We start from the raw sequence: 72,089 nt of genomic DNA, 5'->3' as shown, positions 1-72,089 counted from the left end.
AATAATAAAAAAACATGTCCAAAACCAAATGTTCATTTTCATCGTACTCAGACTGTGTTTACTGTGCTTCAGCAACTTTTACCAGTATCTTTCTTAATACCTAGCCTAACAAATTTGTTGTCTAAAAGTGACAGAAATAAGACTTTTACTGTGTAGTGGGGCAAAAAGTAAATTACGTAAGGCCTATTATATAATTTTTGACAACAGCCTCTAGAGCCCTCCGAGTGTTAAGCGTCGCGTAATCGACGCACAAGACACCCGCCGTGGTGTTATGCGTCGCTTTTGCGACACGCAAACATTGTTTACGGCAAAGGCTCTATTTTCATCGTACTCAGACCGTGTTTACTGTGCTTCAGCAACTTTTACCAGTATCTTTCTTAATACCTAGCCTAACAAATTTGTTGTCTAAAAGTGACAGAAATAAGACTTTTACTGTGTAGTGGGGCAAAAAGTAAATTACGTAAGGCCTATTATATAATTTTTGACAACAGCCTCTAGAGCCCTCTGAGTGTTAAGCGTCGCGTAATCGACGCACAAGACACCCGCCGTGGTGTTATGCGTCGCTTTTGCGACACGCAAACATTGTTTCGGCGAAGGCTCTGGGACTGACTGAATCAGATTGAAATGGATCGAGATTGGTATCGTTGTTTTCGGCAGATTCTAAGCTTCCTTCTGATGTCAGTTTCTAGACGCTTTTCATTTTAGTTCCGAAAATATTAACTGCCCAAAAATTGTTGAAATATTTTTTTATAATGTTTTATATATTACATTGAAGTCCATAATTTCCCAAACAAAATTATATAAAACAGTAACTTATACTTTACATTGTTTTTCAGTTTCTAAGATACATTTTAATAAAACCCTGCGATTGTGCAATAAATGGGCGGACATTAATACCAATACTATGGACACTTGGAGGGCTAGAGCAACTGTAGGCTATGGCTTTTGTCAGCTCACAGACCCTTGCATTTTGTTTTTTCTAAACCAGCCTATATCATCCAGCCTAAAACCATGTCTTAGAGAATCCATACTAGAATGTGTGTACGTACAGTTTTACGATTTTTTACATTTAGTACCGGTGGACCAAACTATTGCTCGGTGTAGTTTATTTCGATTGTAAAAGTGATATGAAGGAATCTCGCATTTTGGTTGAAACTACTTTTAATTTTTAGCGAATTTCCCTTTAGGGAAGTAGTTACGAGGTGTTTTATGGGGTAAAAATTAGTTTTTCTCATTTTTGACACTCAAAACAAAAAAAAATCCCAATTTCTCTATAGACTTTCTTAAAGAGCTTAAAAAAACAAATAATTAAGTATATCAAAGTGTTTTTGTACGGTTATTGGTTACGGAGAAAACTAAAAAAATTTTAAATTTTAAATTCCCATGTAATTCTTGTGGAGAATATTGTAAAATGTTGTAGTTTGCTAGTTTATGGATTTTGATCAAACATGGCAAATGTATTGATTGTATACTAAGCTATAATTATTTTACTTAAAAACACACTTTTTAGTTTCCTTGTAGCAACAAACCTAGGTACTCGTTAAACCTAATGTTATAAAAATTGATTTATTGAAAATCAATTCATGCAAATGGAAATTCACTTAGAGGGCAGGTTTGCTGCGGCGGGGTATTTGTTATTTAAGTTTAGTTGAAATTTGGATTTATTATCATGGCAATTTTAAACTGACAATCCACAAAACATTAATTCATTTTACATCCAATGGCAGTCACATGTGCTTGCATAAACATTGTTTTGAGGTTTTTTTTTAATTAAAACAGCTGATTATTATTTTTGTTATTCTAATTTACATACAATAAAATGTAAGTTAATATAATGAAATATTTATTTCACTGTTAAACCAAAGTTTGTAAACATTTTCCCCAGAACTTTAGGGTTTAAATTTTGGTAGAATAGAGCCACAATTAAATATAATCTATAAGTTATTTGATTGGAACTATTTTCCCCTATATATCTAGCAATCAACAGTGTAGCCTAATCTTTGCTCAATCATAACAACTGATGATGTTTTTTTTCCTTTTTAGTGTAATTTGTAGTTTGATAATATACTGTGGTAGCTTTTTTTATCACTTTTTTCTTTTTTCCCTTGTTATTTTTTCAACTAGCATAGTACCTTGGCAACCCATAAGGCGTATGTTATTTTTTTTATTGTCAAAAGAGTTGTGTATATTGAAATACAAACTTTTCTTAGGTAGTGGCTGTTGTCAATCAAGTTTTTAGACCAGACATGAATTATCTAGGGCCTACAACATTTAAAAATACCGAATTTTGGAAGTCACCGAAGCCGTTTTTTGAGATCTTTGTGCATGCATACAAACAATCATATACCGTACATATAAGCAAAAATTGCTGATAAGTTCGAATTAGTCAATTTGTAGGCGTTTAAATCAATACTTAAAAAAAGATTCAGATCGAAAAGGCAAAAGCCTTGCTTAAATGCTAACTGGAATTTCATCATAAATACAGTTGGTATAAGTAATTTTTCCAGATTTATTTAACTTGTAATATCTATTAAATATAATGATAGGAATTTTAATCAAAATATATATTTTTGCAGATATATTCCTGATCCCACAAACCAGAATACCAAGAAACATATTCCCAACCTTACTATTCCAAAGTTACCTACTCCAGTACCTTATCCTAACCAGATTATTAAACTTAAAACTTTTAACTACAAATCAAAAATCTGAATCAAAATGTACAGTTATGTATTAAAAGGGGTTGGAAGAAAGCCAAAACAGAAGAATTTTATTAATTTGAAAAGAAATCCAAAATCCGACGTTTCTCATACCAATAATGTAGACTCTGAAAAAATTTGTGCAGGTGACTTTTCACAAAACAGTTATAGATTTCCAGTCCACGTAAGGAATACACAGTGCACCAGTAATGCAGTTACAGCTATTGTTATGAACAGCATATGCCCTGTTAATGAATGGTCTAGGGAGGTAATGAATGACATTTTAGTTTATGGCAACTCTAAGCACATCGAGTCCCAGAACTCTCTCCATATAAGTGATAACAGTTCTCCCCCAAAATTCCTGACAATCGATGAGGTAGTACCAGTTTTCAATATAAATGGGTCACAATATGAAGTCACAATATTAGATCAAGTTTTTCAAAATTATGTAGGTCATGAAAGTAAGAATCTAATGGAAGAATTACAATTATTTTTTTCTCAACAAAGTGTTGGTGTATTCACATCTATGCTACTCTCTGTTGCTTTAATGAAGGATGATCAAAATTCATTTTGGATGTTCAACCCACATAGTCGAGACCCACAAACTGGAGCTGTATTTGAAAACGGCGTTGCAGTTGCTGTTCAATTTAATTCTATTAACAATCTTCTATCACTAATGACAACTAATTTCATGTTCACTGCAGAGTCATTGTTTACAATAACTCCAATAAGCGTCAGGAGTTCAAGTAAAATTTTACACGAGTCCGCACTACACACAGTTGAACCACAGTTTAATACAGAGATAAATAATGAAATAAAGCCAAATAACTGTAATGATGACTGGATTGAAGTGGTAAAAAAGGGCAAGAAAAGAAAACTGTATAATAAACAACAAATGAAGGAAAGAAGAGGCAACAAAGATTACAAAAAAACCGAATTAGACAAGAACTCAGACTACAAAAAAAGAGTCAGAACCTGTACTGATTACAAAGATAATGAACGGAAAAAGGATTTACAAAATAAGAAACAACTGAGATCAAATGAAGATTACAAAATCAAACAGAGGGAGATAAACAGAGGGTTTATGAAAAAACTAAGAATGGATGAAGAATACAAAATTAAGGAAAGAGAAAAGGATCTTACTAACAAGAATGTACTAAGGACAAATGAGTACTTTAAAAATAAGGAGAGAGAGAGAAACAGCAATATAATGAAAAATCTTAGATCAGATGCTGATTACAAGAACAAGGAGAGAGAAAGAAACAACAATATAATGAAAAATCTTAGGTCAGATGCTGACTTCAAGAACAAGGAGAGAGAGAGAAACAGCAATATAATGAAAAATCTTAGGTCAGATGCTGATTACAAGAACAAGGAGAGAGAGAGAAACAGCAATATAATGAAAAATCTTAGGTCAGATGCTGACTTCAAGAACAAGGAGAGAGAGAGAAACAGCAATATAATGAAAAACCTTAGGTCAGATGCTGACTTTAAGAACAAGGAACGAGAAAGAAACATCAATATAATGAAAAATCTTAGATCAGATGCTGATTACAAGAACAAGGAGAGAGAAAGAAACAGCAATATAATGAAAAAACTTAGATCAAACAATGACTATAAAGACACTGAGAGAAAGAGAAACAGCAATTTAATGCAAAAGCTTAGATCAGATGAAGATTTTAGAACCAAAGAAAGAGAGAACGAGAAGCTAAATAAAGCTGTAAAAAGGAACAATGAAATTTTAAAATATCGAGAAAGAGTTCAGAATCAGCTTCGTAGGAGTGGGTCACAAGAAGCTAAGTTAAAATTAGATGTAATTAAATTAAGAAGTTACCGTCCAGAGTTTGTTTGTACTTTCTGCGAAGGATTGTTCTTCTTACATTCTATAAATTCTTTTAAAATCTCAGATTTCAGTAACCATCCTAACATTGATACCTCTATATTTAGCGAATGTAAATGGATTTGTCACACATGTAATAAATATATCAAAAAAGGAAAAGTTCCGCCACTTTCAGTTTCAAATGGTCTAAAATTCCCACATGTTCCAGAGTGCCTAACTAGTTTGTCTGATCTAGAAGAAAGAATGGTTGCGCCTTATATCAATTTTATGCAAATCAGACCTTTACAAACACATGCATTAAATTCCCAGCTTGGAATTAAAGGATCAGTTATCAATGTACCAATTGAAATTAATGATATGGTTCAAAAACTGCCTCGCAATTTTGTAAATATGAATACAATACAAATCAAGCTAAAAAGACATATAACACACGCTTCAGATTATATGTATGAAACTATTCGGCCTTCTGCAGTTTGCCAAGCATCGTCATACTTGAAGGACACTCCACTATATCAAAAGTAAAATATAATAATTGATGATACTTTTTTTCAACAATACTCAACAAATTCTGATGAAAATTTAAATTTCATTGTTGATTCTAACGATGAGGCACAAGTAACATCCACTGCAATCAATTTGAAAAATGAAGAGTTCTGTGAGGAAGACAATGAAGAAGTGCTAATCATTGATAGAAATTTAGAAACATCCCTTAGTAGTGTTGAGGTCATTGCACCAGGCCAGGATAAACAACCAGTGCCATGGCACATTCAGCCAGACATTGAAGAACTGTCGTTCCCTAAAATTTATGGTGGATTCCCAATGGATATAAAAGGGAAAATATCTTATGCAGACAGAGCAAAATCTGAAGCAAGGCGTTCTGATAGAAGAAGCTGTACTCCTACTAAATTGTTATACATGGCAAAAAAGAAACTAGAGTTGAGCTGTGTTTCTAATATAAACGTTTGCTTGAGAAAGAAAAAAATCAAATCTAGTTTAACTGTCACCGATGCATTAAATGATTTTTTTGTCAACAGTTTGATTAATCATGATGATGGTTTTAGAGTATTGAACCAGGTAAGATCATCTCCAGCCTATTGGGAGAACAAAAAGAAAAACTTATTTTCCATGATAAGACAGTTAGGTAAACCCACATTATTTATTACACTCTCATCTGCTGAAAAGTTCTGGCCAGAATTAATTCAACTTTTGGCAAAATTGCTACAAAATAAAACAATTAGCATCGAAGAAGCTTTGTCGCTGTCTGATAATGATAAAACTCTATTAATTCGTAATGACCCAATAACCTGTGCTCGATATTTTGATCAAAAAGTTTCAAAATTGATGAAATACATAAAAGAGAAAGATTTTGGCCCTTTTGGCAAACACACTGTTATTGACAGTTATGAACGAGTAGAATTTCAAATGAGAGGCTCACCACATGAGCATATATTTTTATGGCTTGAAGATCCACCAAACCAAGATAATATTGAGGGAAATAATATAGACACGTGCATATAGTTTATAGATAAGTATATCACATGCGAATACCAGGAGGACAACCCATATATGTCTTTTATAAAACATCGCCATACTCACACATGCTACAAAGGGATGAAAAATAAAAATAAATGCCGTTTTAACTTTCCAATTCCAATGATGCCATTTACAACAATACTTTCTCCCCTAGACAAAGAAATACAGACTGATGACATGAAATTAAACTATAAAAAAATTAAAAATTTCTTGCATTTACTGTTCATGAAACCAAAAGATATTACATTTGATGAAATGTTGCAAGAATTGGACTTAACTCAAAACACCTATATTGATGCCCTAAAAAGCTCTTTGTCAAGACCTCAAGTGTTTTTAAAAAGAGGAAGCCTTGAAGTTGGAATAAATTCATATAATAAAGATATTTTAAACATATTTGAGGCTAAAATTGATGTTCAACTAGTAGTTGAAGAATATGGCCTTGCATCATACATAGTAAATTATATTAGCAAAATTGATTCTGGGATGGTATCTCTACTCAGAGAAGCAGCTACTGACATTAGCCAAGGCATTGGTAACTCAAGAGAAAAGTTGAAAAAAATTGCCAACACATTTTTAAACAGTAATCTCATGTCATCGCAAGAAGCAGCATATCATGTTTTGTCATTGCCTTTAAGCAAATCGAGTAGGAGCACAGTTTTCATCAATACTAGTAGAATAAATGATAGAGTAATGATGCTACAGCCTAAAGATATTTTACAAAATATTGATAATAATTCCTCTGACATTTTCATGGAAAATATCTTTCAAAAATATGCAAAACGGTCTGAAGCTTGTGAAAATATTTGTCTAGCCGATTTCGCTTCAAAATACTCATTTAGTAGAAATAAAATTGAAGAAGTTAATGATGACGCTGACGAAAATAGCACTATGCCTACTGAAAGAAATAAGAAAAGGATAATAAGGTATCGAAATTTTAAAATTTTAGCCGATCCACAAGAATACTACAGAGAACAGATTCTTCTTTTTTTCCCTGGCGGAATGAACTAGAAGAAATTGAAACCGTTGATTGTAAAGAGAAGTTCATGCAACACCAAGAGGTCATCAAAGAAAATGCTAAGCCTTACTGCTCCATGCCTGATCATGTTTTAGAAGAAGCTGTCAACATGGTACAGAATGAAGTGAAACATGTTGAAGAAGAGGAAGTTGAAGAGTTTGTGAATGATGAGCTCCCTAAACATTACAAGGTCAATGTTATGGATCAAGGTGGGTTAACAAAACAAAATGTGGAATTCAACCGTTACTCTACTCCTCAAAAAGTTTCCTTAGCACAAGTTAATACAATGTTACAAAATTTAAATGCAAAACAATCAACTTTTGTTAAACACATTTATAGACTCTGCAAATCTAACACTTTACCTTTCTATATATTTCTCAGTGGATCTGCTGGTGTTGGAAAATCCACAGTCATAAATGCCTTATTTCAACTTTTAACACATTATTTTGACAATTTACCTGGCTCGAATCCAAATTCAATTAAGGTTTTACTTTCTGCTCCATCTGGAAAGGCGGCATTTTTAATAAGAGGTGTAACACTACATACAGCATTTGCTTTGCCAGTATCACAATTTGGAGGGCAAATGGCTGAATTGGCTAGCGACACTGCAAATACCATAAGAGAAAAACTAAACGACCTAAAATGTTTGATAATCGACGAAATTTCCATGGTAGGTAGCACTCTTCTCAGCCGGGTTGACACCAGGTTGCGACAAATAACAGGTCGAAATGAAATGTTTGGCGGGATATCGGTAATAGTTGTGGGTGACCTGAATCAACTTCCACCTGTGATGGATTCTTTGGTTTTTCTACCTCCCAAAAACAATGATTTAAATTTACTTTGTGGTATCAACCCTATTTGGGAGGTATTTAAATTTTATGAATTAACTGAAATCATGAGACAAAAAAATGAAAAAGCATTCATTATCGCCCTTAACAAACTAGTTCTTGGAAAAATGACAAATGATGACCTAAATCTATTCAAAAGTCGAGAAGTAAAGGAGATTGAAGTCCCGAAAGATGTAATAAGACTTTATTATGAAAATTCAAGTGTAGAAGAATACAATAACTTAAAAATTATTACATCAGTAGGTAAAGAACTTAAGTCAGAAGCTACGGATATGGTGATTGGTAAAGTTACCGATAAAATTAAAGCAAAAGCCCTAGACTGTGTTAAAAAGAAAAAAATTACGGAAACTGGTGGGTTGCCAACATCATTGCGTTTAAAAACAGGCATAAAATATATGATAACCACAAACATAGATGTAGAAGATGGTCTTGTTAATGGTACTTGTGGAATTTTGAAGAAAATAACATTCACAAATAAATCTCATGTTGACAAATTATGGTTTTCTTTCATGCCAGACACAACTGTGGGCTGCAATACACGAACTCCATTTTTAAATTACATGGCAACTGAAGACATCGATCCTAGTCTTGTCCCAATATCAAAAAGAACATTTACATTAAACATTGCAACCCAAAATCATTATCAAATAATTAGGCAACAGTTTCCATTAACCCCTGCTGAAGCACTAACAATACATAAGAGTCAAGGACAGACTTTCGATAGTGTCTGCATAGATTTTAATAAAAAAAAATAGATTGAATAGACACCTATTGTATGTTGCTCTTAGTAGAGTCACTAAAATATCTGGTTTATATATACTTGGCACATTCAAGGCTCCACTGCCTCCTCCACCAAATGATCCTACAATGGTTGAGTTAGATAATTTAAGGCAAAACAAACTAACCCAGTAACCTTGTTATAAAAATCAGGGTCTACCTTGCATGAAATGGGGTAGTAGGTTTATTTTTTTTATGTTGTTTGTAATAGTACCGAGTTGCTAAATCCAAATTTTCGACCTCGGCGACCTTCCGGATCACCTCCAAAAAGCTTAAAAATCGGAGGAATTTCGCACTATTTTTACGTTTGTTCGATTTTGACCCTGAAGCATCAATTTTTCATAAAGAACAACCATAACAATTTTTAAAGTATATTAAATTACCTATCATATAAGACCAAAATGGTTATTACAGGCCTAATAGTTTTCAAGATATGACTCCGCAAACAACGGCTAAAATTACCAAATTTTGAATTTTTTTAAAGTTTGGCTAACGTTAACCCTTAAGCATAACTTTATCGTTATTTTTCATTTAAACAACCATAATTACTTTGAAACTGCATTAAAGTACTCACAATTTAAGGCCAAAATGGTAATTATAGGCCTAACACATTGAGAGACATGCCTCTTCAAGGTTCATAAAATCTTCCACAAATGTTTGTATTTTAAGATTCAACTTTCAAGCTATTCAATTTGGTCAAGTTTTATAAAAGAACCATAACAAGAAATAAACAAATTTATTTCATTTCAATTACAGATTGTGTTATAACAATTTATTTTTAAATGGAAATAAATCTATTGTATCTATCTACATAAACACACACGTACATTGTTACAATAAATGGTTCTCGGGGATAGAACACAGGCCTGTGACGAACGGTTTTCATTTTTACGTAATTTTGATTTTAAATTAAACTGTTTACAACATAGAAATACCTAATAATGGCTTAAATACTTTGATTTTGAATACAGATATGGCTTCTGTAATAGCATAAAGAGTGTATAAAAGGATTATAAACGTATTTTTTCCAAATAAACCCCATTTAAAGGGTCAAAAACATTACGCAAATTAATTAATTTGGCCTAACACATTTTGCGTCTTAAACTTTGAAATGCTTAAAATTGGCTTAAATATTATAATTTTGAATACAATTATGGCTTTTTTTAATTGCATAAAAAGTGTATAAAATGAATACATCTATAAGATATACAAATAAAGCTAACAGATTTTGCGTAACAGATTTTCTGATTTCAACTTTAAAATGGCAAAAAAGCTTAAATTGAATAATTTTGAATAGGATTATGGTATTATAAATTACACAAAGAGTATATAAATGGAATACAATTCTAACTTAGACAAAAAGTCATATTTAAAGAGTGAAAAACATTACGTAAACAAAATACTCAAATTATTTTTGCTAACATTTTAACTTATTTGTTTATTTCCTTGCAGTTTATATATTTTAACGCTTGAAAATGCTTTATTACACTGAAGGACTATATACTTAATGGTATAGAACCAATTTAGACTATAAAAAGTCAATAGTTTGCTTCATACTTCAAAAACGAAGTCAGATTTACAAGAATTTAAGCGAGTTTTGTTGTGCAAACCATACATTATTTGTTAATATTTTTCAAATTAATCACGATTGACTTTTTAAAACCTCATATATCAAAAGAGTACTAGTTGGAGCAAGGTAAGCAACCAAAAAATACCAATAAAAACCTATAGTTTATGCAAGAGTTAAGTTTTAACATAGGAAAGAGCTAAAGACCACCTACGGTGCCAATGGGACTATGGACACCTGTGGTCACTATTACCTACAAACAACCATGATATAACTCATGATGACATATAGTTTTTTTTTGTTCAGATATTTTAGATATTTGAATTATATACATCCTGCAGTTAATCCCATACTGATGGGTTGGAGCGTTCAAAAGTTGTAGGACTTTAAAATTTGAGTTCCTTATCAGGTTCATGTAAGGATACCTATACCCATGTCCTTCTAGTGTCAGTGCTGTAGTTTGAACAAGTTGGTCCTTCCCCCACTACTGCTCAATTCATACAGCACAGACAGGACAGGAGGTCGTGAGGAGTGCCAGTAAATCCTGGCATAAAAGAAGTAATATATTGCATGGCAGAACGACAGCAAAGTTAAAAAACCTTTTTTACTGTTGCATCTTCATTCTTTATATCAATTCCTCTTGGTAGTTCTGTATAAACATTTTAATTACAATTCATTTCTTCCATAAAAAACTTATAATATGTTGTTGAAATGAAATAAATTTGTTTATATTCTTATTGTGGTACTTTTATAAAATTTGATCAAATTGAACAACTTGAATCTTAAAATACAAACATTTGTGGAAGATTTTATAAAATTTGAAGAGGCATATCTCTCAATGTGTTAGGCCTATAATTACCATTGTGGTCTTAAATTTTGAGTACTTTAATGCAGTTTCAAAGTAATTATGGTTGTTTAAATGAAAAATAACGATAAAGTTATGCTTAAGGGTTAACGTTAGCCAAACTTTAAAAAAATTCAAAATTTGGTAATTTTAGCCGTTGTTTGCGGAGTCATATCTTGAAAACTATTAGGCCTGTAATAACCATTTTGGTCTTATATGATAGGTAATTTAATATACTTTAAAAATTGTTATGGTTGTTCTTTATGAAAAATTGATGCTTCAGGGTCAAAATCGAACAAACGTAAAAATAGTGCGAAATTCCTCCGATTTTTAAGCTTTTTGGAGGTGATCCGGAAGGTCGCCGAGGTCGAAAATTTGGATTTAGCAACTCGGTACTATTACAAACAACATAAAAAAAAGAAACCTACTACCCCATTTCATGCAAGGTAAAATGCGTTAGGTTACTGGATTAAACAGCTTGCCATTCTTACTGATGAGGAGTGTCATTCGAATGAAAAAGTTTACGTGTTTGTATAGACTTCTTATTCAGAAATCAAACAGAATTTGAATTGAAAGGAAATGCTTCTACTTACTCACAAATTAACAGCATACAGAAGAAGACATAACAGAAATATGGAAAAACCAATTTATAAATATTAAATCACATTATAATCATATGGACTTAAGAGACTAATTTAATAGTGCACTGATGATCCACAACCTGAAACTTTTTTTTTTTTAAGAAATCATCTAAGCTACAGAAAGTAAGTTTAATGACTAGTATTTTTAAATTCTATTATTTTATATTATGTTTTTATTTTATTTTATAACATGGTTTTAGTTTCTAAAATTGTTGTAATGTTATTCCTATTGATTATTTTGACAATACTTGAGCCAATTGAGTTGTCTTAACCCATATTTTTTTTAATATTTAAGAAGTGTACAAAATCAAGAACTGTAGATATATGCCTATATTTCTCAGCCAAAAAGAAAAACAATTCATTACTGTATATTTAATTAGTGGCTTGAAGTAACATAGGTCTATTGTGCCTACTCCATTTTATATATATGACTATTCATTTTTTACAATCTTTAATAGTTTTTTTATTGAACACTATGAACACTAACTTTTATTAAATTTACAAAGATTCTTTCTTAGATATTCTGTTTGCAGATTAACTATCCTAATTGAAACAAAACCAAGACTTTGAAGAAACCCTTGAACTTAGAGATACAGTATTCAATTCCTTCTACCAGTCTTATACCATACTCTTCCTGCCTAATTCTCCTAAATTTCCTGCCATATCCATAGGTAATTATCAAATTACTATCTGATATCCACAGGCTTAATACTTATCTTAACCAATCAATAGGTGTTATACACGGCGCTCCCAGTGGTGAGCGCCAGAACCAATGGTAACCACAGCACGGCTAACAGTCTATATTCAATTTTATTACTCTATGATTGAACTGTCCAATAATATCAAAATGTTTGATTCAAATATTTAACTCTGTGTCTATAAAAGTGATTCAATATTTTTGATATAACAGACAATAAATACTAAAATGATATAATTACATGTTATAAAAAGCAATCTTCTATTCAGTTTTTACAATTTATAAATTTTTACTGTGCATTATGAACACTTGTATTTACAAAAAATATTTTTCTAAGATACTCTGATTGCAGAATACATATCCCAATCCAAACAAAAAGAAGACTTTTAAGAAAACCTCGATTTAGAGATATCAAACAATTCTTTCAACCAGTCCTGCACCTTGATCTGACAGCCTGAATTTAATATCTAAAGGTGTTTAATTTTTTCGTCCATCATATCATTAATTGAACTGACCAATAATATATTACCTGATTTACATATTAAATTATGAATAAAATATGATTCCATGCTTGTATATTTTTTATTGTTTTAATTCGCTTTTAAAATAGATTAATCTTTGGAGAATCCTTATAGCCTAGACTTTCTAACTCATAAAACAATAAAAAAGACCATAAAGCATACTTTTAATCTCACAATATACTATATAGGTATTTACATTCACTTTGGTATTTAAATAAAAATGTATTTTGAGGGGGTAAATAGCTCATGAGCGGCTGTTTGAGAATAAAAAAAATAGCATTGATCTTATGTAGGGCAAATCTAAGATAGCCGAAAGGCTTCCCATGGACATGGACTTTCTTGGAAATACATCCAATACAACAAATAACATTTCTAATGTCACAGTATACTAAATTCTAGTGTACCTGTTGCTCGAATTCGAGCAATTAAGAAGTATTACATCAATGCGTTAAATATTAAAACAAATAACAGTCATAATTCCCAATAACCTGGCTGTCATCTCTTATTCAATTCTTATTTTTGGTTAACCGGTCCAGTTACCCAGAATAAGGTGTTCAATTTTAATGCCAAAATAGTAGGACAACGTATGAGTCAGTTTAATAATACAGTTTGATCTTCCCATGAAAACACATGAAAGAAATGGAAAGTCAACTACTTTAGGAAAAGGCCCAAACAATTTTTATAGACATTTTATACGTTTATAGTCCTTTAAATTCTGAACAAAATTGTCCTATTGCTGCAAAAGAAACGGTGATTTCCCCTATAAAATATCATTCTCACACCGCTTACTCACGATAAAGGTTATTGACAAGCTAATGAAAGAAAGTATGTGTCAGATTGCTGATACCATTTATTTTAAATTGTAGACCAACATTACATTTATTTATTAAAAATAAATGTGTTTTCAAATAAACTTTTCAAGGGGTGTAAAAAAATCTTATGTACAGTATTAAACTTTTTGAAGTCAAATAAAAAAAATAGTTGTATTTTACAAACCGGCCTTACTCAGCTACAATAATTAAACGTCGATTTTTATAGTTTTTACATTATTGAGATACATTTGACTGCATCCATTGTTATTTTCGTTGATTACTGAACGATGAGTAGAATATTGCCTATCGTTGTAGAGTTAAAAACAACAAAACTTATAAACATTTATTAAAAAAAATGTAATAAAAAATTTAATTAATTAAAAATTTATAGGAACAAAAAACATAACAAAATTGTTATGGAAATAGTTATGCAAGAACGCAATATTGCTTTACAAAGGCTGATGTATTACGAAGAACCTGAGCTGATGTTTTATCAAGATATTATGTTGTTTTGAAAACGCTTATAACATAAAACCACGGAGTAAATTGAACCAACTTTCCTGGAAAGCAGCTTGTGGCTTCAGGACTCTCAGGCACAATATGATATTTTCTATTTACCTTTAAATTACTTGTATTCCCCTTTCTGCTTCTCCAATAACAAGTAATTCCTAGGTTAAGCTGTTTAAAGAAGGTATTGGTTTTTGATAATATTTACATGAATTAATGACTTCCCAATTTCTTACATAATTTTTCTATGTTAATGATTTTAAAAACTAAACCTAATACCAATTCAGCAATGCTTAGTGTTAATAATACAATAAATAAATGATAATTTAGTTCTATTTAATAAAATATTTCATCTTTATTCTGGTAAATTTACAATCAACACTAACTTTAGGATATATTTCAAATGAATAATAGCTAATGCAGTTTTCATAAAATAAATCTAATATCTAGGGGAAATATCATCAATGAACAAAAAAATGTTTCGCCATAATTTTCTCTTTCTGTAAATACAAATGAATGTAGCTATTTTAATTTTGATTCATTAGGAATCAGCAGTCATTAGTACGTGTACGTAGTGTATGTGTGGCTTTAACAATTAAATTGTTAGAAAGGTCAGTAAATTTGATGAACGGATATAATTGTCCTAGATTACATTTAATTTGAGAAAATGTAATTATGCAAAAAGAGGGAAAATAGTCTCTATTTACAATTACTGGATTCAAAATAGTTTGATGAAAGAAATAATTTGGAATTGAACTTACCGGATTAATAATATATTTCGATTTTTTTTCGAAAACGAGCAGAGATTAGAAGGACCAAAGGTTAAACACACTGGTTAGCAGCTGTGGCGAAAATACTAGTTTGTTATACAATCATGTCCATTTTCATGGGCAAAATGAAGATATCTAGTTGCCAATTAATTATATGTAACCTTTGGCTAGCTTCTTTGAGCAAATTATAATTTGTAAATAAAAATTTAAGTAAAAGTGTAGAAATCACAAGAAAAACAATATGAATAATTAATATGGTATTACCACAAAGTACAAAGTAAAGTTCCCTAATTCAATAGCCAATAATAAAGTTGTATTTAGTTACAAGATTAAAATTCAGTTCGGAAAAATAAAATTGAAATATGGACGTATTTATATTTAAATTTGTACATCTAACCAGAGGGTACTGGTTGACAACTTAACGTTTTCTATTTAAATATTATATTTTAAATAACAAGTAAAATGTAAGCCCCAAGACAGATTGAGGTGATAAAAGAACCTTCATCATTAAATAACGAGACCCCAATTAGACTGGCTAGGAAAATAGGAATTAGGACTGGCTACATGCTTTAAACGTATTTAACCGCAATATATCATACACTGTTTAATCACCACTAACCTTTTAATATTCGAACGTTATTATTTTAAGTGTTATTTTCCTCGAAAATGAATATTTGTTTGTAAATAAAACAGTAATCTCTTCGATGATCGAAACTACATTGAAATCTAACGAAATTTAATCTTAAGGTACCAAAAAACCGTTTCTTTTTCTACATTAGTCCTGATTGGGTTTTAATTTTTCACATGAAAATGTTATCATTGTTTAAACCCCCCTCATGTTGGTGCAGCTAATCATGTGTCAATATTGAAAACTGCATTAAAATAGTAGTCAATATTGAATAGCCCTTTTTAATAAGGATATAGCTAATTATGATTTTTTTAGAGGTATAAATAAATATAACTCGTAAATCTAAAAAAAAATTATTTTTTTTAAAGCATAGACATAGTTCATGTTCTAGGAAGAAATGAATTTCGTCCCTGTGATTTTGAATGGTAAACAGCTTTGGTAAATTTTGACCAAATTGAATCCCAAATTTAGTATTATCACATACATGAAGCAAAATGTAAAGGTATTTAAATTTATTCTCTAAAAAAATAATAATTGTGCGTATGTGTGTGTAAATTCTAAATACTGTCAGCTTATAATTAATTGTTGGGTAATCAATTATTACGTAGCAAACTCCTTTGCTAAAACCGTATCATTGTTAATAAAAGGTTGTATTAATTTAGTAAACTCAAAAAAATAATTGCCCGAGACGTCAGATGGTGTAAGTACTTGCCATTGAAACTGAACGTTTTACCATGTTTTAGGTTTGATACCAAACGTGATGTGTTAAGGAAACCGATGTGTATTGTGATGTATATTAACAATTCTATCTGACAAAAAAATGAAAAAGACCAGGACTTGGGCCGTTCCCTTTAATAAAATAATAGCTAATGGCGAAGAAACACGATGAATAAAAGTCGAAAATACAACACAATTCAATGACTTTTGAAACATTTTATGGCTCCTAATCTGTGATCGTGGTTAGAGGAAACAAAATTACATTTTCTGATTTTACAGATAGTAAAATCGTAACATATTTTCCAATTATATAATCTAAAATTACGACTAAGCCTATATTTCCCGAAATGAAGGGGTAGTAGGGGATGAAACTCCGTTTTGTATGTACTCCACTTCAAACGTAGCATCATGGGTTATTGCATTCCACTTTGATATGAGTTTTTATACATCAACAGAGAAAATGTGTAATATTTATCGTGGGTACAGAAAATATTAAAAATAAATAAATAAATTCGTATGTAGCAGCATTAACTGTTGGATACTGAAGTTGCATCAATAGTCTAAAGGTAGTTAGAATATCGTGCGTGGTACACAATTAACACTTGTATTAGATTAATTAAATTAATAATGACGTCTACGTATACAAATACAAAAACAAATCCTGTACCTTGATGAAAATATTCATCTTTGTAATGTATTATGCAAGCACTTTGAAATTATAAACTTTTATGGTGATTTATAATTAGCTTATACTGTATTAGCTTCCTAATGTCTACTAAAATTTAGTTTTTCTATCCATAACCAATTTTCATTATATTTACATGACAGTGCATACTGATATTATTGAGTCTTTTACCAAAGTTATCAAAAGCAGACTCACTTAACGTTGATAAAATCGGGTTCTCCATAGGGAAATTCAACGACAGAAGTTAAGAAACCAATTTTATTTAATTGCCATACTCAGAATTTGTGCTTTTCTAAAATAATTTTATAACATCTGTATTTCCCGAGTACTGGTTAAATGAGATATGTCTCTTTGATAGCAAATTCGTTATTATTAATATATTTTCTTAAATTTACATAGCATCAATAAATTGTAACGAATTGGAATTTGCGTAGGATACTGCAAACATTAAAATTATTTAATTAAGCATTCAATATTTGTTTTTTATTGCCGAAAAAAACTATTTCAAATAAATAATAATGTAGAATAAGCTTGTCGTATTAATAACTAATTTATTTAATGAAAAGAAGAAACACTGAATAAATGTGGCCAAACGTAATGAAAAAAATATCTACATATTTCACATGGTAATAAAATGTATTACATAGTAATAAGATGTATTACCATGTAATAAGATGTATTACTATGTAATAAGATGTATTACCATGTAAGAAGATGTATTATAATGTATTGAAATATAGATTTAGCAAATTAGTAAAATGCATTTGTAAAAACAACGTTCGGGGCTATAGATGCTAAATAAAACGGCCGAAGATACTTTACACATTCAAACTATAATGTTTCAAGAAATAATCATTTTTAAAATGCAATATTAGCAAGAGAACAATTAAATCATAATATAAATTCAGTGAAGGGATCGAAAATTGCTGATTGATTAGCTATTTATTTTAAAATATAGAGGAACCTAAACAGAAATCAAATATAAACTAGTACAAATGGGGTTATTGATATTTTGAACAAGGTGATAAAAGGTGACTTATTACGATTTAATACTGTACTTGTAACACAACTTGGGCCAAAAGAAGAATAAATAATGATTACCGAACGTAAAAACAACACAATTTGGTAGCACTTTACGGTTTATGTAGTTTAGTGACAAGATTTGCTTTCATTAAAGTGGGGCAAAAATTAACTTGAAGGTAATAAAATGTAAGTGACGGCAACTGACATTAAACTTCATGACGTGAAACCTCGTTTCTCTTTACATCACTTCCGTTATTAAACATGCTTTAAGCCTACTTTATGATGTCATAAATAAGATTGAGTTTATAATATTTTATAAGGAGTATTTTATAAAATAAAAGTTAGGCCTATGTAATTACTTTTCTAAAACTACACAGGGTTTGGCTTAGAAACACTTACACTAAAAAGTACAGTGGTCTCGTACGAAGGTTTGGCCTTTTAGCGAATTTCCCATATAGGGAATAAGCTACTACCTTAGGTCTCATGGTAAGACCTGGACCCAGAACAGATTTATTTTTTGGTTTTGAGGTCCTAAATATTATATATGTGTGTCCGTTAGCACGATAAATCGAGCAAAAATAATCAGATTTTGATTAAATTTGGCTTAAACGTGTAAACCTACATTTATTCGAACAAATTCGATAACGTACAGAATTGGACCATGGAAACGGGGGTTTATGGGGAGTAAAAATGGGGGTTTCCCATTTTTGAACCTAAAACATAAAATTTTGCAATTTCTTTCCAAACAATTTTGTAGAGCTAAAAAAAAGAAATAATTCATTATATTGAAGCGCTGTTGTGTGTCTAAAGGCTACAGAGAAAATAAACAAGTGTACATTTAAAATTTCCATGTTATTTTTATAGAGAAGATGAAAAATGTTGTAGTTTACTTGTTTATACACACATATGTTAACCAAATTTGGCAAATATATTTATTTAGTCCTATGCTATTAACATTTGGTCAAAAAACACTTTTTACCTTCTCCGTAGCAGCAAACCTAAGCACTAATTAAATCTAAAAAAATTTAAATTGGGAATAAATATGGCTTATTTATGGAAATATTTGAGTAAAAATGTAATCAGACAAGTTGAAATTCGCTAAGTCTGCAGGTTTGCTGTGGCGGGGTATTTTAAACTACTTTAATGAATAATTCACAAACATTATATGTTTAACACCTCTATTATGTACAACATATTACAAGGTATAAAATATGCAAAACCAACTAAACACGACAACATTTAAACAATTTTAAACATAGTTTGAATTAAGTATGTCGTAGGCCTAACTGTACGAAAGAATATAATTATATGGTTGTTCTATGATATATGACTATACCCCGCTCATAGATGGGTTTTCAGAAGTTTGCATAAACAGGTGAAGTCAGGCAAAGTCTAAGTAATAGGTGATTTGTTAAGAAAGTTGTTTCTGGTGAAACTATTGAAGTTACTACAATTTCGTGTTTATCTTGCTTTACTAATGAGTTCAGTTACGAATTCCGAACTTGAAACTTTAACGGTAGCAAACAATAACTATTGAAGTTATTAATGAATACATTTAATATTTCTTGTTGTGGAAACTAAGTTTGTCTGTAAATGTGGTGGAACTGAATTTAAAACAAAATATATTGTCAGTAATTAAATGAATTGAAAATGCTACTGTTCTGTTTTGAAAGTTATACGTTGCCTAGTCATCTCAAATTTCAAAGTACAAAGCAACATGAAACATTCATTAGAGGTCTGAATACAGTTCTGACTCTAGTGTCAGCTTTACACTCAAAGCTTGCTTAGGTTACACGCTGGGATTAAAAAAGATTTCGTGTGGTTTTTGTAGTGTATTACTCAAAACACCTTAGAAATTACAAAAGAATATTTATTATATTAAAAGTAAACTACAGGAAATTGACCTGTTACCTAACACGGAGTTGTGTGTTGCCTTTGTTGACTATTCTGTGGTCGTGGAAAGATAAAAAAAACGTTGGAAGGGAATAAAAGCTATTCCTTAAATGGTTTTGCGTTAATATTACGATTTTGAACGCAGAATATACAAGTTAGGGACTGTAAACTTCCTTATCTATGAAACTTATTTTTCACCAACCTAGATTATGAGACCAAAAATATGTTCTGCTCTGTTTGTTCTCCGTAGGATGTCAATTTTTAAGATAAACCAAATTTTTTGTCACTACAGTAAATTCCGACTTATACACGTATTTAATTTCTCGTATCTACAATCGTCCAATTCAGTTAGTGTGGAACTGTAAAACAACCATACTAAAACAACATTATATAATGACTATTCAATGGATTTGAATTCAGATATTAACGCTTGAGCAGAAATGTTTGGTGCAAAACTTTCATTCTGAAGCAAGTATTTTTTATTTAAATTACGTACATTCTTATTACTAATCCTTTCGTTTTTTAAGAAATCCCTAAGGGTCCAGGGGAAAAAGGGGCAAAGTACAATTTTTTTTCAAATCGAGTTTGAAATGCAAAAATATTCTTCTTCTGATGCTAAATATGGCAGTATATTTGTTCTGGGGAAAAAGAGGCTCATTGATATTGAAATGCAAGAATAAAGATTCATGGTGCTGGGGAAGAAGGGGCCAAGTCACTGCAGTTCTAAGGAAGAAGAAGTCAAGTCCAAGACTAAAGCACTTGAACTTAAAATATAAAATACGTTTCCTGAAGAATTTAGTTTTATGGACTTTGTCCTTTTTTCCCCTGGACCCTTCCCTTGTTTTTTTTCTTGTACCTGATAATCAAGTAGGTAACTAAAGTACTCAAGACAGATACTAGATCATTGTTATTGGTCAATTCTCAACAATCCTCAACCTCCTCTTCTAACAAAATCAGGAATTCCATAAGATAATTAAATTGAAATTCTCTTGTAAACTATTTTAAGATTGGTGTAGCCTAAGTGGCAAATTTTCCACTAATGTTGAACAGTTTTTGTTAGATAACATTGTAAAACATGCAATGCAATGTTTGTTAAACAAATATTTCATAATAAGAGCTATCTCCAATCAGGTTTTGGCTTTGTTGATTATAATTTGTGAATTTGAATAAATTTAACTAAGAATATATTTAATGTTAAATATATTGTTCAGTACTAAAGTTCAAGTATTAAAGTATAAGGTAAAGTACTTAAAACATGTTCCACCAATGCTTTCCACATTTGGAGCTAGAGATGACATGGTTAAATTAAACACCGTTCAACGTATTTGCACATTGAAGAGGCGATGTTGGAGAGCTTGTTCAATATTGTCACTACCTTTAGACCTGTCAGGATTAAACAGTTATACTACACGAATTCTAAGATTTAATTACATTATATACAGTAGCACTAATTTACAACTGTATTACTCTTCATACCTACGAAATATGTGCTTTGTGTCTACAAGTTTTATTAGTATATGAGTAAATTTTAATCTCCGCTCCAACACATAACATAGTTTGTTTTCTGGTTCATTTTTGGTGTTATTAGAGAAGTTGCTGTGAACATTTTAATAACTAGGCCTACTTATAAACGATGAGCGAAGACTTACGAGTACGTACATTTCAACTATTAATTACTAAAATTTACAGATTTTTTTCATTATTTCTTCATGTTCTCAATTCTCGGATCTTCCGGTCAACGCAATTTTCTTTTCCCGTCACCATCGCTTCCTCAATTTTCTGGACAGGTGACCTCAATCTTGCTTAAGCCGCCATCTTGTGCAGATGTCACCATTGTATTCACTTTCTTTAATTCGCACTAATTGTCGTTTTAGAAAATGTTATTGGTTGTTTGGCCACATTATAGTTTTCTGTGTTGCTTTTCGTTAGTGAGTTTCCAGTTTTTGACGGTTTTGTGCAGTAATCTTGTCATTGTTTTTATTTTCTCACCTTAAGTCTGTAGATCAAGTTGCGAAATTTTGTATACAAACTTGTTTGCCAACACTTTCACTTGCATGTGACAAAATATCTCTCATACAGAGAGTGTGACAGCACATAGACAATCTTGGATAATGTCCATAATGATCCCTCAAACAACACTAATTAGATGGTTGCGAAAAGTAGCTTGTAGTTTTTAATTTAACGTTCACTTAAACTTTCACATCGTAAAAGTTTGGTAAATATCATCAATAAGGACTCATAGGAAGGTAGTTTATTAGATTGAGCAAACTGCTGCACAATTTGTAAATTTGAAGTTAAAGGGTAATTTATGTTTGACCTCAAGCAACACGGAATGTTTATAACCTGGGAAAACTTCTTCATTGCCTTATCACACTTAAAACTTTGCTGACTTAAGTTGGAGCATTAAAAGCTCCGAGGAAATAATTTTACTTCCATTCCTCTTACTGCGCGGGTCAATGCTAACTCAACAAAACGAAGTCTTAAATTGGCTTGCCAGTAAAACAAAAGAATGTTATTGAAATGTATAGAATTGCCATACAGTTTTATCATGAGTATTTTTTTCTATTTTTGTGGGAAGAATGATAAGTTTATTAATGTTTGAAATAATTGTTATTCTTAGTATTTTTGCAACGAAAATAGTTAGTTGTGTACATTTATTTAAAAACACAAAATTATTTATAACAGAGTAATGTACAAATAGTGAAAAGAGTAAATTTATTTAAATAATGTTACGGTTTATAAACAAACATCAATTTATTGAATAAATAAATGTCAAGGGTAACAAACTGTTTACCTTTTAGTCGAGCGCTTTCAGACGTCTGATATATTTGCATGAAAGGCTCGAGTCATGATAGTTTGTTTTAGTTTATCTTTTAATTGAAATCAATTATAAATAATGCATTGCCTTACCGACAAAGCAGTTTAATATGAAATTAAACCTTAAAACTTTAGAGTAAAATAAATATTCATCAGAGTAAAATTCATCTTGTATACTAAGCTGCATTTTTTGACTTCTTATGTTCTTTACAATAGGGTAAGTTAGCGCAAAACAATACTTAATTAAATGAAGTAGGGAGTTTTGAAACCATTGGGACAAGGTCTCCTTTTGACGACATACAACATTTACTCTACAACTTGACTATGAATAGAAAATTATATGTTTTATTTTCATAAAGTTTAATCTAGTTTTCGAATAAAATTGAGCGTAGGAAAATTTAGTCTCCAACAGTGTGCAAAATCAAGTTACTGAATTCTATTGCATACAAGAATTTTGTAACCAACTGGATGGTAAAACAAAATGTTGTTAACCGTAGAAATGTTTTACATTGACAAGTATATTTTGCTATTATAGCATAAAAAACTAATGGAGAGAGTATGGGGGAACTGGTCTATTGGTAGAGAACGGGACTTCGGTCCCTGAAGTCCCGGGTTCAAATCCCGCCAAATCACCAATGGATTTTATCTAAGTGATAATGCCGCAACACTTAGGTCTAGCCTGAAGTAATGTGAAAAACAAACCGTTCGTACCTTTTAGTCTTAGTACAAAAAGTGGAGGGAGTATAATTGTGACAACATCTTACTCTATGAGTATCTCATTCAACTTGCTCTATTTAAATAAGCTAGCTTCAGCAGGTCCTCTATCAATGGGATGTATCTTGGTATCAAAAGTCAACAAACATAAAGACAATATTTCCCCTTTAAATGTACTCCTCGTATTTGACCAATTTTTGAATACAAAGTCCACGTACGCCAGTCAAGCGAACAGCGTTCGTTTGATGAAACATTCCCTTTGAGCCAAGTATTTGTTGAGCCTGTATTCATGACAATGTTATTTGAGTAAATAAGCAATCTCAAAGAGTGATATGATTATTTGTTGTCCTTTTAAATATTTTGTCCTGATTTTTTGCAAAGGTTATTGCATTATCTAGAATTGTCTCTTGAATTGTATTTTGAGCACGATGGGATCCGTAAACATTTTTTTTTTATTAAAAATTAAAGATTTATTCTTGCCTCAGAATTTAACCATCCGATAAAATTTTTACAAATAAATTAATGATTAAATTTTAAATAAAAATTAAATTAAATACAAATTTTCAATTTTAATTTTTAAATGACACGTTTAATAAATTTAGCATAAAAGTACTGCTATGTTTCTTAAGAAACTTTACCAATGTCCCAGTAATAAGCCTGAATAAAATAATAAAGTATATTTTAGGATTAAAACATAAGTTGAATCAATACTGTAAAGACATTAAAAATATTTCATATTCAAACCCAAAATCCATTATAAATAAATGTAGAGGAATAAACTGTGAATTACTTTTCCAACAAAATGTATTAAGGATATTTGACATGTTTTGCTTTACTGGGACTTAAATTGCCTCAGGCCAGTGTATAAAGTGATTATTAAAATTGAATTTCAAAAGGTTCTTTAAGGCTTAAATTTTTATTACGGTGGTTTACAGGCTTCATTAAAACCAGCTTTGCCCAAACAAAACAAAACCTGTCATCACAGTGATCAACTTTAAAATAAGTTTCTGATTAAAAATATTATTTAAAGCTGCTACAAATATCCAAGTCCTAATGTTTGATTGCTGTCTTTAAAGATAAAAATCGAGGATGGCATACAAATTATTCAAGTTGTTTTTTGTATAACGGAATTTAAGATCAAAATTAAGATTATAAGTCAAAATTTAGAACAACTGCCAATCGTTCCACAACGATATAATTGAATGGTTTGTTGACACCTATATAAAAAATATATTCGAACCAATTTGTTTAACTTTATGCATACATCTGCGTTGCTCCAGAAGTTAACAGTAGGTAAACCCTGTGTAGTCTATCATATTTTCAATCCTTTGAAAGCTGCACTTCACTTAAAACTTGTTCATGGACAAAAGAGAAAATTAGGTGGAAACTTGTAACATTCAGAATGTGGTTGTAAAAGGGTTATCCAGTTATCGCAACAGGTTGATTCACAAAGTCAATAGAATGAATGCGAAACGCCTTTTCACTACACTATGTTTTAGCTGTTTAACATACGTTAATTGGTGGCTGAAAGCTACTTTTTGCTGGCCATGCCAGCTGTCATTGTCATTTTGGGGACCGGGAAGGTTTTTACATCCCTAGGGTCGCAAAATGAGCTGCCCGCTTGCTTTCTTAAAACATGAATGTATATTTAATACACAATCAATACCGGTATCCATAGAATTGCAATATAATTGTTTTATTGTCACCGCTACCTAGCAACTAACTATTGTTTTTGCTGATTACTCAAATTATTTCTTCACGTAACCTTAAAGTTGTGGTTGTGTTGACTATCATTATGCATTATTATTGTGGTGAATAGTGGTAATAGGGTATAGTGTGTTGAAAAATAGCGTTCGTATCACGGACCGAAATGGTTTTGCAGCTCTCGATAGTTTAAAGTTCTCGACGGCAAAACTGCTTTGGAAAAACCTCGTTTTCGTCCCTAGGTACGATTCTATGGTAAACAAACGAGAACCCACATCATAAAACGGTCTTGTATAACAAGTTATGCAAAGTGTTGTTATTGTCGACGATGATAATTCCTGCAATGCTTTCCGAAGCAATACACAGTAAAAGAGATGTATTCTCGGGTAAACGAGCACATAAAGTGTAACGTTCGCCGCGAATCTTCTTTTATTGAGGGGAGATCTTAGAGATTGCTACTGAGAAGAGTACATTTACCCAGCATTCCATGCAAATAAACGATAACCGTATTTGGTACGTTATTCGTATGTTGAGTTTTTTTATACAAAGTGTATTTCCAAATAAGTTTGTATGGGTGAATTTATAAATTTTTGTCCTCTAAAAGAAATAGTTAAATTAAAAAAATGAAGAAGAAATGTCATGTGTTAGATTTACTGAATCAGTTTATATGTTTGAAGTTCTGTATAATGGTTAGTAATTACACTATTTTTATTACCTTAGTGACCAAGTAGTATCTTTGGAGGTGAGTAAAAAAAATTATCAAAATTCACGTTTTCGGCCCCTGGACTATATTGTTAAGACAATAATAGGTTTTTTACATACCTCAGTCAAGCTCAGTCAGCTGTTGAGCTATATCATTTATTGGACTATTTGACTGAGGTATGTATAAAGCCTATTATTGTCTTAAAAAAATTATGTATGAATTTGAATTTGTACATTGTAATTTAAATTACTAAACAGTTTTAGATACATTTTAGTACTTTGGACACCGTATGTTGCTTAAAAGGGAAATTAAACGTTAATTTGTAAATATTTTCTTGAAGCACAGTAATTCAATTCCTTTTTAGTTAGGTTTCAGGATTTTAGAACAACTCACTTCAATTTAAATTCAAATGCTGGATAAAATATGTAAAATATTTCTTACCGTAAACGTTGAAATAATTATCAATCAAACATGGGATGAATTATGACATGTGGTTAAATTTCTCAGTTAACCTTATAGTAAATTAACACACATGGACCTGAGACACATCGTAATCTATTTTAAAGCATTACTCAGGAAAATCGGTGCTTTAGTGAGTCGGTGGCTCAGTCGGTGGCGTCGCGGACTTCGGGCCCAAGGCAGCGATGTCGTGGGTTCGGATCCTGGTCACTGCCACTAAAATTTATCAGCATTGCTGTAATCGTTCCACGCACGGGCGCTTAGTCTATGTGGACGAGCAAATGCAAGGTTAAAAGAGGCTGCCAACCTCTTAAAAAAGTAAGGAAATTAATAAGAGTAAAATACCCAACAGTAACACTGACTTTAAGCCTTTGCCTCTGGCGATGGAAACTTAAACGTTTGATCTTGGATAGCTCTTAGTAAATGGAGACTTATTTGAAGCAGTATTTAACATCTCTTATAACTTAAATAAAGTAGAAAAGTTTGTTGAAAAGGTACTTAAGTTACCTTTTTTTCAAACAATGTAATAACCATTTACTATGGCTTAAATTGGTACAACTTCTTCCTGTAGTGTTTTTACGTTAAATTAACAAATTTATATGAACATTGTTGAATATATAATGCGTGTATGAAAATGTATGCTAAATTGGTGTCTTCCCTCTTTTGGTAACAGCCTTACTCAAGAGAATATAAATATTCTCACAAGACTTCAGAACAGTCCTCTGAGATTTGTCTTCAACTTAAAAAGGTCGGATCATATCAGCGAGTATAGGTCAAGGGCAAACATCTTGACAGTTAAACAATGCTGTGATCTTCAAACCGTTCTAATTGTTCATAAAACTTTGTTAACGGAGTGTCCCCAATACATCAGAAGGAAACTGGTTTTCAGGTCTGAGGTGAGCGTTCGCCTCACTCGGCAGGAAGGCTTGCTATACTTGCCACGGGTCAGAACGGAATTAGGGAAGAAAGCCTTTTCTTACTTTGGGCCCCAAGCCTACAATGCCCTTCCAACTGACCTCAAATCAGTAAACCTCTCTAGGTTTAAAAGGGGTTTGAAAGATTTATTTTATACCGATAATAATTAGCCAGTTGATCTAAAATGTATTGTTGCAATAAGTCTAGTATAAGCTGACCAATTACGTTTAGTTTGACAACAGTTGTATTGAAAATCAAAGAACTGTACTTTGAATAACGCTGGCTAAATAAAGACGTTTTTCATTTCATTTCATTTCATTGTAGGTCAAAATTAAATGACCCTAAATATTTTTTATAATACGAAACAAGTCAAGTATGGAAGGGAAACAATAAAAAGCGATTAGAACGGAAGATTTATGTAAATAATCAATTTCACAAAAGAATTCTCACAGCATTTAAACCGTTTTGTTGTCCTTAGGTATCCTGTGTTAATGTTTCTTTTCATAATATATTGGATGAATAATAATATTAATTGGTTTACCATTAATAACCATCAATAAGCGTTATAAACTATGTTTGTCAATTATACAATCAAATAGCAAAGTTGTTAATATTTGATCGAATTAGCACTTTCTTTTGGATGCGTCTTATTTGAAGGGCTGGATGGCTTTAGCTATAATACGAAGGAGATGCTTTTTTATATTAAAAAGTAATTAAATATTTGACACGGTGTAAGTCATTTAAACATAAAATAATACCAACATTACATCAAACCTGTTTTAATACCAATTCCAAAAACTCATAACAAAAACCAACAATTAAGTCGGCTTATACATATTAACATTAATATGGTCTATTTAAAGACAGTACACATGGGGAAGGTAACAAGTAGTATTTATTCTGAACCACAGTAGGGCTCAATCCATTGATGAACTCAATTAAATTATAACAGGTTTGTGTTACTTCAATTAAAATATACAGTAACGTTTTAAAGTGATTGTTATTATTATAATCATCAGCATTATAGTCCTAATAATAATTTAAGGAATCCATAAGCCAAAGAAAAATGGATGTAAATTGGTTAAAGGTTTTTTTTAACAAATATATATTGCTTAACATTGTTACTACGAAAGCAAAGCTAGGCAACAAAAACATTAATTGGTTGACATTAAAATTTATATAATTTTTCTAAAAATACTTAGGGCCCGAGGATAAACAAAATAGTCCTAGTCAGAAATATTAAGTAAACATATCTCCATCTGTTGTATATTCTAAGTTGCAGTGTATTAAACATTCTTGTCTTTAAATAAAACCATTACACATATAAGAATAGTTATGGAAGTTTGTGGACTTAAAAGTGCTGTAACATGTCAAGATGTAATAAATAAAAAAATAAAAACATAATGCTATTTAAGTCTGGTAGAGACGACGGATCATTGAAAAGCTTTTAGTCTTTTGATTCACAATTTTCCCTGACAAGGAATCCAATAATGTAAGCCGAGGCACTTAAATGGCCAGGTATTTGCGATCCATTTGTTCATCCAACCATTTAATAATTTTAACAGCTTAATCTTTGTGAACAGAAGGTTCTTTGTGTTAGAAAACCCAGTAATATATTCTATGAATACTTTTAAGTTTTGAGGAATTTACGTTATCATTTTAGAAGTAAAAGGAATCAGCTGAAAGAATTTAATTAAATTCTTCTTTTATATTGCTATCACAAAATGTTAGGTTTATAAAATCGGTGATGATGTTCGACGTTATGTCCAGTTTTCATCAAATATAAATTCTTAAAACTGTGAATACATATGATTAAACTATACAAGGTGTTCTTGAACTACTCTTTCCCAGATTGTGGATTTTTCATAGTTTTTGGACGAACATATTTTATAGCACAAATAAGGCCTGAAGAACTGTCCGTCTGTGGTTTAACTAAAACCCTTAAGATAATTTTGGGATGAAATTTAAGATTTAGCATGATTATTGTGATTGTGTAAGTCCATGTTATGTTTTAAACAATTAACTGTAAGAAAGGAGCATGAGGTCCTAAGTTCGCCTCAATTAAGAAGCATTTTCATTCAATTTCATTGCATGTACGTATTGTCATTGATTATGTATGTGTACAGCGAATGTTACTAAATCTCTCACATTTTTAGCTTTTAAATTTTCTAAACGATACAAACTAGAAACATGAAATTGTATACGCACGGTTCTATAGTACAAAGTTTATTAAATGTATCCCAAATCTATCCCATACAGAAGGAAATTAAGGTAACATTACACAACTTCACTCACTTCCAGCTCATTTTTAAATTGTGAAATACGTTAGATTAGGACATATGGTAAAATAGCTATTGTGTTTGATAATAATGTAGTTTTTCAGTTTTTTTGATGTTACCATTCAAAAATTGGTAGGAGTAATGCACCTAATACATAAAGATTTCGTGAGAATAATATGGAACTAATTCATGCTACATAAAAAATAAACCAACTTTTAAACAAAACCAGTATTCACCCAAAGTGTTAAGTTTCTTGAAATTGAATATAAAAAAAATGTGAGTGCAGCTACATGTTTGATTTATTGAAAATTGTTCATATTAGAAATAATTGTATTGAAAAAGTGCATTAAAACTCTAAGGCCTTATCAGAAATACATTAGTTACCAAGGAAAGCCTTGGCCCAACAACGTTCAACTAATCCTTTCTAACAATTAAAATATAATTGTATATTAAATAATTAAAACAGAATTAGTAGCGTGCGAAATAAGTTTTGACGTTTAGAACTTCCTAACCTAGTTAAAACTTTGCGAACGCACTAGAGCGAGAAATATACGGGTAATAACATTCCACATTCCATATTGGTGTTAACTGAAGCAATAAACATATTTCAATGTTAGATTTTCTACTTAGTTAATTGAACACATTCATAAAGGATAAATATGTATAGCCTAATTAAAAAAGGCTTTAGTGGGAAACATTTTATATTATTTATTAAAAAATTTACGTTTTTGTTGAAGCAAATAGACGACGAATTGCATCAATGCATTTTTATCCACTGTCATTCATACAGGGAATGGGTAAGGATTAATGTTTTCGTAGTCTTATTTTTTACAATTATAAGTATCCCTATGCGTACTTACCTACCTTAAAGATAAAACTAATGTCACATCTGACGCAATGACAAATGATGTTGATGTATATTGTATATTTTGTGTACCATTATTTGAATAACACCAAATTAAACATTTTCCTCGTTCGAGTAAAGTTTGTTCTTAGTAATTTCCTCAAAAGTATACTGAGCAAACTAAAATATCTCAAATGTCGTTTTAAACTAGATCTTGTAACCACTAACCATCGTATAATATGAAAACTAATCTTAGCTGACAAACACTATTGTTATTCTCACAACGTTAACTTTCCTTACTCTAGAGAATTACAACAAAATAAGTTCAAAATTGCATATAATTTTCATTTTATATTATAATATTGAAATTTTACTGGAAAACAGCCTGGAAGATACGTAAGGTTTTAGTCAAACTATTTACTGTTTCTACTCATAGAATACTTGACCTTGTAATTATTTATTTTGTGAAATGAGAGTAATTATTACCCCTTATACCTCCATTTACCTCACAAACATGATAACAATTGATCAACGAAACAAAATTAAATAATTTAACAAACCAATGATCTTTGTAAAACCCCAATATATACATCCATTTTCCCTCTAACTTAATATGTTTTTTAGAAGATGGATATAGGTAGGAATGGGGTAAAATTCTATAATATTACTAAAACAAAACAAATTCAACACAGGTAGGCCTAGTACATTTATAGATGTCATCTACGACATGAAGGGGATTCATCACAAATATAGCGAACTGATTGTTGCGGTTCAATCTGACTAGACTGGCTGGTTAATATCCGGTCTGAGATTGGGCGGAAAAGGGGTGAAATGTGGAAATACGGCCAGCTTCAACTGCTAGATTGATTCTTGCAAAGGTCCAAGTACCTTGTCTTCTACCACAAAACATGAAATCATAAGTAATGGGACTGAGACATGTGGATCGAATAAATGTGTAAACCTTTCAAGTTTCATTAAACCTGGGTACGATGAATTACTTCGATTTACTTTGGCAAAATTACGAATATCGATGTGTTATGATGTGAAGGCTGCACTTAGATTGAGGAAGGTTAAACAAGATGGATCTTTAAATTGTCAGTGTAAAATCACGCATTTTACAACAAAATACGTGATAATTTTGAATTAATTTTGGACTCTTGGCTCTAGCTCTGAACAGTTCTGCACAACTTTGAAGCTAAGCCTAGAAGGTCGTGGCATTGTTATTTTAGGTACAATGAATGCGATTAGTCGGATTTGAACCCGGAACCTAGAAGACCAAAGTTCCGTGCTCTATCACCAAACCAGCTCGATCCCATGTACTTATCGTGAATACCCTAAAGTTTCAAATAGGTTCAACCAACAAATATTAGGACAAAAACGGTGCGGTCTGAATCTTAAACCACTGTGACGTCACAGGCCCAAATTCGTCTGTATTATTATTATTTAAATTGAACTATCAAAAACGTTTACACTAGATGTTAAGGTTCATTCGGACCAGTGACGGTATTTGTTTGTGTTTATGATCAATACCATTTCTGTTCTAATAATCATTGTTTAACCATTACTTTATAGCCTAAATCTTTATCTTAAATAAGTAGGCCTACTTCTCAGAGTGTGTGTGTAAAACCGCAAAATAAAATTAATATTGATTTACAGGTTTTTTAGTAGTACATAATATTAAAGTAATTTGTAGGCAACATAAAACGTTACTTTGGATCGCCTTTTTCACATGGAAATTTAAATAGCCAATTTCAAAATATATAACTGCTGTAGTTTTGATTCAACTTAATCAAAACTGAAGACTAAAGTAAGTTATTACTTTAGTAGTTAATAGTAAGTTAATGCCTAAAAGAAGTTAAAGGAACTGAAAATAATTCCTCGAGAAGTGTTTTTTGTGCGGAAAAGCAATTTGAAAGCTCACCTAATCTCTTTTAGATTGCTGTGACCATGAGGGACTCAAGTTGTTCGGGCAGGATTTGAAACAAATGTGAATCACATATTGAACAAATATTTGTAATGTAACAAATTTTCCTTATTATTCGGCTTATAAGGTAAACATGCGATTTTTCTTAATAACGTAAAACAGTTGTATCTTACTACTAGCAGAGTACCCGTAATTCGTACGGGGTTGGCGTATAAGTATAAAATGCTTATTGCAGTTATACCCGTGTTTTGCGTTTGCAATGAGAGAGAACACGGTTTAAGAAAATTTGGTTCTTTTAATTTACGGTATGCTACAGTATATCACATGAATGATAGACATAATGTTCTACCACTGCAACTAAACAATAAAAAAGGAAATTCTCATTTTCACAGCTTTTTAAATCCAAAATAAATAAATAGTGCTGCACCCCGTTGGCAAACCTTATAACTTTTTAATGCTTTTTAACATCATAGAACCAACTAGCTAAGCTATGAACTCCCCACCAAATTTAAGTGATCCCTAATTATATGCCAAAAGTGTATTTGGTGGAATTTTCAAGCGACTAAAGGAATGTAAAGTACGATAAAGACTTCACTTGAAGGACATAGTTTTCAGAAAACGTGCACGGAGTATAGTAACCACTAAAATGTACACCATTTCAAAAGTAGAAATAACTAAAGTTATGACCCTTACGCAAAAAAACACTTAATATTTTAATGAAAAGCTTGTCTCATAAGTATCAATTATAAACAAATTGTACCTGGACTTAATAATAAAAATAAACTGATTTCAAAAAATCAAAGAACGTAGAATGATAACCATTTAACCATAGAGTAAGCTAAGATAAAATATCTGTTGCCGACAAGCCAGTCTGAGTGGGGTCTCGTTATATTTAATGATGTTGGTTCTCCTTCAACACTTTGGTCTTGTGTATTTTCAGTGAAAATAACATAATGTAAACTTAATATAACTGGCAAAGTAATTGATGTAGCCTACTATTTAATTCTCATAAAGAATGACTAATCAAAAGATGCAATATATATTGTAAATTTCGTCTAGAAATTGTCTAATTGTCCACAAAAATTAAGATTCAAACTTCTTAGACACTCCAAATGTTTATTCTTAGTATAATCAGTTATTTTATTGTTAAGCTGTTCAGACTCTATAAGCAGCTAAAAGTTATTTTGTAAGGTTAGTTGACGGTTGTTATTTCATTTTGCCATAAATACAAATTCCACAAACAAATAGGTTTTCACATTTTTTACCTTACGAATATGTTTCTGATTTAGCCAGTTTGAAGTCTATGAACAAGTTTTCATCTAATTAAATCACAAATGATCGATATGAAACTGATGGTCTGAAAGTAATCTCAGGAACTGTGAGTTTTGTGCATGGAAGCAATTTGATACTCAGTTAATCTCTTTTAGATTGCTTTTACCACGTGGGACTCAAGTTGTTCCAAACCAGTTTCAATTAAAGTTCGCAAAATGTGTTACAAAAAACAACCCACTCAATGGAAACAGTTTCTGTTACTATACTGTTTCTAAGACTCACAAAAATGTCATATTTTATTTAACAGGAACCACCCTAGTTTAGTGAACCTGCACGATTTCATAAGAAATTTATAAATAGAAAAACCAAATCAAATTTAATTTTTTAAATAGATCAACTGTAATATATATATTTTTAAATAAACATTTACATTCAAATTTGGTTTTTGAAAGATTCTAATTTATTCACAGTGTAAAATGAATAACACTTACTGTAGAAATACATGCCTAATATTCAGACCGCGGTGATGAGGGGGTAAACTAGCTTTGCTATTACGAGGTAAATAGGTTTCTATAAAAATCATTTTATACTGAGAAGTCTGCCAAAATTGAAAAAAAGATAAATCGATAAATATGTAATCTACTTTGATTAACGGTGAAACGTACAATTTAATTAACACTATGACGACACAAAACCATTTAAATAATGATGTAGCACATGAGATCAATGTACAACACATGTCTTTGACCCCAGCAGATGTTTCTTTCTTTTTATACTTAAAACAAAGCAACTACTTTTCCACTACACGCTATATAAAAAGCTGTTTTTGATGCAGTGTGATTAAACCCGTTTGTGAAACATATACTACAGATTTCAGTAAAAAAGGTGTATATGTAATAGTAAGCTATTAATTATATAATTACATTATGAGTAGTACGGTATTGTACAGCGACATATCTGTCAACACAATGTCAATGTTGTTGCAACAACAACCGTTGTTGATGCGGGCCACAAACTTGCAAACTGAATCAACCAATCTGTTAAAGCAGACAGAGATTACATCCAAACTTCTCACCAAAATGTTTTCTCTCATTTTCATGGTGAATGTAATACATAAAGGTGTCACAAACGTAAACTACTGAATTATAATTTGTTACGTAAACTATTTTCGATAACATTCGTGCAGGGATTTAAATTGTTTTAACGTTAATTACTCTATGGGGAATCAGCTGTTACACATGGTGTCTTTTTATAACGCATCCAAAATTAAAAGTACCGTAAGATACTTTTTAAAGACAAACCAGCTCATATGTTGGTATCCTTGTGTTAATTCCCTTATTGCCAATCAGCTGATATGTATTGTGTCAATATTATCCCCTCCAATAATATATATGGGTTTTAGTGTTATTGGGAATTTATTGTGAATAAGAATCAACATGGTGTTTTCGCAAGCTCAAAGAGTATGTATGGATATATGTATTTGAGTATGTATGTGTTTAATAGATGATGGAGATTCAAGAAATATAAATCTTATACCAAGACAAGTTTGAAATTAAGATTCTAAGTGTATTTTCAGTACCTAAAAAATTTATTATTCATAGAAGTGTCAAAATTTAAAAAAACTGGATCTGCAGAAAAAAAACATGTATATATATATGATTTCTACCCTATTTAAACTAGCGTAAACATCAAATAGAGTTTTATTTACAATAAACTATCAATAACACTAAACATAGATATCCAAGCAACAATTCATTAGTTGTTCAGCTAAAAGGTGAAGAAAAAAGGGATATTTACCAACATAAAAATAAGCTGGCTTTATAGTTAAAAAGTGACAGTTGTAATAGTTTGGTTTGCTTAAGAACACACAATATAATTTGTCAAACATCAATAACTTTTGCAAAATAATTGCATTTTAGAACCAAATAAGTAAATTTGTTTATATACAATAACCTTGAAACCAATTTGCTAAAAAAAAAAAAAAAAAATCTAGCTATGATCATTGCTGTTATTAAAATAGTTATTGAATAATAACTAAAAATCATTGCTTTAAGAAAAATATCTCTAACATTAAGGGTTTTACATAAAAGTTTGGGATATTCACGTTTTAAGGGAGGAAGCCCCAATTAGAAATCCGAGACAAACCCAATTGTGTAAAATGAATGAGTTAGGGCACAGAAAATATAATACTAGGGGTTTACATCACTAATATTACTACAGCACTTAGTGCTAAAATTGGACTGTTAGCTAATAAAAACACAAACGTAATAACTTGAGTCCTGGTTCAGTTACAAAATATAAAATATTTCAACTGAAATATACACCTTTAAATGAATGACCAGATGTAATAAGCCCACGAACAGATGAAGGTGTATAGCCTGTTACTGACAAGCAAGTCTCGTGGTTCTAATAATATTGGTTAACTCACCACTTTGGTTGATCTTGGGTTCTAAGAATAATCCTAATTCTTAATCCTTAAATCATTCAATATTTAGAAAACTTTGAGGTGCTGTAACTTTTACCACCCCACACACATTCTAAAAATGATGTTGCAGTGTGGATTGTTTAGGATTATAAAAAATAAATAACCATTTACGTTACTTTTTTGTCCTAGGACACTAGGCACGAGCCCGGAATTGTTTTCACATTACTTCAGGCAATCCAAAACAAATGCCTGAAGTGAGTTTCAAAGTTGTTGGTGTTCATTTACATCAATACGGTGCCTGGGGGTTTTTAGATAAAATCTATTGGTGATTTGGCGGGATTTGAACCCGGGACCCCAGGAACCGGAGTCCCGCGCTCTAACCACTAGACCAGCTCGCTCCCCATTTACGTTATACTACAGCTAACTAAATTTTAAAATCGTTCATATTAAATTATATTAGCATATTTTGGCTGCATAGAGCACGAATGTCTGATAACAATACTTTCACTAAATTTTTAATTAAGATTCAAACAGAAAAAGATTGCAGAAAGCTTGGACGCTTTCCTTAATTACTTTAATCACTCGGATTCCGGGAATCGCAGAGAGACACCGGATATCTTATTGGAATTTCATTACTCAACTCTTAAATCTATCTACCTCCCTCTATGACTTAGGTTCTAGAGCAGTGAACTGCTCACAGTTTATTGCAACTCGATAAACACTTTGATAATGCCACAAGGTGTTTTCTGCAATTTACGTGGTGATCAGCCAGCGGAAATTGTATGATTAGAATAAAATGAATAATACAAAATATGAAAATTTAAATCAATTAATCAATGATTTCAAATTAGTTAAAATTATCCTGGACAAATCAGTTTAAAATAAGTAAAGATAAGTAATCCGCCTTACCATAAAAATGAGGTGGAGAAGATGTGGACTTTCGTGTCAAAGGGCCCCGGGCTAACTCTCTCGTCCTCCGAATATTCCAACTAACCAACTAACGCTGAATCTGCAAGACCCAGCGGTTCAAAACGTGTAAGTGGATGTCGGCAAAAATTTGACCTAATAATTCAAGACTTGAATGCGTTGCGAAATCTCAATACCTAGAGCTATTGATGTGGAAAATAATCTGAAAAATAGTGACAACTGTCACATCAGCCTTGCCCAGTTTGACATGGTCCCCATGTCAACAAAAGTAACAATCCTAATATTTCCTATGTGGTAATTTACAAGTAAACATGGCCAAATTTCGATTCTCATCGGTTGGTGACTGATGACGTAGAGAGGCTCGTATTAGGTTGTGGCGAAGACTGGCGGCGTCAGCGAAGACTGTGACTGTAGTGTCGGTCGGCGACCTTGCAGACTATGTGCAATCTAGCAATGGGTTTTTGACTCTCGTTGGCGTCTCACCTTCCATGGATATGAATATTATATAAATATATAATGGATATATATATTTTTTTCTGAAATTGTGTGTAGAAGATCAGACAACAATAGTTAGTTAGATGTAAGTATTTTCTTAATGGACTGAAATAACTTTGAAATTGTATTAAATTGGTAGGTTATAACGAGGGAGGTGCTATACATTGAACGCAAGGGATACGTGCATATGAAAATCCTTAATAAAAATTCCAAAATATTTTTCCTGCAATATGAATTGGCTTACATATTGTATTGAATCAATTATTCATCTTTAAAACACGTAACAGAATCAAAGTTGTACCATAAGTCCATAAAAATTGTTTTTTTTATAATATTTTTGTTTTTAAGTTATGTTAAATAATTTTATTAAAATGAGGCGTGTACATTTTTATTGAATGTAAATATTAAAAGATGTACGATTGAAACAAAATGTAATATCTTGTAGATTTATTTAATTTAGATAATTGCTTCAAGGAAAATTTTTGTGAAAACATATGCAATCAGAAATGAAGGTTAATGGTTGAGTTCATAAACTACTTTCCCCTTTTTAGTCACTGTACATAAAAACAGATAACATTGAATAACAATCGTTGTAGGACTATGTGATTTTTTACGATGATTGCAATAAAACATAGTTTTACCTCTATAGCAAATTTTACCTAGTGTTAGAAAATTGATGATATTTTAGATATGACGATTTTTTTGGAACACAAAGTATAAAAAAGAACGCTGTAGGGGCCTAGTGCTAGCAAGGAAACAAGACAGAAAAAGTTTCGATTACAATATTGTGTGCTTTGTAATTAAGAGTTTTCCTGATAGAATTTGATTTATTATTTCATAAACGAATGTTTATAATACCATAGGATTAATGATTTTTCTTTTGTAAAATAAAAAAATAAAAATATTAGTACATTTTATCACTAGGGCGTAAAGTGACTCTTTTCGATCCGAGCTCAACTTTCACGACCAAGGCGAATCCTAGGACTGAAAATGAGCGAGGGTAAAAAAAAACACTTTTTGCCAATGTGATGAGCTATATTTTTCGTTATACTGCACCATTATTTAAGACAAAATTTCATTATATGAAGGTTATAACGTCTGACTTTTATTTTTATTCGATTCTGCATCGAAATAACCCAAAACACATGCCAATATTTTGTCAAAAGTTAATTTTCTGTTTTTAAAACTGATATTTCTCCCCCCCCCCCCAAAAAAAAAACACCCTTCCACCTAAATTTTTTTTACGGACTCTTTAGATTCTTATTTCTTATAACAAAAGGAAAGTTTTCACCAAGTTTCATCAACGGACCAATTTTGTTTTTATTCGTGGAGTTTTTGGTAATATTTTACCTGTACTATATTTGTAATATTGTATCATGTAATGTCGTGTAATATCATGTAATATACTTTTACTATTATTATATCATTATTACCTTCGATTATATTCCACCATAATCAGTGTGCCAATAAACTGTATGCTGAATTATAAGAACTACATACTAATATTTAATGAACAGATTATTCAAGTGTTGAAGCAGCGTTTAAAATTAAAGCTCCTGAAGAGCAATTTTCCTCGTAAGTATAAAACGCCCTGCGATGACATCCACTGAAGTTGGACTTTAAAGCTTTTGCACTTTAAAGGTAAGTTCTTGGCATCCCGAGAAGAAACAACCTCTTATCTAGGTTCTTGGGTGACTAGAGGGTTGTGTCCATTTTGCGGTCGTCCATTTACCGGTCAAGGGTAAAATCGTCCATTTACCGGTCAACCCAAAAATCTGGAGGGGTGGGTCAAAAATAGTTTTCCATTTAGCGGTCACATATTTCTAAAATCCCGAGAACATGAGAGCCAGAGGTTGATGACTCAGAGCGTTAGCCAGGCCGATGACGCGTAGGTATGTTGAACACCAATGCACCAATAGTATGTGACCAAACTATGCAATAAACTTATTCAAATCATGAGTAGTACTGTAGGTATGTGTTTTTGAACATTTTTCTTAAAGAGAAATAAAATAAGTTTCAATCCTTTAAAATAATGATAAACGCACTTTGGCGTCAGAAGACGTGATGATTGTTGAACATCACACTTTTTACTCGACGTTTCTTTGGGCAAACAGATCAAATATAGTTCAATATGATATTTAAAAAAATCAAGAATTTAATTGTTGACAATAAATTGTTTTACCTTTTATGTTTGTAATTTAATTGTAACGGCTGTTGGTGTAAAAAAAGTTAGAGTGGCTTTGCATTTTTTCTTAACTTTGGCTATTTAAAATCCCTGCCTAGCACATAAATGACTTAAAACTAGTAAAAAAGGGTATTAACAAATCGAGAAAACTACGAAAAATTCAAATTTAATATGTATTTCACTGCCCGAATTAAAGGAAAATAACACATTTTATTGGTGTAGAGTACTATTCTAATAATCAGGGAACTAGTTTTTTTTTAAGATATAGCCTATAACAGAAGCATGACTATCAACAAGTGTCTCGTGTAGTTAGGAGATTAGGTGATGTAAAAATTGCTTTTAGTTGAAAATATGTCAATCTTGATGGTATGTTCCTTTGTTTATGTCATTTAGTTGATGGGAAAGTAAATAAAAGAAACGTCTTATAACACTTAAAAAATAACATCTTTTTAAAGTGTTATAAGACGTTTCTTTTATTTACTTTCCGCAAATTTAATAACACGTACAATGCTGATCAAGAAGTTATTTAGTTGATAACACGTAGCATGAAAACATCTTAAACATTGCTTACCATAAAGTATAGTTTTTAAATATACACAGGTAAATATAATAATCATTTTAAATATAATAATTAATGTTAAATTTACCAAAGTACGAGTACATATAAACTTGCAACTTCCTATAATCAATGGCTGAATTTGTTGTTAGCCAAAACGCGTTCTAAATTTGAATTGCTTATTGTATATCATACATTTTATAAGAGTGTGGAAATTTAATTTTTCTTAAATGAAGGCGATAAAATAAAAGATGCAAGCTGTAAAATTCGACAACTCTTAACTTTTAGACTACAAGGAGCAAACTAAAGAAAAAAGCGTAATTTAGTGGAAGAAAATAAATGTTGTAATGATGAAATTCCAATAAGATGCTTGGTGTCTTTGCAAGTATCGAAATTTCAGTAATTAAGGAAAGTTTCGTAACATTCTGCTTTCCTTTCGCTTCTAATAGTTCTTGAAGATTAATAATTAGAAATCCAGTAGATTTATTGTTTTCCGCATCGTGTGAACGATTACGGATTTCTAAACAATCTGATCGATTGATTGTGTTAATGAGATTATTCCATTGTAATAATTGTATTCACAACTTTTACTTAAAACGTTTTTTTTATAATAATGGTTATCCGTTTAGCAATGCAAAGTGATTATCATCTATTTACTTATTATAAGTTGGGGGAAACGTCTATCGAATTGTGAATAGATTTAGCGAAGTGCTAAACATTTGAGGAATGTCAAACTTAGTAAAGGAAGTATAAAAATAGACAAAAATCAGTGTTACATTAATTGGTCATTAACCTAATGAGTAGTGAAGGCTTTGTGAATTATAAACACAAACCAACAATGGATCACTTCTAAAAACCACCTATTGTATGCGATCATTAAAGTTGTTTTCACTCTCAATCTATCTTTTTAGGAATCAATTAAAACTATTTAGAATCGTTTTATTTCATACATTTTATAAACATATTGAGGTATGTGAACCATGGAACAGTTTGTTGAAATAGAGGATAACAGCCAAATAATTAATGAAACCACAGAACATCGAGTGTTACCATTACCATTGTATTTCATGTATAGGAACACCTTGCAATATCTAAATTATAAAACTGTAATTAAATCTAAGGATGGTGTCTGAGATTTTAATGTGGGTTTTGTAATTCAATAAGTGTGCTTTTAAAACATACCACAAAGATCTTATCTTAAATAGTGTTCTTCAAGTAGGCTAAATAGAAAGTCGAACTAGCTTTAGAAAGGCGTAAAATGAATTGCCGACAAATAAAGGACAAGTGGTAGCCACTTCTCTCTTTAAAGTGTCGATTGGACACTACATTTATTTCTGGTGACTAGATTGACTGCTAGCTACATGTCAAACTTAAGTATTTTATACTGGTTTTTAAGTAAGCACTGTTCAGCAAATCGAAAATTTGCTAAAGTAAATCATTTTACATACAAGAAATAACGTTAAAACGGAATTTATAATGTTGCTGTTGTGATACGTTTGTTACTTGTAAATCATTATCTTGTATGTAATCTATAAATTAGAGCTGTAATTGATTATTAAATTAAATTGTGTTGTTGCTTATTAAGGTATAATGGTTTTCAATAATCAAAGTTAAAAAAAATTATTGTAAAATATTTTAACCTACCTGGTAAAATATAGTAATATAAAGTATTTTTAAACGTTTTAAATTAAAACCCATTATTTATATCTTCATAATATTTAAACACTTCATAAATTTTAAGACAGGATAAAAAATTACAGTTTGTTTGACAATTTCTGGGTCGGTAGTCAGATAATTGGTTTAATGAATTTTCAGACGTTGTTGACAGTTTAATTTCTTTACGAACTTTATACAAATGAATTAATGTATAATTTATGAGCAAATCTCACATTTAAAATATTTTCCTACAGTTACCTAACAATGTACATGTTCTCTCACTGATTTGAGAAAGCAAAGTGGCCAATTCGTTCATCACACTCTAATTACTTTGTCTCACTCCAGATTTGCAACGTGAAGGCACGAAATAGTGAGCGCGTAACATGCAGGCAACGTCGTATGCGCGCGAAATACGTTGGCAGAACTGGCTGTAAATCAGCTGGTCAGCTGTTGAACTGTTGTATTTGTCACTTCACATTAAATGTTGTATTAAAAGTTCACTTCTGTGTAAAAATAGGTTATGTTTCTTCACCAATTTATTTGTTTTATGGTAACTGTAGGAAAAATGTGCAACTCGAGTTCAAAGTACAATTGCCTCACTCGAGAAACCATTCCTCACTCCCCTACGCTCGTGAGTAAGGATTTCTCTCGAGTGAGTCAATTGCTCACTTTTCTCACTAGTTGCACAAATAACTATTTTCTATCAAAATGGCATATTATTGAGTTTAATTGTCTATACAGGGTCTCTAGAAAATATATTTCCACTTCTTGGTGGAATTGTTAGATTTTTACAGAGCTGGAATATATAAAAAATCTGGTATTTGGTATGGTAAGAAGAACACTTTTTACGTGTTTCTTGATAATTTATTTTTTAAATTTGATTTCAAATCTTAAAATAATACTTAATTTCATCTGTCAGTATGCAATAGAACTGTTAATGTATCAACTCTAAAAATTAGGTATCTATCTAATACTCTTGTTAACCATTAGGTTAAATATTAGGTAACTAACTATTCATTAACTTGATTTCTGCATTTTTTTTAAATCATTTGACAACTGTTGTTTGTAAAGCCTATAGGTTTGTAAATAAAGATATTTTGAAATCTAACACGATTCGATAGTTATTTTACCTACAGCCACCCGACAAAGTGGGCTTCCTTGTACAAATTATAGTACAGAAAGCCTTACTTTGGCACACAGTTTTTACTCTGGCACACACTATTAGTCCTACAATACAACACAAACCATCGTGCTTTTATCATGCACGTAATCACAGCCACCTCTAATACATGTATTAGAGGTGGCTGTGACGTAATCCGTGTACGCTTGGATATCAGGTGGCAACACTTAAAGATATTACGACTACGATCAGCTGGTTAAGCGTTTCCCATAACGTTCAATGTTTGGATTTAACCTAACCTAAAAACGCGTTGTACATTGGTTGAAAGACTAATTATTTATATAATTTATAGTAAATGTACCATAAATACCGTAGGCGAGTGCGGAAAGTTTCTCGAGTGCGGCAAAGCACAGAAAACGTACTAGTAGTACGTTTTCTGTGGGCAAAGGCAGATTGCACTTGTGTTACACATTATATTTTTCCTACAGTTTCTATAAACTATATAATTAATAGTCTTTCAAACACTGTACACCATGTTTTTAGGTTATGTTAAATCCTAACATTGAACAACATGAGAAACGCTGCACCAGCTGATTGTAGTCGTAATATCTTTAAGTGTTGCCAACGTATTTTCAGGCGTACATGAATGACGTGCACGATAAAAGTACGATGGTTTGTGTTGTTTTAAAAACTGCGCGCCAAAGGCTTTCTGTAATATAATATGTGCAAGGAAGAACACTTTGTCGGGTGACTGTTGGAAAAATATAATTTAATCAAGAGTGTGACATTTGAGCTGTTAATCCATCAATGTTGTAATTAACTATAATTTACCATATGTAGTAGAACGCCGCTGTTCCACAACATTCCAAACACATCATGCGAGTTGAGACCACGATATTCTTTACTGTAAGTACTATACGATTAATTTATTCATCATTCCAAAAGTTTGGTATATTTACTAAGTACCTGTAGTAGTAACCATCTCTATAAGTTTTCATTCTGAATAATCGATTGATAGTTGTGAGAAGCAGTAGTTTTATCTGATAAAAAATGCTTAGTATCACCAGTGGTGGTATTGGATTAAATGTATTATTTATTTAATTTAAAACACCCAGTTTTTAAACATTAGGTCAAATCACATTTTTTTGTCTAGTGATAGCCGATACCTCCTCTAAGGGTGGTTGCCGATCTTCCCGGCGACTATGACGCCTTCTTTGGATCCTTGTCAAGAATCTTCGCTCATATCATCAATTCATTGAACACAAACACACAACCATTTATGCAAGACATTAGACAAAATACTTGACTACAATTGTGGCCACAGGTACTCAGACTTTGAGTCCGGACATGTCAAGTTTGAGTCCGGACGTGTCAAGTTTGAGTCCAGACATGTCAAGTTTGAGTCCAGACATGTCAACCGAGAAGTACATGCATGTGGCCACAGTTGTGGTCGAGTATATCTTTTATGTCTTGTATAAATATTCGTGTGTTCAATCTTTTGACGACCTCAATATGAGCGAAGATTCTTGACAAGGATCAAAAGAAGGCGTCATGGTCGCCGGAACGATCGGCAACCACCCTTAGAGGAGGTATTAGGAATCACTAGACGAAATCAATGTAATTTAACCTAATGTAATTATTTATATTAATATGTTTTGAGTGATTCGTAACTACACAAAAATGAAACCCAGTTTTTAGTAGCAAACCTCACAGAGGGATAATGTTGTTTAGATAGGTTGTTTTAGGGAATTTTTCCCATAGGGTCAGGGTCATTTTAGGTGTTTGCTATTACCACGACTTGCCCGACCGGTCTTGGTTCACCAAGCGACCAGAGCACGACCCGACCAAGACAACGAATGTTTACCAAACTTCAGTGTCAAAATGGATGTTGAATAAGTAGTTGCTGTGGTGCAGTTGTATCGTATGTACGTTGAGCGGGAAAAAACAATACTGGGTACATCTAGCTTAACTGTCACTTTCAGATCAACAAAAGGGTAGTTTTAAAACATTAAATGTAGAACTACGGCAATATGAAGAAAGGGTTTTTAATAACACAAGAATATCGGTTAAAAGCTTTTATGTCTTACAAAAGAAGTCACTTCACAAACTACACACAAAAAACATGTACTTACAGTTTGTATGACCTGGACTACGGGAGGTTGAGTGGTGTACTGGTCGGGTCGGAGACAAGTCGGGGTAGTGTGCTTCGCTCCATTGCAATGCGTTCTATTTTTGTCTGCAACTGTCAGTGAGTCGGACCCAACCAAACTCCAAGGACATTGATCGTCCGAACAGAGTCCGACCAGTCGGCCAGTGCATGTGCGATGTCTCATTTACGCCCATTATAAAACTGGCGGATATCCGACCGGTCGGAGAGGGTGTACACCCTGGAATGATTCTGTATATTTGTTTCTTAGAGGGGTCTATAATTCCTTATTTTCACAGTGTCTATTTGTATGTAATTTATTCAATGTAACCATAGCTTCTGAACACCTTAAGAGATTGACTTAGAGTTTAATAAATAAGTGGTGACAGGTACGACACATGTATACAAACAAGTCCAAATTTCTAGTGTGTACCAATTGAAAAAAGTTGACCTTAAAAATGTGATAAAACGAGTAATTTCACTGTTTTACTTACTTAAACTAATTCCAGTGCTTTGTTAGGTCGAGTCTATTTTTTACTGTAAGAAAATTGGAATGCATATACCTTTCACAATAACACTGGCTGAAAAAAAAAACTGGATGAAGTAAAATAAAGAAAGAGAATAGACAACCTAAGTTTTGCATGACGTTTTCGAAGGTTTATAATATGCGATCAGTAATATATAAATATTTTATTTTTTTTTATGATATTTTTATGTAATTACTTGTTATGTGTGTTAAGACAGCAAAGTTTTATGCGTTCTTGTTTATGTTATTATTATGAATATTCTTAAGATGTATTCTACGGTTTTAGGTTCTACTGGGCTTAAAAACAATTGAGGCAGGACAGTTGGAACTCAAGGTATATAACAGTCTATGCTAAACATTTAAATGTTTTCTCACTTTTTAAAGCCATCTCACACTTACTGAATTATTTACATAAAGTATAGAAAATATAAGAATGTGTCAGAAGGTTTATCCTGAAATATTTGTACCTATAATTATTTGAACGGGATACTTATATTATGGATTTAACATACTCATAGATTTGCCATTCTTATGGATCAGCAGATGCCAATTTCGGTGTTAATGTTTTTAGCAAATTCAGTTATCTTAGTTATTTAAGTTATACAATTATGAATAATAGCTCCTCCTTTAGTTTTATAACCAAACAGCAAATCAAAAATCACCAAATAAGCCATAAAATAAAGAGCTAAAATCTGCAATATGAACCACCATAAAAATGAGCTTCAAATTTTACAATGGGATGAAAAGTCTTGTTTATTCTAATATGCTAATAGTACAGTGGACGACCGTCAAGTGAAAAAAAAACACATTGTCGCATACAAGAATATCAAAACAGAAACGATATGGATAATAAAAATACCCCCGCTGCAGCAAACCTGCCGACTAAGCGAATTTCCATTTGCCTGGATTGATTTTCAATTAATCTATTAAATTAAATATAATATATTAAATATATTATTAAAATAATATATTAAATATATTATTAAAATAATATGTTAAATATATTATTAAAATAATATATTATAATTAAAATATTAATTTAGGCCTACACACTTACACTTTTTTTACACATTTAGTCGCGGTCTTCCACTAACACGATACATTTCAACACTGCAATAATTACCATTCCAACCTAAAAACAGACCCCTAAAATTAATAAACATACAAATACGTAATGTTATACACCAGTTGGTACATTTAAAACAGCTTATATAAACACTGTAGCAGTAATTACATTAGAAAATGTCTGGATCTTTGACGGCCTGTGGGGCAAAGCAGGGGTAATATTTGACTTTTTTGATATTTCTTTCCCCACCGTCCTTGGACCTTAAGCTGTAAAATGAATCCTCAACAGCCATGCTACCTTTTTTCTAGCTCGAGATATTTCGTGGGGACCGATACGCTTACGGAGTTAAATATATAGATTATTTGAATTTAATAAAACGTATTTAAAATAGGTTTTGACGTTATTTAGCTGAGGCAACCTGGATGACGTATTCCTGATAGAGCTCTAAATAAGGTGACATATTTGCCGAAATAAGCGTCATTCCCCCTTATATGTGCAAGAATCCCTAGATGAAATTACGTTAAATTAACGTATTAAAGCTACTCAAAAATTAAATTATCATTCAAATAATTTGTACAAAGTATTTGGCAATAAATACATTTGTTTGTTTGTCAGCACGAAGCATTGTCTAAAGAGCAGCAAGAAGAATTTTTGTTAGCATTGGCCCTTATAGACAAGGATGATGATGGAAAAATTACAGATGCTGAGCTGAAACATGTTTTAGATAATCTTCAAATAGAAATCAACGACGATGAAGTTAGAGAAATGATTAAGGAGGCTGACACTGACGGTAAGTTTACAGTGATTGTAGAAAGAAATGCAAGGACGTTACCTTTAAATACATAGTAAAACTCACAAAACTCTACACTCATAGCCTATTAAAAAAAATGTGTCCATTTTTAAAATCCTTTATTTTATTAATAATAGCGTTGAAGCGTTAGTGTGTATGTAATATGTCGTGTACAACGCTCAAAGAGGGTTTTACCTGACGAATGTGTCTAGTAATAATTTCTAATGATATAGAAGATTGCAGTGTGATATACAAGAAACCTCCCCAAGTATCCTCAGGCTATCTTGAATTTAAAAATGGAAGCTAACTGCAATAAAACCCCGATCTCTATCTTTATATTTAACTTAGTTAGAAGCTGAATGGCGTATGAATAAGATTACAAAAGTAAACTTAAAGAACTGAACCTTTTATTGTTACAAAGTAATTAACTATTGATGCACACACCCATGTTAAGAATGGCTAACTAAAAACGTCCTGGCAGCTAAAACTCTGAATATGATATCCCCAAAAATTAATCTACTTTCACTTGCGATATTACCAATTAAATATCTGAACCGCTTAAAATTCCCTTATTAATATACAACAATTCTCCCTACAACTCTGAAACCCCCTTTAAACTGAACTTCCCCTTACATCACCCGGCAAGGAGAACCTATGCCTAAGATAACCAGTATTCACCCACACATTTCTGGACATCCTAGCCCGACCGACTGCCATCTTTCTCCATCTCAGGTGGCCTATTTATTGAACTTGACAGCTACTGAGTGCTAAGCCCTCAGTGTTTACACAAACACCTCCAGCACGCTTCCTAGCTAGCAAAAGGCTATAATAGGTCATCAACCGAGCTGCCTAGTCTTCTCTACATTACAACAGCATTGAGTGATTTATGAAGGTTTACCTGTTGAAAGTTCTCTCTGATTTTTAAGGTTTTTAAGCTTTTCTATGCAATATTGAACCTAAAACGATTGAAAAAAAGGATTCAACTTAATCCCACGTATCGGTGATATTTAGTATTCAAGATTGAAAACTGCATTGCTGTCTCATCGTATTTGGCCGTTATCAATGTTTAACCCTACTAGTGCTGACCACTTCAGTTTGTGCCAATGAGCTGTGCGTTAGCGTGGTTGTGCGTATTCGTGCGGTGCAAGTGTGTGAAAATAATTTATGACACATATATTATTAACAAATAGTTTACTCCAAAGATTCAAAAAAGAGAGCTGGAGTGTTTGCACCGGACCCGGACAGTGTAATGAATGACGTTAACGACAACGTGGCGAACAAGGTAGGCGACATGACGTATACAGATCTAACGTTCCTCTTACACCATCCGATTTTACTAGCCCTTTTGTTAGTCTGTTATTTATTCATAACGTAAATATAAATAGACTTTATTTATTATTGTATTCTTCTTTTGAAACTTACGACTCTTCCCCAGCGTGCATTACATTTCCTTTTTACAAATTTCTATAATCTTAAAGTTTTCTTCAATATATTCCAAGACGTGGTTCTTATCTTATAGGTGTTTCACATCAACCGATGTAAAAGCAATTCTTCCATACGTATACACACCCTTCCCGTATGCAGTCACTGAAAATTTTTATGAAAAGTAGACATGTTCTCAATATTTAGTTGAGTAAAAGATGACTGTGCAGTGTTTTTTGTGTCCATGAGTGGAATACTTTCCTATAATTAAAGATAGTAGCAAATTAACCGAAACGGCGTTTGCAAAATCAAAGAGTGCTTTAGTATTTCACCGAGCAGCCAAAATCAAATTGAAATATATTCATAGTATTTTTGAACACAGGGAATGGGCACCTTAGCGTGCCTGAGTTAATGAAACGTCTCTATGGAGATGCTTGGAAAGAAATCCAAGACAATGTCGACGAGGTATTTCCATTTGCTGATAAAAACGGAGACAAAAAGATTACTCTGGAGGAATTTAAAAATTTTATGAAGACTCTATTCCCAAAATTAAGCGAGGAAACAGTCCAAAAAATGCTCGAACTGGCAGACAGTAGCAATGACGGGACGATAAGCCGAGAGGGTGAGAGCTTTCAATTATTTCCAGTTTATAAGATCTTATCTCTAGGAAAATTGTTAAGCTTCCAAATAGTTAGTTTTATGAAATAAGTAACCACTAAACCTATTTTTCGTATCCAAATTTTCATTATTAACATACATTTGAGGAGTGGACCAACAAGAACTCAACGAAGTGCCCCTTCTCTTAGAACAACAGGTGGCAGTATCTACAGGTTCGATGTCGACAATTATTTACACATATCAAATTCTCTAGATTATATGTAATATTGATATTTCCTACTTGAATGAAAACTCAGCCGCATGCATCAATTTTTGGTTTTGCAATATTTCCCTACAATAAGATCTTATTGAAGAATATATTGTGGGAGAAGACACCACGCTTCATTTTTGCTTGGATAGAGGAGATCGTGTCTCTCATGGATAGTTCTGACAATGTAAGTAAATGTTTCCCTGGCGGAATTTGACATTATTGATCGTGTTTCAGAATTCTGTCATGTCCTTCTACGCTATCGTCAACCACCTGAGGATGCTGATGCTGAAGACTTCCACCAATCGGGACATATGCTTAAAAGGTTTTTTGGGTGGGTAAGAGGCATTTTCTCTCCACTGGCAAAAATAGCTCAAAAGCTAAAAAACTGTTTTGTCGCAATTGAAAAGTGACATTGTTCAGGGAAAAACTATTGATAGACGTGTTGTACTACTCGTGATTTCCACTCTGATTTTCTTGGTTATGTTCATACCGTTTTGTTCAGGTAGGAAAATAAGAATAAAATATTGTAAAACCAATTTGAGTAAGTAATTTTGTAACAGCCTTTCTAATACTTTTTCTAATTTAAAGAATTGGTAAAGCAGCTCTTTTTTACAAGGAATCTTATGTAAAAATGGTAAGTGGTTGATTCCCGTGTAAGGAAAATGTATACACTAGTGTGTGTATGAACATCCTTCGCAGATAGGCCTCTGAAAAATCAAGAAACATCTATTGGTTGTTGCCTTGGATCTGCTATTTGATATAAAATTAAAATTATGAAAAATAGGTATCAAAAGAACAATTTTACCAAATTTGACAGTATATAAACTAGTTGTTCTGCCAGTGCCTCGGCACGGGGAGATGATGCAGAGAATATAAGGTGATTCTTCACCGCCTCGTTCAATGCAAACTGATGTAATCCTATTTGGGACACATACAACTCCATCCAAACTCTATGGTTATTGTGTCACTTAACTAAGTGTCATTCGCATAGCAGTCGCGTCCACAAAATTGAGCGGAGTCATCAGGGCATTAATTATATTGCCATTGACCCTCACAATCAAGCTTCAAAATTATTTTTAACTACGATTTCAAAAAGAGAAAGAAATGTGTAGAGCAATTTTTAGGGTGATTAAAATAGTTACAAAATACTTTCTGGTGAAGAGAAACAATAATTTGTCAAAAACACTGAGATGTCATTATATGGCTTACATTATAAGGAAAAAGTGCTGTTAATCATCTGTACGTCATCATCGTCAATTGAGAGATGAAATGAAAAAAAGTTTTCTTAATTGTGAAAAATAATGTTCTCATAATATACCAAATACATTTAAACGTGGCTTACAATAAATGCAATGCCATTTCGTCAAACCCAAAGATCATAAAATAAAAACAACAGAAAGCTATATCATAAATACAAAGCTGAGGATGTAAAGCATGTAGCCGACAAACCATCCTAAGTGGGGGCCTCGTTATATTTAATGAGGTTGGTTCTTCTTCGCCACCTTGCCTTGTTTTGAGTCTTGTGAGTAAATATTACGTGAATTTGTTAGCTAATGCTAAGTAACATCATGCACTACATACCCTTAATAGCCAACTCAATGACTCAATACACGTTGAATTTGTAAATAATTATCTATTCTAGTCAGAACTACTAATATAGTAGTCATCTGGTTTTAGGAAATGTAAGCACTCGAGTATAACACTTTTGACAAACTTTTAGTTGCAGGTCAAAATTAACAGAGTAGACTTCATTGTGCTTCCTCAGCTATTAATATTATTTGATTTTTTTGAATGTTGTGTTGTTGGATAGGAAATAAAATTATTGGGGTTAATAAATTGTACTTGGCCGTTATAAATTTAATAAATTTCATTAAATTGGCCGTTTTCTTTTAATTTAATATATACAAATTTAAATGGCCGTCATTTTAAAATAAAAAAATAAAACGACTATTTTTAAAGATATATTATGCTGCCCTAGGACCGCCTTCCGCCGAATATGCGGCGGTTGCATGTGGGCGCCGAGCGCCTTCCGCCGATTATGCGGCGGTTTGGACACTTTTTTTTCAAACTCTCATAACGCAATGAAAATTATCTCGAAGTGTAATAATTTTGATACCATTGAAAAGAGGAGATTCTGAACTTTCATTTTCATATATAAACGAGCCTCGTAGCAGTAATAGATGAATACAAATGCTATTAGAATTTGAACTAAATTTAGCGCGCGAAGCATTTTTGACTCGCGATCGGCAAAATCTCGTAAAACACGAGATTTTCCAAAAAATCCTAATGTCTGTATTTCGCCCAAACAGGAATCGGTTGGTACCATTGGAAAGAGGAAGAGTTATTCTTTATTTTCGTGATAAGATCTTTGTCACACGACTTCAGAAAGTCTGAAAAATATTTTTGGAAATCAGCTGTTTTTTCATTCGGCCATTTCGCCTAAACCGCCGCTTATTCGGCGGTTTCTAAATCCAGAATAAATATAGCTCAAATGTATTTTAGCGAAACATATAGTATATCATTTTGAAGCCAAGAACTTCTTCTTCCTCTATGTAGTGCTGAGGTACTGTCTGTGACGCATTCCAAGTTATCAAATAGCGTAGAAAAATACACATTTTGCATTTCTGCTTTGTTTGTCTGCTAACCTCATTGCGCTAGATCTTTGTTCGTAGGTGTTATTTTATTTTGTATTTTATCATTGCATATTAGTGTCAAGTTGTAAACAAGTGTATTGTCATGTAGTGTGTTAGTAAATAGTAATAATTATTCATATTACTATGGGTAAATGTCATTATTTATGTCCAAAATGTGTGTTTGGAAATGTTGGCCTAGGCCTAGGAATAAAATTACTTATCCATATTACTATGAGCAAATATTATTATTTATGTATCTTAGTGCATTAGATACAACACACTACAAGTGACAAGTGAATTTTCGTGTCGTGTGTTAGTAGTATATAGTAATATTTATCCATATTAGGCAATAATGGGTAAATATCATTATATATATGTTCGAAAGTGTGTTTGAAAAATTCAGTGTTTTTCAGATCAAAATGAAGAGAAGCCACTTAGGTGACAATTCCATAAACAAAATTTTGTGTGAAAGTGATAGTGATGTGGTGACTGAGAGTTATGATGTTGGGGAAGTTGTCCCATTCGAGAGTGACAGTGATGATGATGATGACTCTAACCCTATCCCGACCCTTGATGTCACCCCCCTCTGTGCTGCTCCCCCCTTGGCAGCATCTACTCCCTTACGTGAATTACCCCAATTTGATCCTAGCTGTGCAGGGCCTTCATCAAAGAGGGGAGACATTCCCCCTCCGTTTGTTCTTCATAAAAAAGAAAAACCTACTTTGCGGGAAAAGCCAAGGCTCTACAAAGCCTTACAAACAGTTGTGAGTGAAGAAAGCGATGTAGATGCTGACGATTTCCTAGAAGACTACAGTTCTGGAAGTGATGATTTTTACCTACCGGATGTGGATGAGTTAGATACCAGTGACCGCGAAGACATTCCGGCAGACTTTCTACCTAAGGCCCCGTTTATGCACCAAGTGCGGTAGCGGTAGCGACAGCGGGAGCGATTTCTAACACCATTGAGTTAAATGGGGCTGTTTATGCACCAAGAGCGATAGCGATAGCGGTTGACCTCCCGCTGCGATTTCTAATTCGCCCGCTGTGTAGTTAGGAATCGCAGCGGTTGCTTGGACTGAAGCCAGGGTTGCCAACTTGACCCACGCGCACGTGCACTTAGGACAAATAGTTGTGTTAATTATTTGGCAGAGTTTGAGTTGGCAAGACTGTGTCCCCCTTCCACTCTCCTTTAACCAACCGCTACCGCTATCGCTCTTCGTGCATAAACAGACTTATTTACAGCGGGAGCGATTTCTAACACCATTGAGTTAAATGGGGCTGTTTATGCACCAAGAGCGATAGCGATAGCGGTTGACCTCCCGCTGCGATTTCTAATTCGCCCGCTGTGTAGTTAGGAATCGCAGCGGTTGCTTGGGCTGAAGCCAGGGTTGCCAACTTGACCCACGCGCACGTGCACTTAGGACAAATAGTTGTGTTAATTATTTGGCAGAGTTTGAGTTGGCAAGACTGTGTCCCCCTTCCATTCTCCTTTAACCAACCGCTACCGCTATCGCTCTTCGTGCATAAACAGACTCATTTACAGCGGGAGCGGGCCCGCTATCGCACCGCTCCCGCACTTGGTGCATAAACGGGGCCTAAACGGAAGAAGCGGCTGGTGTTTGACTTGGACACATACCTCCCACCTCCACCTCCACCTGTACCGTCGCTGCCCCCTCCCAGAACATCTAGGCCTACCCTGCCCACTCCCAGACCAGCGGCGCTGCCCACTCCTGGACCTTCGATGCGACCTCCTGCCAGACCAGCGACGCTGCCTCCTCCCAGGCAAGCCAGACCAACTACTGCTCCGAGAAGGAGTGAGCCCCCTCCGCAGCGGCATCCAGAGTTAGAGCTGGATGAGATTGGATTGCCGCATAACCACCAAGAGAGCTACGGTCCATCGAAGATCCCCCCGCTGTACAGCCTGTTCCGCCTCGCCGTCAGCGGGATGGTCCCCCACGGCAGGAGTTGCCGAGTGGTCCACCATGGGTTGTGACCCAATATTATCAATAATTTAACATTGTTGATTAAATATTACTCAACTTATAAACTTACGGTTTATGTATTTTTATGTAGTATTAAATTGTGTACCCTCCAGAGCCAGCAAATGACGTAAGCACAAATTTTTTAGTTGAAAATCCTGGGCCTACTTGTGATGTTTCTGATAATCCCTTATCATACTTTTCACTCTTCTTCACTGCCGCCTTGTGGGACTTGATGGTCACTGAGACTAACAGGTATGCCCACCAACGGTTGGACGCTTTGGAGAGGCGTGGTCTGCTGGCCCCACAGTCACGCTTCCGCAAATGGGTTGATGTGACAGTGGAGGAGATGAAAAGGTTCATAGCTATCCTTTTGTCCATGGGCATCACCCGTCGCAAAAATCTTGCAGACTATTGGAGTACCAACCCAAACCTGTACATACCTTATTTTAGCAGAAACATGTCTTTCAAGCGCTTTGAACTAATAACAAGTATGTTTCATCTATCTTCTATCGTTTCTCCACCCGCGGGTCAACCAGGGTATGACCCTTGGGCGAAGATACGGGAGTTCATAGATCAACTGAATGATTCGTTCAAAGCGTATTTTGTTCCAGCCCAACAGGTATGTATTGATGAATCAATGGTCGGCATGAAAAACCGGACTACATTCATTCAATACATGCCTAATAAGCGGCATTCTCGTTTTGGAATCAAAAAATTTGAGCTCTGCGATTCTGCGACGGGGTATGTCATGCAAAGTGTATTGTACAGTGGTAAGTACTTTTTGTCCATGGGGTCAGATCCCTTCACCCATAAAGTAGTTGCATACCTGCTTGGCAAAGCGGCTTTACTGGACAAAGGCTACCACTTGTTCACTGATAATTTCTACACGAAAATTCGCTTGGCCCGCTGGTTGTCCGATCGCAACACCTTTTTGACAGGGACGGTCAACAAGCGGAGCAAGGAATTGTCGACAGCTGTTTTGGGTGCAAGTTTAGAGGTTGGTGAGGCACTGTATTACAGAATGAGGCTTGAACCTACGGGATCAGTCCTCTTTGTGAAATACAGGGAGCGTGCAACCAGGAAACCGGTTCACCTCATCACCACTGCTATACATGCGCAAAACACTGAATCTACCAGTGCGAGTGGCCGCAAATCAACAAAGCCGCTTGTTATCCAGGTGTATAACAAACACATGGGTGGGGTGGATCTGAAAGATAAGAGTGTTTACCATCTGTCTTGCACTCGTACTTCGATCAAGTATTGGCGGAAGATAGTTTACAATTTTACTGACATGGCCATGCTGAACGCGTACTTGTTGTACAAGTGTCAGCATAGCGACAAGCCTATGCCCAGATCTAAATTTGTTGGCAGTATAATTGATCAATTATCTTTCGCTAATGCGGCTCCCCCTCCCTTGCCAATTGCTGGTCCTACTGGTGACATCCCTGGCCCACACGACATTGGTAAATTGCCAAACAGGAACAATCGGGAGTGTGTCGTGTGTATGGAGAAACATGGCCTGAGGCGTCGCACATCTTTCTGGTGCCCTACGTGCAATGTAGGAGTCCACCCTCTCTGCAATGTATCCATGGACCACAATCCAGAGCTGTACAGACGCCGCCATGGTCGGAAGCCTACCCAGTAGAGGATTTGGGGGGGAAAGGGGTGAGTGCAAGTTTTGTATGTATAGTGATTTTATCCAATATGAGTTTAATTTTGTTTCGTTTCCATGTACTGTACCAATTATATAACTTTTTTTGTACTATATTGTATTATTTGATTTTTCCATGTTTCAAATTTACAGCGTCAAAATGATTATGTCGCTAATTTTTTGGGGGTTTTACCGTAAACTGGTAAAAAAATTAATTCATAAATAATAATCACATCTCTACGTAGGGAAATACATTGCCTACATTTTGTATATCTTTGATTGTCTGTAAAAATATTGGTGTAAAAATACTAGGGCTTTACTTAGGTAAATAAGTAAAAAGAAATTGAAATTTGAACTTCTTTACTTTTATCTCAAAATTTATCCAATCGCGTAATATTTATTTTATTTTATTAAAATTCTCTGTTATTTTGTGAACAAAAAGAGTATGCATATGATAGGGTTATCTATTATAGTTTAGACACCAAAACTGTTTAAAGTTACCTCTGCATATCGTTATCAAAATACGGCTAGGCAAATATTTTGGTTAGAAAAATCAATATCTGCTTCCCCTGCCACAAATGGTTATGGAATCTTTACTATATTATATTTCCTCTTTCATATGTATATTTTCTTGTTCAGAAATGTATTTCCTACAAATACATATACCACTTATCATATTATTGTAAATTACAAAACTTAGGCCTAGCTATGAATAACAAATGTTGGCTTTTGTTGAAACAGAAATTTTGTTGTTCTACTCATATAAATTCATTATAACAGTTATTTATTTGTACAATATGACATTATTTCCAATGCATATATTATTACCGTTAGTAATATAACAGTTTTTGTACATGAACTGTATACTTCTGATCTTTTATTTATCTTTCAAATTTACAGCGCAAGTTGGTCGATTTTCCCCGTTTTCAGTATTTTCCCCCAAAATTTGCGTAAAAAAAATTTGTCTAACAAATGAATCACATTTTTAGGGAAATAAACAACCTATACCCTCTATATCCTACAATGTCTGTAAAAAAATTTGTGGAAAAATAATAGGACTCTACTTTTGAAATTTATGTAAAAAATATGAATAAAATTTTGGTTTTTCACATTATTCAAAAAAGTTACCATCAGGGATTCCTTTTATTTTATTTTATTCTAAATCTCCTTCTTTTTCTGAACAAAACAAGTATGCATATGAAAGGGCTATCTCTTATAGTTTACACACTAAAACGGTTTGAAGTTACCTCTGCATATTTTTCTAAAAATACGGCTAGGCAATTATTTTGGTTGAAAAATCCATATCTGCGTCTCCCGCCAAAAATGGTTATGGAATCTTTACTATATTATATTTCTCTATTCATATGTATATTTTCTTGTTCAGAAATGTATTTCCTACAAATACATGTATCATTTATCATATTATAGTAAAGTACAAAAATTAGGCCTAGCTTTGAATAAAAGATTTTGGCTTTTGTGGAAAAAGAAATTTTGTTTTTCTACTCATATAAAGTCATAAACCCTGTTATTTATTTGTACAGTTTGACATTATTTCCAATGCATATATTATTAGCTTTAGTAAGATAACAGTTTTTGTACATGAACTGTATACTTCTGATTTTTTATTTATCTTCCAAATATACAGAGCAAGTTGGTCAATTTTCCCCGTTTTCCGTATTTTCCCCCAAAATTTGCGTAAAAAAAATTTGTCTAACAAATGAATCACATTTTTACGTAGGGAAATAAATAAACTACATTCTCTATATCTTACAATGTCTGTAAAAAAAGTTTTTGAAAAATGAAAGGACTCTACTTTTGAAATTTATGTAAAAAATTTGAATAAAATTTTGGTTTTTCAAATTTTCCAAAAAAGATACCAACAGGGATTCCTTTTATTTTATTTTATTCTAAATCTCCTTCTTTTTCTGAACAAAACGAGTATGCATATGAAAGGGTCATCTCTTATAGTTTAGGCACTGCAAATTATTAAAAAAACCTTTGCAAAATGGCCAAAATAGCCAGGGCGCCGAGCAAGTTTGCATAAATCAGCCAAGGGCGGTCCTAGGAATTGCATGCCAAATTTTAGAAATATGTCCTTGGTGATTTATTAGGTATAAATGTAAAACATAAAAAACTAAATGGCGGATGTATTGCCAAGGAGGAATCATTGAAATAGTACATTTCATCAATAGGGCCTAAAGTGACTCTTTGTGACCTGAGGTCAAGTTTTACGATCGAGGTGAAACCGAGGTCGGAAAATGAGCGAGAGTAAAAAGTCACTCTTTGCCCGTGTGGTGAACTATATTTTCGTCATATTGCATCGTTAGTTAACAGACTAAGCTAGAAATCGAAATAATTGTCATGTTAAGATAACCCCTCAAAACGAATTTTAGCTTGCTTTCAATTCTCTGCTGCTTATTAAGTGATTCAATCATTTCGTCTAATACGATTATGTTTTTTTCTACGCCCGTGGCATTTCACAAGAGAGTTACGAGAGCAAATGTTTAGCGGATGATGTGCCGGGGATTGAACCCGTCCCTCCCGCACCAAAATCCGAGGAGCTAACCACTAGGCTAGCAACACACCCAATATAGTAATTAAAATCCATTTTTAGCCCCTGAGCTGTGATATTAAAATAACTAACTACAATATAAATCACACATCATTTTCAGTAGTATTTTAGACCAGGACAAGAGACAAAAGGCAGGAGTACAAAGGTCAGCTGATAACACCAATACGCAATGAACGATGCAGGATTAAGCTCTAGTCGGCATCCAGTTTAGATCGTGGCAATGTCAACCGGTACCGTGTGTGCGACAGGCCTGTTCGTTGTGTCTTCGTTAGTATTTGTAAAATGTTATTCGAGTTCGTGTTATGTGTTTCAACTATGACGACGCTACTTCAGCTGAATGTTCAACGTCTGACGATGGCATTATAATGCCGAAACGGCCGTAACTCAAGTTACAACAGATTGAGCTGTAGACGAAGGTAAATACCTATTTTTAATTAATATCACAGCTCAGGGGCTAAAAATGGATTTTAATTCATCTGCTAGTCAAGCATTGTTAGCCATACAATACAAGAACATAAAGTTGAAATTACATAACACTGTACAGAACTTAAAATTCAACAAAGAATGTTTAAGACATGGGATAAAACCATCATACATCCAAATAAAGACTAGAAACAGGTCATTAGCTGCATCTAATGTGCTGTAACAGTTTGGTTAAGGAATGAAATAAAACATCTTTACCGTAAAAAGGATATTTTGAATAGATTGTTGCTAAGCAAATATTTGGAACTAGCAAATAGTGTTCACCAGATTACTTTAAATGAAATTTTATTTCAAGTTGAACAATCTGTCACCAGAATTATTAAGTGCAAAAATTCAACTCAAAATAGGAAATTTCAGAAGCTAGTAAATGATCAAAAGTCAAAAGAATCTATAGTTTTGTTCGATTTTGAATTTTACCCAAGGGTAATAAACAATACCAAAATCAAATTTGATGAAAATGAGAAATCAGTTTTAGAGAAGGGCTTAAAGTATAATCTCCCACGACAAGGCCAAAAAGCAAAATTTAATGAATTTATTAACGCTGAATGTGCTATTAAGACAATCCCAGACGAAGATGGGCGCATTTTAGCCCGTGCATTAGTTACTAATAACCTCAATAAAAAACTTCGTAATGACAGTTAAACATCCAATATAACTAACAACATTCACAGAAATGATGCATTAGCTTTGAAAAGCATTAAAGAAAAATTAACTTCTTACAATGCAATAATATGTAAAGCAGACAAAGGTAACACTAGTGTAATAATGTACAAAACAGAGTATATAAATAAGGTTATAGAGTTTATCACCAATAACGGTACTTTCCTGTTAAAGGGAACATTCATTATTATCGATGATTTTTTTCGATATATCGATATTTTTGTTTTCCGATCCATTACAAATTGACAACTGATCTTGTTTAGGCTAAAATAGTCTATTATATGGATTAATAAATGAAAACGTTCTAAGCTAACCTAACATAACCAACCGAACTTGCTGTACTATTTAAAAATTCCTTTTGATAACAGAAAAACAAGTTAAACACGGAATTTTTAAATGTTACACAGCAAGTTTGGTTAGTTATGTTAGGTTATTTTTTTTAGAACAGTTTCATTTCATTATTGTTTGTTGATACTGAACAAAATTTATCGTAGTTGTCTGCTGATATGTTTCAATTTGTTAATATCGATATATCGAGAGAAAAATCATCGATAATAATGAATGTTCCCTTTAACAGGAAAGTACCGTAGAATTGAAAAAAGACCCCACTAAAGTGTACCAAAGGAAAATTAGGAAACTTGTAAATAATAGTAAGGTACTTTTTAGCGACGAGGAAATAAAGCGCCTGATGGTTACCAACCCCACTGCACCAGTGTTGCGAGGATTGCCTAAAGTGCACAAGGAAGGCGTCCCAATAAGACCGTTGGTGGACCACACCTCTGCACCAACTTACTCACTCGCTAAAAAGCTCGAACAAATTTTAAGAAACCAGATCCAATTCCAGAATAATTTTAGTCTAAAAAACATCTATGATTTTATTGAAAAAACTAAAGATTTAAACATAAGGATGCATGATTTATTGGTTTCATTTGATATCGTTAATTTGTACACCAATGTACCGGTGGAGAAAACTTTGGAATTAGTCCAAGGTCACCTGACTTCCAGTTCAAATATGTTGCCAGAAGCAGTCGATGAATTTTTAGCCCTTCTGAAAGAAGTACTTCAACAGAATTATTTTAAGTTTGAAGGAAAATTCTACTCACAATCTGAGGGCCTAGCAATGGGCTCCCCTCTATCTTGCATACTCGCCGACATTTATTTGAATTATATCGAAAATAAATTTATACTATCAGATCGTAACAAACAGAAACAAAAAATACTGCAGTACCACCGATATGTAGATGACACTATTCTTTTGTTTAATGGTAACGTCCGACGACTGGAATTATTACACAAATATCTAAACAATATTGCCCCAAATTTGAAATTCACGATGGAAATTGAGGAGTCAAACAAAATGAATTTTCTAGACCTGACAATAGAAAAATTGGACAATAGATTGGATTTCAGCATTTATCGTAAGCCAACCTCGTCAAACCAAACCATCCATAACACGTCATACCATCCACCATCACAGAAATATGCCGCTTATAATATATGATGTATGTTATATAGATTGTTAAATGTTCCAATGTCAGACAACAATTTTAATAAAGAACTCAATTTGATAAAACACATAGCTCTATCTAATGGGTACAACAGCAATATGATTGACAGGTTATTAAGTAAGATGAAAAACAAAAAGTCTGGAGACGTCCAACCACAAAAGAAGAAGTATGTGTGTGTAGAGTACTCACATTCAATTCAGTACTCACTTACGAAAGAATTGAAAAAACATGGTATCGAATTGGCGTTCAAGACCAACAACAAGACAATTAATAAATTAAACGTTTCTGATCGTGTAATGACAAAAGTGAGGAGTCAGGTGTATACAAAGTTAAATGTGCTAGTTGCCCGTGCTTTTATATAGGAAAAACTGGACGGACATTCGGAACCAGGTACAAAGAACATCACCCATGTCCAAGAGCCGACAAACAAAAATCATCCTTTGCTCAACACCTGGTTGACAAAAACCATGACATGTATGATCTGAACACTGGCCTCGATATACTCCACACAAGCAAGAAAGGAAATAAATTGGACACATTAGAAGAATACGAAATTTACAGAGCCTATACAGAAAATAATTTTGATGACACAATATTAAATGAAAAACTACAATATAAATCACACATCATTTTCAATAGTATTTTAGACCAGGACAAGAGACAAAAGGCAGGAGTACAAAGGTCAGCTGATAACACCACTACGCAAAGAACGATCTAGTCGGCATCCAGTTCAGATCGTGGCAATGTCAACCGGTACCGTGTGTGCGACAGGCCTTACCTTAGGTTCGTTGTGTCTTCGTTAGTAATTGTAAAATGTTATTCGTGTTCGTGTTATGTGTTTCAACTATGACGAAGCTACTTCAGCTGAATGTTCAACGTCTGACGATGGCATTATAATGCCGAAACGGCCGGAACTCAAGTTACAACAGATTGAGCTGTAGACGAAGGTAAATACCTATTTTTAATCAATATAGTAAATTATACCAACGATATGTCGAGCGATCGACAACAATAGGCCTTACCTAACTTGCCTAATAAATACATAATAATAACCTTACCTGATAAATCAATCGATAAATAATTGCGATCAATACGATTGCCACAATCAAATGTACAACTTTTTACAACAGCTAATTTTTACTCCCTAGAGAGTAAAAATGCTACTTTAGACTCGGAATGCATGCATTTAAAACTGCTGTTTTTGCTGCAGTATAACAAATAAGTATTGATCGTAATTTTTTTTTTATTTTGACAAAAAAAAATCTTTTCTAAAATTGTTGTACTTTCTTAAGAGACTTGTATCACACAGTTCAATGTTGTATTAAGTGCAATGATTATAAAAAAGCTTCGGGATTTGTATTTTAAATATAACTAGTTGGTGCTTATCGGTGAAACAACAGTTAAAACTACTTGTGGCTTCTTTTTGATCCTGTAAATAAGAGTACATATTATTTTATTTTTAAATAAAACTGCGCAAAATATAACCCTTTATGTTTTTAATATTTTAAGAGGACTATGCAACATAACCTACACAAACAGAATATTTAACAGAATTTTACAGTATTTTACAGTAGTTTTTCAGCACAAACGTCCACTGATGTTTCATAAATAATATAATAATAATGGTCTATAAACACACAAATAAAATAAATCTTTGTTTGTAAAAAATTAATATATTTTTGTTTTGTGCTGTTCAGACGAAACAGTTTGTCTGAAATTATTTTCGCATGGCGTCACATTTTACAGGTCGGTGTCACATAATTGGTTCAATAACAGCTGGAATTCAACCCAGCTTTTTAACAAAATAATTCAACGAAAAGTTTTGTTTGGCCAACATTTGGTGTTTGAAATAGTAATACAGTACAAAACTAGTAAGTGAAAATTAATTTTAACATTTTTAACATTTAACTGCAGCATTTAGAAGGGCAAAGATATGCTTGAATGACCAAGTTTATACTTTCCGTAGGATTATGGCTGTTTTTAAATTAGAAACTACACAATTGTCATTGCATTATGTGGTTTCCATCCTCAACATGAGACATGCTATGTAATATTTGTATTGCTTTATGACAATAAATATTTTTTATTATTTTGATTTGCTTGGTTTCAGAGTTACTTTACATGTATTAAATATACTATGCTGCTACTTCAAACGAAGGCCGTATGAATAATAACATCGTCGAGTTCAACTGACCATTGTCGGCCTATTTTCAAGGAGCTTGGTATCCTGACCATTCACAGCCAATACGTGCTTAACATCCTAGCCCTCCTGAAAGAAAATGAACCATCCTTCATGACTAGAAGCGTGCAGCGTGATTATGGGACGCGAAGAGCATGCGATCTTGACCTGCCCCGCTGCCGACTCAGTCACACTCTTTTTAATACGCTGCCGATAGGAGTTCGTGCTCTTGACAAAAAGAGATTTAAGCTAACGCTACGCCAGAGTTTGCTCAGTAGACCGCTATACTCCTGGCAAGAAATGTTTGACGAGCCTCTGGTTTTTGTAAATAGCTTGTTGCTATTGTTGCTTAGTTGTATATTATATGTTTTGTGTTTTAAATGTTTTTTAATGTAAATACGACGCAATCAATCTAACTTTGTTGGTCAAGGATGAAGTAACCAAGTATCAAGTATGTAAGTAATTATACACTTCACAATTAACTATTACTCTATCTACTGTAGGCTACTTATAATCAGTGTTCGTCCATGCGAATTGGCCGCAAATCTCACTCCAACGCTTTTCACATTGTCACATTTGCTGTTTTATTGTAAAATTATCGGATTTAAAATGCATATCGTATAGGCCTATCATGGAATAAAAACATATTAGGTCACGCAGCATTTGTTTACAAGTTGCACAATCAACAAGTTGTTGACTTGTCACGTTTAAACTGCAAGAAAATGTGTCTTTATACGTGTAAACTAGCTGTTCTGAATTATACACAGTTTTATTTTAACTACTACGGGATACTGAAGATACTACTCAATTCCCGTATGTAGGACGGGCGAAAAACTCGTTTATATCTTAACTAGCAGAGTACCCGTCCTTGGTACGGGGTTGGAATATAAGTATAAAATGCTTATTGCAGTTATACTCAAGCTTTGCGATTGCAATGGGTGGAGGACACAGTTTGATAAAATTTGCTTTTTTAAATTTACAGTATTCTATAGTATTACACATCTACCATAGCCATAATGTTCTACCATTTTACCTAAAGAATAGAGAAAAATAAATTATCAATTCGCAAAATATCACAAATTATTCATGAAATAAAAAAACATATACATAACTGTAAACAATCCTACTTTGACAGTTCTCATTGCGAATCACAGTTTTTTGTTGCTGCTTAGTTCAAATTAGCTGTTTTCATAAATGCAAAAAAAATATAGTGCTGCACCCTGTTGGTAAATCTTATAACTTTTTAATGCTTTTCCATATCATAGAACCAACTTTTTTAGTTGAAACAGCTGACTAAATTCTTTAATTCCCTTTAAATATGAATACTCATAAGGTTAACATGGGGAATTACAGAGCCACTGGGGCGGAGCCCGAAAGGATTTTTGAGATAAGAATATGCCTGTATGTTAATCGGGAATGTAAGCTATCATCATGCCAAATTTCAGCCCAATCCGTCCAGTGGTTTATGCGTGATTGAACTTCAAACAAACAAACAAACAAACAAACAAACAAACACACAAACTTTCACATTTATAATATTAGTTAGATTAGATAATATTACAAATCTTCATACATTTAAAGGTGGAATAAAATATTTTCAGTTATTTTGACAATGTATCCGTCCCGTTTGACAATTAAAAATAAAAATAAAATAATAAAAAAAGTTTCAATTATACGATTTTCTTTCTCCTATATATTTTTATGAATGTATTTTTTTACACTTTTATTCTCTTATTTCTACAGTATATAATTTTTGTTTTGTTATCTAGTTAGTAATGTTTTACTGTATCATATTTAAGTAATGAAAAAAATACAATGTATTTATCTGTAAATAATTAATGGGAAATAAAATATTATTTAATAAAAAAAAAAAAAATTGCTGAGTCAGTAGTCGGCTAATTGGTTTAATAAACTCTTCGACGTTCTTTCTTTCTTTATGGACTTTCTACAAATGAATTGATGTATAATTTATGAGTAAATCTCACATTTAAAATATTTTTTTATATCTAAATGTGATATAATTTAGTTTAATGGCGAGTCGCTGGCTCAGTCGGTATTTAGTATTGAGAAGAATACTTTAAACACGTTTTTCTTGATAAAAAGTTATTTTTTTTACGTTTTATTTCGAATCTTAAAATAATACTTGGTTTTATCTTCCAGTATGTCACAGACTGTAAATGTAAAAAGTGAAAAATTAGGTATCTAAGTATTCATTAACTTGAATTCTGCTTTATTTTTTCCAAACTATTTGGCAAGTGGTGTTTGTAAGTTACAACCTATAGGTTCTAAAAAAAAGATGTTTTGAAATCGAGCACGATGGAAAATAGTGTTTCATCAAGAGTTTGGCATTTGAGCTGTCAAATCAATCATAATTCAATGTTGTAATTAACTATAATTTACCATATGTAGCAGAACGCCGCTGGTCCACATCATTCCAACTCATCATGCGAGTTGTGACCACGATATTCTTTACTGTAAGTACTATTCCATTAATTTATTTAATATTCCGATAGTTTGGTATTCATACTAAGTAAAAGTATTAGTATCCATCTCTTTACGTGATGATTCTGAATAGGTAATTTATTTATTCATTTCGACGGTAATCGCCATTTTACAAAATAGTACATGAGTGTTATTATTTCAATTGATCAAGTAAAATAAAGAAAGAGAATAGACAACTTCAGTTGCAAAACCAAGTTATAGTTTTGCATGACGTTTTCAAGAGTTCATTATATGCGATCAGCAATAAATAAATATATTATGTATTTACATGTTATGTATGTTAAGACCAGCAAATTTTTATGCTTTCTTGTTTATGATCATTATGAGTATTCTTAAAATGTTTTCTGTGGTTTTAGGTTCTACTGGGCTTAAAAACAATTGAGGCAGAACATTTGGATCTTAAGGTATATAACAGACTATGCTAAATGTTTTCTCACCTTTTTTTAACAGTTACGCACTTACTAAGTTATTTACATACCTACAGTATAGCAAAGATGATTGACTTCGTAACCCCACGACCTTTTGAGTGTGTCAGAAGTTTTCTCCTGAAATATTTTTACCTTTAATTATTTAAACGGGATACTAATATCATAGATTAAACTTACTCATAGATTTTCCATCCATATGGATCAGGAGATGCCAGTTTTTGAGTTAATTTTATGGCATTTCAGTTATACAAAAATAAATAATAGATTTTCCTTTAGTTTTATAACCAAACAGTAAATAAAAAAATCAATCATCAAATAATCCATAAAATAACAGAAGGATAATGTTGTAAAGACTAGCGCTAAAATCTACAATATCCTATATATAATACGAGTAAAGTTTGAGTAATTGTCAACTCGGTCTGGGAATCGGCCCTAACAAAAACGTTTATATTTACGGAATTACTAAGTTCTGTGTCAAAAATAAGTTCTAGACCAGTGGTATAGCCAAGAAAAATCTATTTTCGCCATAATATGAGTACAAACTTTTGAAAATTTAACATGGGCCTTATGAGAAAACATTCCGCCATTATTGTCATTTTGTTTGCATTGTGTGTATTGATTCATTGATTGGCTTCTGACGTACAGTTTTGTCAACTTTTGACAGAGAGAAAGAGAACGACTCGACTTTGCTCCAGTTCATTAAATCGTTTCATGTATAAGAATTTGTATTATATTATAAAACTTGAGGGAGTAATAAGTTTCTAATCCATGAAAACTATTCTTATATTAGTCTCAGCCTCAGCTTTATTACTGTTTATTTAATACTTTTGCCAATATAAACAAGCGAATTATATAGAACATGAGCCCTCATGTTTCTCTCACTGGAGTAATAAGAAGTTTAATTGTACTTCATATTGCAGTTTTACAGCTTAAAATGACTTTCTAAATCATGCACATATTTCTATATAAATGTTGTAAAATGTTTTATCTAGTTGCTGTAAGCTACTATTAATTTAACAAAATACTGTTTACGTATTCGTGAGAATACGTTTATTCATCTTATTTTTTGTATTTTTAATGGTTTTAATAATAATTGTCATCACTAAATTACTCTTTTCGTTGGTTGTCGTGTCATGTCGTTGTCAATAATGTCGTCTGATTCTGACTGATGTTACACTGAATCGGTCATAGGGAAAATAATTACAGTTGTTGTAACCTAACTTACTACTAGAACTAACTAAGAGTGTTGCAATTAGCTTTAAGGAGGTGGTTTAGCATAAATCTAAATGCTGCTGTTTTGTGGGAATGTGGGTGGTTTGAGTCAGCATGAATAACAGTAAGAGTGAGCACAGTGAGACTCCATGCTTCAAGACGGTAAGTCTTATATATTATAATATTCAGGAGTTATTAGGTTTTTTTTTTGCAAAAAAACATATAAATACAGACAGGCGGAAAACTAGGCAACACAGACCCATGTTCCTATGGTGAAATGTGTTTGTGTTGACCTAAGCAATAACGCTGTATACATTTGTCCAGAGAGTTACGGGGCTCCTTGTATAGATTAGTTGAATTTAATCAAACATATTTAAGATAGGTGTTGACGTTATTTAACTAAGACGACCTGGATGATGTATTCCTGACAGAGCTCTTAAGATTGTGACCTATTCGCCGGAACAAGCGTCATTCGCCCTTATATGTGCAAGAATCCCTAGATGAAATTACGTTAAGGCTACACAAAAATTAAATTATTTCATCATTCAACTAATATGTACAAAGTATTTGGCATAAAATACATTTGTTTGTTTGTCAGCCAGATGCGTTGTCTAAAGAGCAGCAAGAAGAATTTTCGACGGAATTGGCCTTTATAGACAAGGATGGTGATGGAAAAATTACAGATGCTGAGCTGAAACATCTTTTAAAGAATCTTGAAATAGAAGTCAACGACGATGAAGTTAGAGAAATGATTAAGTCGGCTGACACTGATGGTAAGTTTAGAGTGATCGTAGAAAGAAATGCAAGGACGTTACCTTTAAATACACAGTAAAACTCACAAAACTCTTACACTCATAGCCGATTAAATTGATACACCAAATTGTCCCACTTTTAACATCCTTTATTTTATTAATAATATCATTAAAGCGTTAGTGCGTATGTAATATGACGTGCACAATGCTCGATGAGAGTTTTACCTGACAAATACGTCTAGTAATAATTTCTAATGATATAGAAGATTGGAGTGTGATATACAAGAAACCTCCTCAAAATCTACGACTACAAGAAAGTTTAATTTTAAAGATGTGTTCTGGGTCTGTATATTATTGTTTATAGAATGTACCTATAAAAAACATTTACATGCAATACCATACACGAAAAGAGACATTAATTAAAAATATTTTGGTGACAAAGAGTAATTAAAAAATCACGATATGTCGGCGGTCACAATGCTACTTCAATGCTATGGGCCGCTCCGGTACCCCCACTCACGGTGGGGGGAGCGGCGTGGCGGCAGCGAACCGTTTTCGTTTACCAGGCGAGCGCAATCCAGTAAGGTTATAGGCCTATACATCGATGGTATTTAAAAAATAGTTTACTCCAAGGATGCAAAAAAGAGAGCTCGAGTGTTTTCACCGGACAGTGCAATGAATAAGAAATTACTTTTGTCATATTTTTGTTACAGTCTAAAGGAACTCTAAGAAAACAACGAGCTTTAGTTTTTAAATTGTATACACGTGAAAATATTGTTTTATTTATTTATAAGAAATTTTGTTTGACTATTATGCAGTTTGTTACAACTGTTCAAAGTAAAGAAATTTGAGTTTTAGTTTGAATGACGTCAACGACAACGTGGCGAACAATATAGGCGACATGACGTATACAGATCTAAATCTCCTCTCACACTATCCAATTTTACTAGTCCCATTGTTAATCTGCTATTTATTTATAACGTAAATATAAATAGACTTTATTTATTATTGTGTTCCTATGTTCTTTTAAAACTTACGACTATTTCCCAGCCTTCAATACATTTCTTTTTACATATTTCTACAATCTTAAAGGTTTCATTAATGTATTCCAACACGTGGCCATATCTTATAGGTGATTCACATCAACCGACGTAAAAGCAATTCTTCCAAACAGTCCCTGTAAATTTTTATGAAAAGTAGTCATTTTCTCAATATTTAGTTGACTAAAGCTAACTGTGCAGTGTTTTCTTGTGTCCATGAGTGGAATACTTCCCTATAAATTGAAGATAGCAGCAAATTGACCGAAACGGCGTTTGCAAATCAAAGAGTGCTTTAGTATTTTACCGAGCAACCAAAATCAAATTGAAATACATTCATAGTACTTTTGAACACAGGGAACGGGCACCTCAGCGTATCTGAATTAATGAACCGGTTCTATGGAAGTATTTGGAAAGAAATCCAAGAAGATGTGCACGAGGTATTTCCATTTGCCGATAAAGACAGAGACAACAAGATTACTTTGGATGAATTTAAAAAATTTATGAAGAACATAACACCAGGTATAAGCGATGAAAAAGTCAAAGAAATGCTCCAACAGGCAGACAGTAGCAATGACGGGACGATAAGCCGAGATGGTGAGAGCTTTCAATAAACTTCAGTTTATAAGATCTTATCTCTAAGAAAATTGTTAAGCGTCCAAATACATTTTCAGTAGTTAGTTTTATGAAATAAGTAGCCATTAAACCTATTTTTCGTATCCACATTTTCATTATGGACATAACTCGAGTAGTGGACCAACAAGAAATCATCACAGTACACCTTCTCTTAACACAACAGGTGGCAGCATCTATAGGTTCTATTTTGGCTATTATTTGCACATATCAAATTCTCTAGATTATATGTAACATTGATATCTCCTATTTGAATGAAAATTCAGCCGTATGCATCAATGCTTGGTTTTGCAATATTTCCCTAAAAATATATTGTTGCTAAGTATTCTTAAATACTGTGGGAGAAGACACCACGCTTCATTTTTGCTTGGATAGAGGAGAGCGTGTCTCGTATGGATAGTTCTGACAATGTAAGTAAATGTTTCCCAAGCGGCTTTTGACATCATTCATTGTGTTTCAGAATTCTGTCATATCCTCCTACGCTATTTTCAACCACCGCCTGCTGAGGACTTACACCAATCGGGACATTCGTTTAAAAAGTTTTTTAGGTGGGCAAGAGGCATTTTCTCTTCACTGGCGCAATAGCTCTAAAGCTAAAAAACTTTATTGTCCAACTTAAAAATTGTTCATGGAAAAAAAACTATTGATAATCGTGTTATACTACTTGTGATTTCCACTCTGATTTCCCTGGTTATGTTCATACATTTTTGTTCAGGTAGGAAAATAAGAATAAAATACGGTAAAACCAATAATTTGAGTTAGTAATTTTGTTACAGCCTTTCTAATACTTTTTCTAATTTAAAGACATGGTAAAGCAGCTCTTTTTTACAGAGAATAACATAATAATAAGTTATGATATAATAATAATAAGAGAATAACGTAACAAAGGGTAAGTGGTTGATTCCCCTGTTAGGAAATGTATACACTAGTGTGTGTCTAAAAACAAGAAGAGTCTATTGGTTGTTGCCTTGGGTTTGCTATTTGATATAAAATTAAAATGATGTAAAATATGTATCAAAAGAACAATTTTACAATTTGACAGTATATAAACTATACTATATAGTTCGGCCGCTTAGAAAACGACCTGCGCGCTAATGCTAAACCAATGCTGGAGGAGGTCGATTTCTAAGCGGCCGAACTATAGTTGTTCTGCCAGTGCCTCGGCACGGGGAGAGAATGCAGAGAAGATATGGTGATTTTTCACCACCTCGTCCAATGCAAACTGATGGATGATCCCATTTGGATATTTTTAATGAAATAAAAAAAATATTTGGCCGATAACTAAAAATAATCATAGTTTTGCTAGTGTCCAGCAACACTCATTATCGCAAAGTTGCAAAAAGATAGTATGTAATGAAATCGGATTTGATTAAGCAGGTGGCAAAAAGCTGTTCACCGGACTAAATGCATGTAAACTAGTACATAACGTTACTAGTCCGGAATATAGGTGTTTACCGGACGTGTATGTAGGCTAAATCGTGAACATCTCAGCGTTTTTGGATACATCATCGTCATCAAATTAGTTCACGGTACCATCAAAAACATCTCCCGTGATACCGAAGACATCTAATGTGATCGTGGACGTCATCATCGTCAATTGAAAGTTCAAATGAAAAACGTTTTCTTAATTGTGAAAAATAATGTTCTCATAATATACCAAATACATTTAAACGCGGCTTAGAATAAAATGCAATGCCATTTTGTCAAACCCATAGATGATAAAATAAAAACAACAGAAATCTATATCATAAATACAAAGCTGAAGGTATAAAGCATGTAGCCGACAAACCATCCTAAGTGGGGGCCTCGTTATATTTAATGAGGTTGGTTCTTCTTCGCCACCTTGCCTCGTTTTTGAGTCTTGTGAGTAATTGTAACGTTGTTAGTTTTGTAATGCTAAGTAACATCATGAACTCAAAATCCGTTATAATCAATCCAATGACACAATACTACAACACGTTGAATTTGTAAATTATCTTTTCCTACAGTCACCCGACAAAGTTGGCTTCCTTGTACTGTTTATAGTA

At 32.7% G+C, this 72,089-nt stretch overlaps 4 protein-coding genes across 5 annotated transcripts; all 4 read left to right on the top strand.

Annotated features, from left to right (window-relative positions):
- Positions 1-3,594: 3,594 nt before the first annotated feature.
- On the top strand, positions 3,595-7,503 carry LOC129005537 (uncharacterized). The gene is made up of 4 exons (XM_054434445.1): positions 3,595-4,512; positions 5,601-5,680; positions 7,019-7,296; positions 7,469-7,503. The coding sequence occupies exons 1-4, from the start codon at positions 3,595-3,597 to the stop codon at positions 7,501-7,503; spliced, it is 1,311 nt and encodes a 436-aa protein (XP_054290420.1).
- A 36,356-nt stretch (positions 7,504-43,859) lies between these two features.
- LOC129005570 (calmodulin-A-like) lies at positions 43,860-50,360 on the top strand. 2 transcript variants are annotated; one of them, XM_054434483.1, is made up of 5 exons: positions 43,860-43,918; positions 45,971-46,018; positions 47,366-47,540; positions 49,345-49,584; positions 50,065-50,360. In XM_054434483.1, exons 1-5 carry the CDS (start codon positions 43,889-43,891, stop codon positions 50,238-50,240), a joined length of 669 nt encoding a protein of 222 aa, XP_054290458.1. In that variant the 5' UTR covers positions 43,860-43,888; the 3' UTR covers positions 50,241-50,360. The 2 variants fall into 2 exon arrangements, with proteins under 2 accessions (XP_054290458.1, XP_054290459.1); XM_054434484.1 differs by lacking the exon at positions 49,345-49,584.
- A 4,317-nt stretch (positions 50,361-54,677) lies between these two features.
- LOC129005536 (piggyBac transposable element-derived protein 4-like) lies at positions 54,678-56,090 on the top strand. Its single transcript, XM_054434444.1, has one exon. It carries the CDS (start codon positions 54,678-54,680, stop codon positions 56,088-56,090), a length of 1,413 nt encoding a protein of 470 aa, XP_054290419.1.
- Positions 56,091-65,911: 9,821 nt separating this feature from the next.
- Positions 65,912-70,804, top strand: LOC129005572 (calmodulin-like). Its single transcript, XM_054434487.1, has 5 exons — positions 65,912-65,972; positions 66,357-66,404; positions 68,239-68,413; positions 69,787-70,026; positions 70,523-70,804. The coding sequence occupies exons 1-5, from the start codon at positions 65,943-65,945 to the stop codon at positions 70,645-70,647; spliced, it is 618 nt and encodes a 205-aa protein (XP_054290462.1). The 5' UTR covers positions 65,912-65,942; the 3' UTR covers positions 70,648-70,804.
- The last annotated feature ends 1,285 nt before the right edge of the window (positions 70,805-72,089 follow it).

The sequence above is a fragment of the Macrosteles quadrilineatus genome, unplaced genomic scaffold, assembly GCF_028750875.1.
Source record: "Macrosteles quadrilineatus isolate MER2022 unplaced genomic scaffold, UCM_ALF_1.0 Scaffold_23__1_contigs__length_1887923, whole genome shotgun sequence".
Classification (NCBI taxonomy): Eukaryota; Metazoa; Arthropoda; class Insecta; order Hemiptera; family Cicadellidae; genus Macrosteles; species Macrosteles quadrilineatus.
The sequence above is the reverse complement of the archived record's forward strand: the minus strand, read 5'-3'. Positions and strand labels throughout refer to the sequence as shown.

Excerpts from the sequence above, each read along its gene's own strand:
- LOC129005572 (XM_054434487.1), top strand. The coding sequence starts at position 65,943 with ATGCGAGTTGTGACCACGATATTCTTTACT. Across the intron at positions 65,973-66,356 it reads TGACCACGATATTCTTTACT|GTTCTACTGGGCTTAAAAAC; the intron begins GTAAGTACTATT and ends CTGTGGTTTTAG. Across the intron at positions 70,027-70,522 it reads CGGGACGATAAGCCGAGATG|AATTCTGTCATATCCTCCTA; the intron begins GTGAGAGCTTTC and ends ATTGTGTTTCAG.
- LOC129005537 (XM_054434445.1), top strand. The coding sequence starts at position 3,595 with ATGAAGGAAAGAAGAGGCAACAAAGATTACAAAAAAACCGAATTAGAC. Across the intron at positions 4,513-5,600 it reads AAGCTAAGTTAAAATTAGAT|AGTATTGAACCAGGTAAGAT; the intron begins GTAATTAAATTA and ends TGATGGTTTTAG. Across the intron at positions 7,297-7,468 it reads GGTCAATGTTATGGATCAAG|TGGATCTGCTGGTGTTGGAA; the intron begins GTGGGTTAACAA and ends TATATTTCTCAG.
- LOC129005570 (XM_054434483.1), top strand. The coding sequence starts at position 43,889 with ATGCGAGTTGAGACCACGATATTCTTTACT. Across the intron at positions 46,019-47,365 it reads CAGGACAGTTGGAACTCAAG|CACGAAGCATTGTCTAAAGA; the intron begins GTATATAACAGT and ends TTTGTTTGTCAG. Across the intron at positions 49,585-50,064 it reads CGGGACGATAAGCCGAGAGG|AATTCTGTCATGTCCTTCTA; the intron begins GTGAGAGCTTTC and ends ATCGTGTTTCAG.
- LOC129005536 (XM_054434444.1), top strand. The coding sequence starts at position 54,678 with ATGGTCACTGAGACTAACAGGTATGCCCACCAACGGTTGGACGCTTTG.